The sequence below is a fragment of the Ambystoma mexicanum genome, chromosome 5p (assembly GCF_040938575.1).
Source record: "Ambystoma mexicanum isolate Mex_15411 chromosome 5p, UKY_AmexF1_1, whole genome shotgun sequence".
Classification (NCBI taxonomy): domain Eukaryota; kingdom Metazoa; phylum Chordata; class Amphibia; order Caudata; family Ambystomatidae; genus Ambystoma; species Ambystoma mexicanum.
Window position 1 is genome coordinate 270,069,307 of NC_090930.1, and position 72,089 is coordinate 270,141,395.

The following is a 72,089-nucleotide window of genomic DNA, read 5'->3' on the forward strand; positions in this document are numbered from 1 at the left end:
TGTGGTGAAAGATTGTAACTTGGTGGTGAGAGTTGGGTTCCTGCTTCCCAGATGTGAGCGATCGTTCACAAGGTCCATGGCCTTATTGAAGGCCCCCCACAATCACCCAGGTATCTGCCAAATCTTGCAAAATCTCAGGTCAGCAGGTCCTGCAGGTCTTTCAGTAGTTATAACATGAGTGGGGGTGGGGCGTATATGGCCACCACCCCCTATATGGCTCCCCAAAGCTCCTCTTTGATTAATATGTGTCTACCTATGGGGTCAGATCTAACTTCCATGAGATGGAAGGAGATTCTCTTATGGATCAAAATCATCTCCCCTCTCCCTCCCATTGAGAAGCCAGCGTGGTAAGCCTTATTGTAGTTCATCCTCCTGAACAGGTTGTATTTCCCCCCCAACTAGGTGTATTTCGGTCAAGAGTGCTACGTCTGGGGAGTGCCTGTTCAAAAACTGGAGAACCAGGCAACGCTTAATGCTGGAGCCCATCCTGTTGACATTCCATGTCAACATGGAGATTTCCCCTTCAGCCATTTTCCTGCCAAAAACCATATTGGGTGGACCTGAGCAGAGGCCCCCCCCACATGCCCCCCACCCTGTTTTCCACCAGCCCCTTCCGCTGCATTGCCTTATTGCTTTTCCAAATTTCCCAAAACTACACCTTTACCCAGCCATTCCTAATACTGTAATTGTAATTGGTTATTTATAACGTGCTTAATACCCAGAGGTTTTGAAGCTCAGACCCCGGGATCAAACCTGTGTTGCTCTGCGTCGTCTTGCTTCCAAGATGAGCGTGTTGCCCCTGAGCTATCCCACTGATAATATATGGTTTTGAATCCCACCAAACGTAATAACAACCTACCTTACTCCCTTCAAGAAACCCGCTGTGCCCCACCCCATACTTCCCCCAACTTGAAGCACCTGTCACCCAAAATTGCACCAACTGGTGCCAAGTCCAACATTAAACATCTACGGGGGTTCGCCTAGCACAGCCACTACAACGAACTCTCCAGTCCTGTGGCCGTCTACGCCCAGTATTACATAACATTATCTGTCAGCTTTCCGTCGCTCCTTGTACAGCTGTATCTTCAGCCGTTGCCCCCTGTCACAGATCGGGCCTCGGTCTGTGCCGATTGTTCTGGGGTTTGGGTGTCATTGTTTTGTGGCGGGCGGTCTTGCTGTGGTTCCCGTCGATGCTTCCCATTTGTCGGTTGAACATCTGATCCTGATAAGACCTGGGTCTCTAGCCAGGGCCATGCCTCCTTTGGGGTGTGGAAGAGATGAATTGTCCCTTCATATTGGACCTTTAGTTGGGCCGGGAAGAAGAGGGCATACATGATGCACATTGAGTGCAGCTTTCTCTTGACTGAGTCATATGATTGATGTGCCTTCTGGACTTCCCTGGTGTAGTCTGGGGTAAGAAAAACACTTGTTGGCCGTTGTATATAATTGTTACGCTGGGCCCTGCCTTCACTGTTTTCCGCAGTGGCAGACTTAACAGTCGGCTGACAGACAAATGGTGAGCGGGCCCCTGTGCCCTGCCCCACCTCTTCCCTTCTCAGTCTCTCGCTGAGATACACGTTGCAGCCAGACCCGAAATTCAGCAGATGGTCACAGCGCACTGTAATGGAGGCAATGAATCTATTAATGGGTGTTAAACGCCTGCCGCGTGGTGCACAATGCCCACTATTACTCCGTGTTAATCACTTCCCAGTTGTTAGCTGCAGCTCGGCCCAGGGTGCTCTGACTGGGTAGTTTACTTCTCGCTGTATCCCCTCTCCAGAAACGCGCGCTCCTCTGCTCTAGCAAGTGTTTAATGTATTATAGTTAAGAAATAATGCAGATTTAAGCAGACCTGAATTCTGCTTGTTGTAATATTAGTTCAGGGTTGGATGTCTGCGCTCGGGCCTTTAAAATCACAACTTAAATAAAATGAATCATGTGTCCCTAAAGTTCATCTTTGCGCAACTCCGCCCACTTTGGGGCCCCGGCACCAGGACCCGCCCACTTGGGGGCCCTCTGTAATTTTTGCCCACGGGGCCCTTTTCCTTAAATCTGCCACTGGTTTTCCGCCCTATTTTCCAGATGCGTGATCTTTTGGGTGACCATCATGAGCTGCTTCTCCAGCCTTTTGATGACATATTCAGCATCCGAGATGTGTTTTTCAGCTTTCCCTACACTTGTTGCTAGGTTCTGTAGGTCCTGACGAAGGAAGGTCATCCACTTTGCTCTCTATCACTGCACCTGAGTCCCTTACGGCCTTCATTACATCCCAGAGGGAGATCTGGGAGTCACCTGTTGCTTCTTCCAGTTCTTTGGCCTCTTGCATTGAGGTCATGGGTTGTTGGGTTGCCCCACTGTACATTGATCCAGCTTGCTTTGTAGCCCTGGCTTCTTACATTTGTCTTTGACCATGGTGCTCCTAAGCGTAACAGCCTGGGCAGCTTTCCCGGACACTGTGGGTGCACTTCTCCATTCAGCTGGGATGGGACTGTGCTGCCTGGGAAGTCCTCTTCTATGAATGCCGCCTCATCTGCAGCCGGGGCTTTTATCTGTGCCTTCTCTCACCGTGGGGTTTCTGCGTCCGTTTGCTGCACAGAGGTTGCAAGACCACACCTACCTATGCGTGGTATATGCCCCAGAGCTGTGGTTGTTGTGCTGTTAATTATTTCTTTGTGGCAGCCTCCTGCCTCTGTGGCTGATGTGCTGTGGCAAATGTCTGCTTACCAAGTCCCCAGGGAGGCCACAGCCCACCACCTACTGAGCTTCTGCAGTGAGCTCCTTTGCATGTCCTGCCCCTCCACCATAGTATCACCAGTGTAGGGGGGAAGCTGTGAATATTAAGGTTCCAGTGGGGGTGGGGAGTGGCCCAGTGTCAGTGGGTGATGGTCACCAGTGTTGATCTATTGGGCTGGGGAAGAGTGCCCACTGTGCGTAGCTGGTGTTGCTGCTATGCCCCACACCTGCCCCGTTCCTTCTCGTTGCCGGGTCAATGATCCCGCTTGAATGGCAGGTCTTTCCCTGTCTGACTGCTACCAGCCCGGGGCCCGCTCATAGTTTTCGTTTCCGGTTGTCGGCGGGTGTCTCTGTCTGCCGGCCCGGAGAGTGCAGCTTTTATGTTTTGTGGCTGGGGGGGTGGCCTCTCTGATCCCACCCCTAAATAGGGTCTGCGCGTGTCCTCCCTGCTCCAGAGCCTCTGGGCTGCGACCACGGCTTACTCGGTGGTCCAGCAGGATGTCACGCTGCGGTCTCCGCTGCCGCCTGGTGTCCGGTGTCTTGTTGGTGTCCCTGCCGTCCCCCATGGCACAGCTGGCTTGTCGGTCTGCTCCGGTCCACAGGATATGCCGCGTCTGCCACCTTCTCCACACTGCTCCTCTTCCCGGCTCCAAAATGGCGCCAAAGCTGGGCCGCCACTCACCAGCGGCAGAATAGGGTCCTTACAGCCCTGATTTCAGTGGGGGTTTCAACGTTGTGGAGCCTGAGCCTCCAGAAAGCTCACTCCGCTAAGGATGTTGTTCAGCTGTCCCAGGAAACACGATAGAATGGCAGGATATTGGCGGCCCCAGCGGAGCTGCAAGGGCTCATGTCTCCATTTGTCTACTGCGCAACAGCGCCCCTCAACTTGGGTTTTATCTTGCCACCTTTTCACTACATCAACAATTTATATCGGGGTCCCAGACCATTCGCTAATGGTCAGTGTGCTTATCTCTGCCATTGGTACGAGGAGGATTTCCTCGGATGCTTTGCACTCTTCTGTTGGGATCCCAGATCCTTCTCTGGTGATCAGTGGACTTATCTCCACCACTGTTACAAGGCAGATTTCCTTGGATGCTTGGTTCCCTTCTCTTAGGGTCCCAGACCCTTCTCTGGTGGTCACAGAAATATATAGGTTTACTTTCAATATAGTGGTTTGAAATGGGGGGGCGCTAAGGCATGTGGGGGGGTGATGTTATACAATGGGTTGTACCCAAGGGGGTTGTCCTTATCCCCAGAGGGGGAGTCCCTCTCCATGAGGTCCCCCCACATCAAACCACCCCTGCAGGGACTATTGGGTAGCGGACTCACATCCCTAGCCTCATGGGAAAGGGCTCCCCCTTGGGGAAAAGTAGTGATACCTGCCGAATCATCACACTGTCCAGTTTGAGTCCAATCAGAGTCATAGTGCTAAGAGATCAATCGCTAACGTAAAGTGTAGAGTGGACAGAGGCCACCCTTGTCTCGTTCATCTTTCAAGTGAGAATGCACAGAAAGATTAGTCATTGGCCCTCATTACGACCCTGGCGGAAAGTGACTGACCGGACCGCCACAGCGTAAATAGCGTTTCCGCCATTGCACGATGGAGCAAAGTGCGGCCCATTCCGACCCATCGGGCACGAGCACCACGGCATGGCGGAAGTGCAAAGTCCGCGATGGCGGAAATTACCCCAAAACGGCCCACACCGCCGCCGTACGGCGCCCTAGGTGCAATACCGCCACCCATCTTAGCGGACACCGCAGTGAGCGCCAACCGGAAAGTACGGTGACCGTAAATATACGGAAACGGAAGTAAAAACATGGGCCCGGAACGGGAAACAACAAGCCGTACACCTATAAAACCACAAAATCCACACAACCACTAAAAACACTACCCTGAGACACATCCCAACCCGTCATCCACCCTAGTGAAACCAAGAAAAATGGGAAAAGTAGAGAAGAAAGCGTGCGACCGCAAGCGGCAGGTCCACTTCTCCCGTGAGGAACTCACCGTGCTTACAGAGACCCTCCAGGAGAATGCCGCCGCCGTCTTCTCCACGCAAATGACCAGGACGGCACTTGCGAACAAGAAGGCCATATGGGCCCTGGTGGCACAGCGGGTAAGTGCGGTGGGGACCGCACCCCGCAACCCACAGCAATGCAGAAAGCGATGGGACGACCTGCGGATACGCGTCCGTAGCATACTTTCTGCCAACCGCAACATTGCCACAGCCACCGGGGGAGGATCGGAATCACCCATCAAGTTGACCCCCTGGGAAGAAATCTGTGCCTCCACCATAGGAATGGAGAGCATAGAGGGAGTCGGAGGGATGGAGAAAGGAGTGCAGACATCCGGAGAATCCGGTAGGTGGCCCAAATAAAACCATGCCAAATCCACAATGTCCAATCATGTGAATCACATGTGTCCACATAGCGCAACAGTAACACAAGGCCAGGAGAACGTCCACACACATTGGCCTGATAGCGCACTTTAAAACTCACAATAAATACATAAATAATTAAAAACCCCAAAAACACCCACTACACGTGCAGCAGGCACACCCTAACTGCAGGCTGCCAAACAACTGCACCCTCACTCCACACACAAATGAAACCACCTCCAAGGCCCCGACCCAAATCACCCTCAGGTACCACCCCAATGCATGTGATACATTGCCATTCCAATTCCCACAGACCCATTAATAACGCTCGCCCTCCTTTACTCCACCACAGGGTCCGATCCAAACGACGAGCTTCAGGACACCCCTACCAGCACACCTGCAAAGAGGGCCAAGACCAACGGCCAAAGACCCTCCACCTCAGCTGCACGCATCAAGACACGGCAGCAGCACAAATCAAGTGGCAGCACAGAGGAGGGAACATCAACAGGCACCCCAGCAGCCAGCATGCCCACAACAGCAGCACCACAGGTCCCCCCAATGGATGCCACAGAAGGCACTGCCTCTGGTGGCAGCAGCACCATAGGTGACACCCCATTAATGGCAGCATGCTCCGACACAGAAGACGGGGATGTCGAAGTCAGATCCATCCATGACCTGTCCCAATCCCCCTGTCTGTTCCATCCCGTACACCATGAGGATACCACGCAGGGGCACCCACAAGACGACGACTGGCCATCCCCCACAAGCCCTGTGGCAGGGCAACATGAGGCGAACAGCCACTCTGTGACACCACCGCAAATGGCCATGGCCCAGCAGAGGCAACGAGACACTTAGGGCAGAAATGGAGAGAAGTACAGAGACACTAAGGGCACAAATGGAGAGTAGCATCGAGTGCCTGAGAGTCCAAATGGAGAGTAGCACCGAGAGCCTGAGGGGGGAACTGCATGCGACGTCCAAAGACGTATGTGCTGAACTTGCCGCAGTGCGCCGTGTGCTCACTGAGCTCTCACAAACCCTTAGGGACATGCATGGACGTGAGCAGGCAGAGACATCATCCGTTGCAAGTTCCGTCCAGGGCAGCCCCCAACGTAGATCTGGGAGGAACCTGCGCTCCACAGGCAGGGGTGCCCCTGATACCCGCAGAGGGGGCTTGCAATAGCGACTGCCCACTGACAATGAGCATCTTTGGACACTGGTGTTCGGGGGGGAGGTAGGAGGGTGGAGGGGGTGTGTTGGGCTCACTTGGGTGGCGGGTCGATAGGGTGTTCAACATGATATCACATATGCCATAAACAATGCACGATCAACCAATGAGATGTGTGGACAATGATCTTTGTGTACTAGGCCATCATAGGCGTACAGTCCATATTGTGCATGTACCAGACACACACAGTGCCACGAGTCCCGTGTCCATGTATCAGCCACCAGGCGTGAGTGCTAGAAGCATGCATCAATGAGATGCTGACGAATGTCACGGCCCTCCTGTGCCTCGCGGACTCCTTGAGGTGCTGCCACATCCCCACCCTCATCATGACCATCTTCAGGTGCTTGCAGTTCTGCGTCAGGGGGCATGGGCACATTTCTACGTACGCACATGTTGTGTAGCATGACACATGCCATCACCATCTTTGCAACCTTCTCATGGCGGTACAGGAGTGCCCCGCCAGACCTGCTGAGGCACCGGAAACGAGTCTTCAGTAGGCCGAATGCCTGTTCAATGACTACACGGGTACGTGAGTGGGCATGGTTGTAGTCCTCCTCATGCTGGTCCCGTGGGTTCCGGACTGGTGTGAGGAGCCATCTCTTCAGTGGATATCCGGCATCACCTGTATGTGGACGATAAACGAATTATGTGGAATGCCATTGCTACGTACGCACCCCCACCCCTTCCTGCCAGGTCATTGCCGCATCACATACCCCACATCATCATGCATGAAATGAGACTCACAGAGTAGCCAGGATCTGTACCCTGCGTGTCGCTCCATGTAGCGTGGTATTGTTGAGTTCCTCAAGACCATAGAATCATGGGTTGATCCAGGGAATCGGGCACAACAATGTGTAATGATCCTGTTGGAGTCACACACCATTTGTACATTCAGAGAATGAAATTGTTTTCGGTTGCGGTACTGGGCCTCCATGGCATGTGGGACGACCAATTCCACATGGGTGCAGTCGATGGCACCAAGGCAACCCGGTATGCCGCCAAGTGCATGGAATCCCACTTTTGTGTTGGTAATTTCCTGCTCCGAGTGTGGTAGAGAGATGTAGTCGTCTGCGTGCTGCAGGAGGGCATCGAGCACTTGCAATAGTGTCCGTGAGAACAGTGGCTGAGAAATGCCATGCAACTGTCCGACTGTGTGCTGTTAGGTGCCTGTGGCCAGGAAGTGGAGTACAGACACCACCTTCAGTAGGGGTGGGATGGCGGTTGGGCTATCTATCATGGTGACAAGGTCAGCCTGTGTCATGTCCACAATGGCGGCTATGGTGTCCCGGTCCAAACGGTAGAGGGTGTGGATCTGCTCATCAGTGAGGTTGAACGGATGTGCTCGGAGGCGTGGGATTGCGGGCTGCCTGCGTGGTGGTAGTGGCTGTGCTGGCGGCCCTTGCTGGCCCTGCCTTGCCCTCCTCCTCCTCCTGCGTCTCCTCCGTGCGGCCGGTTGTAGTTGGTGTTCGTCTTCTTCTTGGAGTTGGAGTACTTGCAGTGCTATCAGGTCCCCCAGGGCCAACATCGTGAGTCCTGCCGGTAGCATTTCGGAGTGGGTGTGGTTGTGGGAGGAGACTGGGTGTGCTATTTATGTGTTATCAGGCTGTATGGCCTCCACCTGTGGTGATTCATTCCACCTGTGCAAGCTGCTCTCCCCTTGGCCGAGCACGTCCCGCACACAACGCTGCAATTCGAGGAATGGCATCTTGCTATTACAATCATGTATTTGTACCCGATGGCCGTGTAACATTGGTTGATATGTTCATTCGGCTATGGTCCCATTGTTTCACATACTATCTTAGCAGTCGCGAACAGACTTGTGAAGGGTCAGTGGAACGTAGTACTCGAGTAACGGTGGACCCTCATGCATCACTGTACCGAGTTGCAACGACGGGCGGGGCGTCCCATTTGTGAGTGAAGGCAGTTGCCATTTTCACACACTGCCGCACTAGATGGATTAATTTGTGATTTCAAGCGGCCACAGATGCCTTTTCGACGTGATGTTGCAAATGAGGAATTCGAAGGGCGGCGCTTTCGGTTATCAGCTAGCGGCGAGGAGATGCCCACATGTCTGACTGCAAATATAACGTTCTATTGTTCAATGTCCTTGGGCCAGGGGCCATGGCGAGGATGCAATTATTGATATGAATAGTTTGGGATGCGCAATAGCGAAGTGGACGATGAGGCCGGACGTTCCCAAATACATGTTACTTCACAACACTGGAATTACGGGCTGGGGCACAGTGGATTTTGCAAGCTGCATAATGCACAGACTCAATGGAATTCTCACATGTTATGTGAGTATGGAAACAGGCGTTATCATTACGGGATGAGGGAATGATGAATGGATGCATGGACAGATGATTTGATACAGTGTTTGCCATGTACAGGGCTTCTTGGAATCTGTCCGCCTCCCCTGCGCTATGTGATGCAGGGCTGCCATAGTGGGACCATCGTCTATCTGGCCTTGTTGAGCCCTCCCTGTCTCGACGCGCCTTCAGACACTTATGTCCATGCACGTTACCAATCCCATCTGATGGATTCTGTTTTCACAGACGCATGCACAGGTACACTCGTTTGTGATGGTGTTTTCACCTCGATATAGATAGTTATGAGTCGCAAGTGGTTTTTGGGTGGTGATGATCCTTTGGAGTGGGCTAGCATGCATATGGCTGTGGATTTAGTGTGATCATTGAAGTGAGTTGTTCGAATGTAGTTCTGATGGCCATTCTATTCTTTTTCTTTTCTTTTGGTTGACAGGTATCTCCTCCCCTTTTGCCACTGCCATCTGTATGCCACTCCTGCAGATGGCTTTTACTCCCGACACCTGCTGCTTCGTGTTAATCAGTGGAGCAGCATTACGATCTTATGGGACGATCGCCAATGGGCCACATGCCCTTACGCAGTACTAGTGGCTCGGGGCAACATTTCGGCCTTTCAGCTGGACTAGTGCCTCCCCATTGGGACGGCCCTGCGGTTCTGTGCGCTTCCATGTTGCCTTTTCGTACGAGAATGTGGCCCTGTGTACCATGAAGGAACAGGGCGTCACACAAGAAGTAGCTGGTCATTTCTTGCGGATGCAGCCCACAATGGTGAAATGTGTTTTGGAGTTCATGGCCTAATGGCTGTATGGGCTTGGTGAATTTGTTGTGCATTAAATTTCTATTCTGATATGGGCCGTGTAGCGTTCTTCTTTGCAAGTGATGTGGCATATTCCTATTTGGGGAGCGATGTATTGTGAGGAGATCTGCATTGGGTTCCAGCTTCGGAGTATAGTTGCGTGGTACTGTGCTGGGTGCGTTTGCCTACGAAGCCCAGTGAGGTCAGGGATGAGGGCTGCCAATATGACTGTTTGAATGATGTCATGCTCAGGGGCGGGGGATTAGGTTTTGTGTAACAGATGCCGGTCAGCCAGGTGGACTGGTGGAATGATGTGATTTTCGGAATATTGCTGGTCACAGGTGCCTGTGTTTGCGTGCGTTTCTTGGTGGGAGACTGAGGTCATGTCCATTGGAATGGCTTCTGTATTCGAGCCATCTGTGCCCTGCAGCTCCCATTGGCCCCTCTTGAGATTCTTTTGTTCGTTGGCATGCATGGGTGACTTGTACATTTCACTGGTTGCATTGTGACTTCATTGCACCTACGGGGAGTTGTACAATGTGGCCAGGGAGCGGTGTACAGGCACTCAGTTGGGCCGTTTACGGTTGATTCGCGATGCCGTACTTCTCACCATGCCGGAATGGTACTTTCCGCCGTGCTTGATGGCGTTAGGTACATGTCCGCTAGGGTCGGAATTCGCGTACCGTTGCGCCATGGTGGTATTTACGGTTTGGCATGGCGCGCGCGCGCGTACTTGGTGCAGTTAGCGTTGGCGTTCACTACGGTGTCGCTAATGGCATCGTATTTTGCGGTGACGGGTCATAGTCGCACCGAGCGCTATTCAATAGCGGTATTGCATTTCCGCCATCGTTTTTCGATTTCCGCCAGGGTCGTAATGAGGGCCATTGACTTTAACCACTGCCATTAATCCATTGTATAGCAGCTTCACCAATCCCATATTTTTCTCTTCAAACCATATGTCCTTCAACATATGCCATAGGAACTGCCATTACATTGAGTCAAATGCTTTCTCAAAATCAATTGAGAGTATGGCAGTCAGAGAATTACTGAGACTGGCCTTATCGATTGCAATATGCACCCTGTGTATGTTCATGCTAGTGGAGCGCTCAAGTGTTAATCTGGACTATTCCTGGTGGATCAGATCTGGTATCACCCGAAGCAGGCGGTTACTTGAACCTTTGCCAGAATCTTTGCTGCAGCGCTGGTTAGCGATATCAGTCTGTATGATTCTCTGTGCTTGAGAGATTCATCCTTCTGGGGGAAAACCACTATCAATGCCGTTTTGAGGTCTGGAGTAGCTCTCTGTCCGCTTTGCTTTGATTGAACATCTGTAGAAGTTTTCAGAGATGCACGCATTGTCGAGTATGAGTTGGTGATATTCAGGAGACAAAGCAATATGCAAATCTTTGAGAGAATTTGGAGGAAATGTATAGATTTATACTAGATCTTGTGTTTTACTTTGTTATACACTGTTTGATAAGTTAATCGATTTAACTGCATATTGACTGTTTTTGTGAAAAGTTATGAATTGTTTATCTGTATTTTATGTTAGCTGTTGAATAAAGAGACTATTAAAAAAAAAAACAATAACATCTGTAGCAGTGGCTGGATACTTTTTTTTGCCCAGCTTTTTCCATAGATCTACCAGTAAGCCATTCGGGCCCTAGGCCTTCCGCGACTGCAGATCTGAGATGGCAGCTTTAATGTCCTCTGGCACAATCTCCCGATCTGGGTGAGCTTTCTGTTGTTCAATTTCTTCAGGCTGTAGAAGTGAACCAGCTTGTACACTTGCTCAATTGGATGTGTGCACGGTGCTCGGTGTAGACGTTCATAAAACATTGCGAAAGCATCCACGATCTCTGCAGGATCTGAGACTACCTCTCCTTGGTCGTTCACAATTTCTTGAACGTGTCGGGACATTTCAACCCTTCGCTAAAGCCAGGCAATCATTCTCAAAGCCTTGTCCACTGCTTCATAAATACATCCCCTGGGTTCCCAATATGCCTGTTTGGTTTTGTCTGTGTAGCAATTATGATAATCCTCATACACTTTTTTCTGTGCTGCCGGAGAGGGATCTGTTAGGAATCCTCTCTTCTTTTGGTTGACCTCTCTAACCTGCTGAGGTTCTCGTTTCCTTTACGTTTTCTGGCTGCCAATACCGATATCAGTTTCCTGCGCAGTACCATCCTATAATCCTCCCACAGAATCTCGGATTCTGTTACGGACATGGTGTTGTGCTCAAAGTATTCAGTCGTTTTCCTCGAATGGCCTCTATAATTTCTTTTGCCTTTAAATAATACAAGTCCAGCCTCCATTCTCGCCTCGGGCCGGAGGACCTGCTGTGTTTATATAACAGTAGGGGGGAAGTGGTCTGAGATCCCTCTGGCTACAAACTTTACATCCATGAACCTATGCATGGAGCCATTTACCCGAGTGGAAGTAGTATTCCTTATGGTCCTGGTGACGTCCACGCCATATGTCAACCAGGCATACCGCCTGTGTGAAAGCGGATAGCTTAGTTTGCCCCCTTCTCAGCCTTGTGTACCTATTAAATCGATCCCTTGTAGAATCCATGACATCATTGAAATCGCCCCGCTATGGGCCATGTATCAGCAAGGAGAGCTGCTTGCAGCAGGCCAGATACAGGCCAGTGCTGCTTTCCCTGGGTGGATGATGATGCCCAGGGAGAAAGAGGGGCAGGTGGTGAGACCCTGACCTCAGACCTGAAAGCGGCTAGTCTTTTCCTGACAGCATCGCATGGCCTGTGAGTTTCTGAGTGAGGGGAAACCCGGCACGTGTGTGAAGTTGAAGTGGGTACTTGTCAGAAATATGTGAACTTTTCTTGTGAGCAAGAAATCCACTATTCAACCATAAGGAAAGGTGGACATGTAGTGAAAATACAACCCTGAAGACATCTGCACCTTGCCTATAACTTGTGGACAGATGCTACAGAGTAACAGAGTGGTCCAGCATAGTGAAAATGCCCAATCGAAGGTCCAATGTTGTGATTGCGAGGTCCGAACCTGGCTGAGGGAGACCTACCTGGAATCAAGTGCTTCTTGTTGAAAGAGGTCCGAGCCCGACTGAGGGAGACCTACAGGAACCTTTAAATCCTTTGTGAAAGGTCAGAGCCCGACGGAGGGAGACCTATAAATGAACATTGTGTTTAAAGTGTCCGAGCCCGACCTATTGAGACTTTGTGTTTAAAAAGGGGTCTGAGCCCAATCCAGGGAGACCCAGTATGAACTGTGAACCTAAGCCTTGAGAACTTTGAGATCCTAAAGTGAAGGAACTTTGTTTTGTGTGTGTCCATGCATTCTGCGAATGAAAGACTTTGGGCCTCATTACGAGTCCGGCGGTAACCGAGGCGGTATAATCGCCTGGTTACTGCCGGACTCGATTTACCATTCCGCCTCCGGGATTCCTGGAATTACCGGGGCATTACAACCCCGGTTTCCCGGGAATCACGGAGGCGGAATGGTGTTAATCCCCATTCCCATTGAGTTCTATGGGACTCGATGTGAATGGGGAGCATGGAAACACCGGCAGCATCTCGTAATGCTGCCGGTGTTTCCGCGGCCGCCTGCAGGCGGGCGGTGTTAAACCCGCCAGGTCAAACCTGGCCGGTACATCACCTCCTGCCTGCAGGAGTCGGGATGAGGCGGTCCGGAAACAACGGTGGCGGCGGCTTTACCGCCACCGTTATTTACGGACCGCCTGATTTGTAATGAGGCCCTTTGTTTTGAAAGAGACTTTGTCTCAGAAGGCCCTGGCTTATGTACCAAACTGCATGCTCGAGCCAAAGAAGTCAGAGAGTATTCCAAAGCCAGAGTGTGCCCCTTATCCCGTGCTGAAAACATGGGAAGGGAACTCCACTGTTCAGTCATCTTGATACACACTTTCTTGAACACTGTTTTCTTTTGCATACACATTTTTCCCACACACATTTGTTATAGCGTAAGGATTGGCAATCATTTTTTTTTTTATAGACCATTTTGATTTGACATGACACTACTAGGACTGAGTTATTTATTATTTGGTGATTGAGCACGCTCCCATCCTTAGACATAGCACTAGATAGGTGTACTACCACCTCAACTTTGCTAAATAAACAGCCTTGAACTGTGCCTCATTTGTGTCTGTCTTCATTTATGATACCATGCCTTCTTTACAGCTGTCCTTCACCTTGGGAATGTCATCCTCCTCCCCCTCATACATTATACAGTTGTGTCTGGCCATATCGTCATCAGTGCACATTTCTGTTATGAACGTTGCAAGATTTACTCTTTTGCACCGTACAATATGGATATTTGGGCTGGAGAGAATGATTTCATATGCAGATGCTCTTTAGGTAGTTAGGGTAGATTTTGATCCCTCCAAAATGGTGAAAACAGCATGTTCCACGTAAAGCGTAACAGAGCAACCCATCACAATGGTGGAATTTTTCTCAATTGCAAACATTGATGCTGCAAGTGCCTGTTAGCAAGTGAAATGCCCCTGCATCACTGAGTCTAGCGTGCCACTGTAATATGGTAATGGCTTGTGGCCCATTGTGCTTTTCTGTGTCAATACGGCAGTTATGAGTTGGCTGTTGGAGTGCGAGAATAAATAAATGTTCTGTGTATAATCTGGGGTCGCTAACATAGGGGCGGTTGAAATCACTTCTTTGAGGTCATTGAACCAGTTACCTGACATGTCCCAACGCTAGGGTCAGGCAAAGTCAGGCAATTGACCAGAATCACACACACCTCACAACCCTTTATCTTCCCCACAGGGATAAAAGGTGGAACACGAGACCACAATACGAGTAAGGCAGACCGCACAACGAGAGAGCTAACTCAAACAGCAATTCAAGAGGAGGAGAAAGACGGCACGAACCAAGAGGGTGACAAGGAGAGAAGCGACCTTGCCCTTTCCAAGCCAGACCCATGAAACCTTCACAGAAGGAAACGTAAGACTGCAAACAATAGCCAGTGTGTGTTGCAGCAGATGCCAACGGTACACAAGACCCTCCTCTGCTGATAACCAAGCCGAGGGGAGACACTTGCCATCGTGGTACCGGCCTTGACTCCAGAGAAAAAAAAGCCGAGTGGTTCATCACAGTGTCAAAAGGGCTTGCAGGTAGAGACTTGCCCACAAAGCCAAAGGGAGAAAAATAAACAAGAAGCAGGAGTGCAAGGAGTCCTGCAGACAAGAAAGGATAGCCAACAGAGACATTGAACAGAAAGGGGCAGGCAGTACAAGTAAAACAAACACATTAGGTTCCCTCTTGGGGTGTATGAAGAATGGGGGAAGAGTTTTCCACGGAACCAGGGAAACTCCAGCCTTCTGAGCAGGTTACTATTACAGGGCCCCACTCTGACTGCTCATGGAAAGGAGCAACAGCAGTGGGTGTCTGTGTCAGGACCCTAAGGCACGAACAAGGTAACAGTACTCACAAGACTGAAGCCTGTACGGGTCCAGCAGGAACTGAACAATGACTAACTCCTGAAATAGGAACCAGCACACCGTTAACAATGACACAGGGTACAATACTGAAATGTGACAAAAGAAAGGGGCAGAGGTTGCCTGCTGGAAACCCAGCAGCCAAACTCTGAAAAAAGGAATTACACAAGGCACAAGTGAAGACAAGAACTGTAACAGAAATATCCAGGGGGAAAGGGAAGTGAAAGTGAGCAAGGTTCAGGACAGAGAACCGGCAAGAAAGAAGAAAAGCAAGAAAACTAGAATCTAAGTGCAGGGGTAAGGATACTGGAAACTGAAGACTGGTAACAAGGAACAGTAACTCTGGACTGGAAGAACAAGAGTAGGACTGCAGAGAAAAAACAAGGAAACCGTAGCTCTGAAGTGGTTTAACATGGGCAGGACTGAAGACTAATAACAAGGAAACTGTAGCTCTGAAGTGGGAAAACACAGGCAGGATGGAAGACTAATAACAAGGGAACTGTAGCTCTGAAGTGGGATAACAAGGGCAAGACTGAAGACTGATAACAAGGAAAGTGTAGCTCTGAAGTGGGATACGGGCAGGACTGAAGATTGATAACAAGGCAACTGTAGCTCTAAAGTGGGATAACAAGGGCAGACTGAACTACAGGTAGGGAACAAGATAATTAGTGTTAGAGAGCAAGGGGTTGTAGACAGGGAAAATAGGACTGCAAGCAGGGGTGCAGGGCAAAAGGCAGGGGTATGAAGGCAGAGTAGAAGGGCTGCAAGGCAGGGGGCATGGGGCTCTGGAACAGGGGCAGGTTCTGGAAACAACAGGACACAGCAGAAATCCAAGGATCAAGGCAACAAAGGGCTGGAAGCGAGCTCAATGCAAGAGACCTATGTTCCTGCAGGCAGCTGCTTAAATACTGAGCTGCCCTGTGCTGAAGCAGGCTAATTAGCAGCACCTGGAGCAGCACACCTGAAGGTAATTGGCCTCCTCCCTCTCTTGTCCTGGGAGAGTGAAAGCTACTGATCTCTAAGGCTTCTGGGGATTGTAGTTCTAAGACTGCTGCATAGGAATAGCCAAGGAATGGGAACTGCCACAAGGTGCATTGTGGGACATGTAGTTTGTGAAATTAAATAAGAAAGTTCCAAATTCTTGCAAACGGAAAGTAAAGACAAAAATATGAATAGGTATTGTCCAGGGAGTATTATGGAGATGAATGAGCCCCAAATAGTCCACAATGGGTGCCAATTGGTGTGCTACTGGCACAGTCGTGACACACAGCCAGTGAGTCGAGGGGAAATCCGATAAGAAACCAAACTGTGTTTGAACAAAAGTAGCAAAGCGGCAAATTGAAGAAAGTAAAAAAGAACTGTTATTTTGATAGGAGAGGGGAAAGCCAGCTACAGGGGAGTCAAGCACCACGCATGTGCATGCTTGAGTAACTCTGGCCGAATACCCTATGGTTGAAACTACCATTATCAAAAGGCCTTGGGAACAGCGCAAGAGACTTGGGACAAAGTGGTCATACGGGGGTCCAGCACAATCCTCTGTACAGTCGAAAGTCCTTGACCAGCAAATGAAGGTGAAGCTAAGAGAATTGAATCCCATATTTTGTGAATTGCAAAAGTTGGCAAGAGTGTACCCGATGGAGGGATGCCGATGAACAGGGGGCAAAGTCTGAAGTCCCAATATACAGTGTGTTGACAAGAGTGAACCCGGCAGAGGGATGTCCACAGTGAACTGTTCAAAAAGACATTAAGATTTGTGAACGGCACAGATGAGATTGCGTTGAAAGCTGTGGTGAACACGATGGAGGGAGGCTGGCATTCGAGAGGGGTCTGAGCCGGGAAGAGGGTGGCCCAAGGGTGAATAACCATCACTCTAAAGACAAGTAGGAAAGAACTTTTGTTTTGCTGTTTTTAATATATCAGGCTCTTGGAAGCAAGAGATTGAAAACCGTAGGTCCCAATATCAAAAGGAACTTTCTGAAGATCTGAGCCCGGAAGAGGGAGATCCACGGGTGAAAAGGCATCACCCAACGTCCAAGCAGAAAGGAACTTTTGTTTATTATTTCTGGAACACATCAGATCCTCAGAGACAAGAGAGTTTTTGTAGAAAGGAGACTTAACCACCAAAGGCCCTGATAGTTGAAAGCAGAACTGTTAGCTTGTGTTGGGAAAGCTCAAGCGTGTGCTGTGCTCCTGAGTTCTACCCTATCCCATGCTCAAAACGTGGGGAAGGGAGACCCTGACTACTGCATCCTGACTTATTATTTGTGAACACTTCTTTCTTTCCTGTGAACCTTATCCCACAGTCATTGTTTGTAATAAGCGTAAGGATTGGCAATAGGTTTTTCTTAGTATAGGCCCCTTTTATTTGACAAGACGCCACTATGGCTTCCTTATTATTATTTGATGGTCCTAGCTTGCTCCCATCTTAGATTTAGGTTTAGATTAGCCGTTTTTCCTACCTGCATATACAGTTTAATAAACACCCTTGAACTGTGATCATTTGTGTCTGCCTTTACTGTTGCCACCACGAGTTCCTTACATATGGTGTCAGGGTGGGATATCATTCAACTGATAAAAATTGAAACCCATGCTAATAATCGTGGTACCACCGGAAGGGGAAAATAAAATAGTTGATCTCCTAGATTCTGATGGCGTGTCAACACTTAAGGTGGTGCTGTTCTCTCAGTTGTGTTTTCCACCTAATCAGCAAGATCTATTCTTTAAAACACAGGTGTTATTAGATGCACTTCCTCTCTCCCATTACAACATACAGCCTTGGGACATAATAATCCTCAAAGTTTGATCTGTGTCTTCTTCTATCAGACCTAGTTCTCTGAATCCCCCTCCCTTCAAATCTTTTTTTTGGGAGCCAGTATTCATCCATCGCGGGATCCTCAGGGTTAACCAAATATGTTCCCCAACCTACTCCTTTCACAGATTCAGATTCAGAAGATTTTAAGGATTTTGAAACCTTATTCAATGGAATCCAGAGCTCTTTCTTTTCAAATTCAGATACCACAGAAGGAACCCTTACACCACCAGAAGAGGTGGTTGACTTAGCCACCATCATTTCCCAATTAGCAGCACATCAGATACAAGCAGAAAATAGGCTCCAAGAAAATGTAACAAAGTTAATTGAGTTACACACCAGGCCATTACTACCACAGGGCGTACTTCAGTCATATCTTGAAGGTGACGATTTAGGGAACAAAAATCTACATTTTGAATGCCTGACCAACCAACTAGATGGGAAGTAAACCTGCAACGATGCTACTGGGACCCTTATTGAAAGGTGAACTCCAAACTTCCTATCAACTACTTAACCTTGCACATGGAGCCACCTTTCTATCTAACAAAGAAGGGTTACTAAAAAGAGTGGGGCAGACCTGGAATTTTTACAGATAAATATTACGAGCCATAAAGTTAAACACAGGAGAAACCCATTTAAACTAGGCGAACACATTAAAAACACAGTGGCCCTATGGATTAATAACAAGTCCTTAGAAGAACTAACAGAGATGATTACCTTAGCACAATTCACAAACTCGTTATCTCCTTTTTGCAGAAATCTGTCTCCAGTTAAATCAGCCTACTCCAGCCACGGCCATAGAGACTGCACGGAACCATTTGGATGCAGCTAAACACTTCCATTCGACCCATTAATAGGAAGAACGAAAGGACCATAAGTCCATCCATCGAATTCAACCTCAAGGAGTAGATAAACAAGAGGGAGAAAATAGAAAGTAGGAAAATTGATCCAAAACTAAGGATTGTGAGAAACCTGAGGCATTTCTCCCAGGATATTCCTGGGGATCCCTGACCCAGATGGCCAGGACACGGCCATCGCTGTCGGATCCAGTTCCTGGGGGTGGACCAGTGGGGGAGGATAATCTGGGTAGCGGAGCCTGTGGTAATGGTCAGGGGTAATACCCCAGGTGAGACGTGGTGCCATCACAGGGAGGATGGTGAGGGGAACAAAGATTTTATAAGCTATTGCTGCTCATCATCCCTTCCACCCATTGAGTCTCCCTTATACAAAGGTATAGCCAACAACCCATTCGCAGTTGGTAAGCCAACAATGAGCCCAGACCCTGTTACCCTCAAAAACCACAACTCCCAGAGTCACTGTTTTCCTGTTTTCCGCTTGAATACTCCCAACCATTCTTCTCCACGTCCCTATGCCTCATTCCCAAACACCCCATCTACCTTGACAAACTCCTGCCAAACCCGTCCCTCTAATTATCATGTTCTGCATTCCCAACCTGTTCAAACAAAACGCTCCCGTTACCATAAACCCCGCAGTTTATTTTCCGACAATAATCCTGGTCATTCTCGTTTGGTCCACACACTCTACAACACCTCTTCCTCTCTGTACCCCGTAGGATACTCAAATACTGTAACTCCACCCGCTTCTGACATGAACACCTTTGCACAACACAAAAGACAACAGACTAATTCTAGAGTTATTTACCTGGTATGTCCCACCCTAAGAGTCAGGCAAAGTCAGGCAATTGACCAAAATCAAACACCCCTGACGGCCCATTCCTTTCCACACAGGGATAAAAGGTGGAGCAAGAGAGCACAATACGAGCAAGGAAGACCGCACAACGTGAGAGCTAACTCAGCACGGCAGTTCAACAGGAGGCGAAAGACGGCAAATACTAGAGGGTGACAAGGAGAGAAGTAACCTTGCCCTTTCCGATCAAGGCCCATGAAACCTCCACAGACGGAAACATTAGACCATGAACAAAGGCCAACATGTGTTGCAGCAGATGTCAATGGTACATGAAACACTCCTCTGCTAATTACCAAGCAGGGGAGAGACGCTTGCCTCAGTGGTACCAACCTTGACTCCAAAGCCAAGCGGTTCATCACAGCCGGTGAGTCAAGGGGAGTGTCAATAAGAAACTGTACTGTGTAGAACGAAAAGTAGCAAGAGCTAAATTGAACTTTGAAAAGCTAAAGAAGGGGAAAACAGCAAAAGAGGAGGCCGGCACCACGTGGGTGGTGAGGCAGTATTACTCTGGGCAATTACCCGATGGTAGAAAGACTACTGTAACTAGAAAGCCTCGCGAAGAGGCGAAAGAAAGGTCAAAGTGGTCATACAGGGGTCTTGTAATATCCTCTATACCGTCAAAGTCTTTGACCGGTAGATGATTACAAAAGCTAAGGGAGGTGAATCCTGCATAGTGAACATTAGTACATGAACTGTATTTTGTAAAAGATTAGAAAGAGTGAACCCGTAGGAGGGATGCTAACGAGAAAGGTCGAAGTCTAAAGTCTCATAGTGAACAGTGTGTTGTAAAAGTTGTCGAGAGTCAACCCGGCAGAGGGAAGCTGACAAAAGGGGCGAAGCCCGAAGAACTGTTTAAAAAGACATTAAGATTTGTGAAAGTAAGAAAAGCCACAGTGAACCCGAAGGAGGGAGGTGAACGTCTAAAAGGGGTCCGAGCCTGAAAGAGGGAGATCTGGGGTGGAAATTTGTCACCCAAAGTGCATTGACAAGGAACTGTTGAATACGATTTTGTGAAGGGTCTATGCCCGGAAAAGGGGGACCCAGGGGTGAAACCATCACCCAAGGTATACGTGAAGCAGAACTTTGTGATTGTTTGTTTGTTGAATGCATCATGCCTCGAAGGCAAGAGACTTTTTATTGAAAAGAGACTTGGCCCTCGAAAAACACGACAGCTGATGCAGAACTATCGGCTCGTGCTAGGAAAGCTCAAGCGTGTGCGGTGCTCCAAGGTCCCACTTGTACCGTGCTGAGAACATGGAGAAGGGAGAGCCCTGGCAATCACATCCTGACTTATGATTTGAGAATACTTCTTTCTTTATTTGAACCCTATCCCACATTCTTTCTGTAATTAGTTGTAAGGATTTGGCAATAGATTTATTTTAGTATATGCCCTTTTATTTGACACAACGCCACTAGGACTGCCTTATTTTTCATTTGATGGTTGACGCTTGCTCCCAACTTAGATTTAGGTTTAGCTTAGGCGGTTTTCCACCCTGCATTCATTGTTCAATAAACACCCTTGAACTGTGAGCACTTGTGTCTGTCTTTACTGTTGCCACTATGAGCTCCTTATAGGAGAAAAGTAGAAGGGGAGTGTTGAAAGGAAATAGACCACCTCCTTTGATCTGTTTGTCTTGTAGAGAAATAAGACATCTAGCCAGACACTGTCCAAAGAATATAAAAGACTACCCAATGGAAGTAGGCTGTTTGAAGGGCAAAGCATGCAAAGAACCAGAGGAAGTGCTATAAACTTTCAGTATCTGCCTGTGTCAAACTCCTGTTGAGTTTACCTATGAAAAGGCTTGGGTGAATGGGACACAGGTGATGGCCCTGATTGGCTCAGGTAGTAAACAAACCACTATACAGGCTGATTTAGTAACCACAAAAGACCTGGATAACGTGGCCCTAGTTAGAGTGACATTTGTACATGGGGACAACAAAGTATATCCCAAAATACCAGTACACATTGAGATCGAAAGTGAGTCCTGCGAAATATTATCCACTATAATTCCTGGACTCCTTAAAGAAGTCATTCTGGGGCGAGATTTCCCCATCTTCTCTACTCTCTTACAAGAACCACCACCCCACTTTGGAGATTTTCTATCCCAAAGAACATGGCAGACGGATGACTACTCCGAAAACTATCCAATATGGAACTGGGAAAACATTGAGCCCAAAACAGTCCTGAAACCCCAATTCATAGGCTATTGTGAAGAGACAAATAAACCCATTCCACCTATCCCAACTATAACTAACCAGCAGAATATCCGAGAGTTCCTGGATATCTGTTGTCCCTGTTCTCTTCCAGGTCTTACCAACCGGAAACCTGGACAAAGTACAGGCATATCCACCTAGCCTAGGGGAAGCGTATGTGAGAAACCTGATGGTGTCTCACTTACTAGTTCCTGGGGTTCTGTCATCCAGGTGGCCAGGACACGGCCATCACTATTGGATCCGGTTCCTGGGGGTGGACCAGTGAGGGAGGATCACCTGGAAAGGGGGCCCTCAGGGAGTGGAATTGGGACACCGACAGGTGCGATGCGGTATCCCCCTTCTTATACCTTTTCCCCATCCTACCTCATAGGATACTCAAACACTCTACCCCTCCCTTTTTCTGACACGAACACTTTCACCCATCGCAAAACACGATGGACAAACACCAAATCCATTTACCTGACACGTCCCAATGCTAGGATCAGGCAAAGTCAGGCAATTGACAAGAATTACACACACCTGGCGGCCCTTTCCCTTGCCCACAGGGATGAAAGGTGGAGCACAAGAGCACAATGTGAGCAAGGCAGACCGCATGACGAGAGAGCTAACTCAATCCAGCAATTCAAGAGGAGGTGAAAGACGGCGCAAACCGAGAGGGTGACAAGGAGAGAAACGACCTTGCCCTTTCCAGGCTAGGCCTGTGAAACCTCCACAGAAGGAAACATAAGAGCACAAACAATAGCCAGCATGTGTTGCAGCACATGTCAACCATGTCAACCAATCCGAGGGGAGACACTTGCCATCGTGGTACCGGAGTTGAGTCCAGAGAAAAGAAAAGCCGAGCGGTTCATCACAGCTGGTGAGTCGAGGGGAGAACCGATAAGAAACAGAACTGTGTTTGAACAAAAGTAGCAAAGCGGCTAATCGAAGAAAGTACAAAGAACTGTTATTTTGATATGAGAGGGGAAAGCCAGCTACAGGGGAGTCAAGCACCATGCAGCTGCTTGCTTGAGAAACTCTGGGCGAATACCCCATGGTTCAAACTACCGTTACCAGAAGGCCTTGGGAACGGCACAAGAGACTTGGGTGAAAGTGGTCATACTGAGGTCTAGCAAAATCCTCTGTACAGTTGAAAGTATTTGGCCGGCAAATGAAGGTGAAGCTAAGGGAAGTGAATCCCACATTTTGTGAATTGCAAAGATTGACAAGAGTGAACCCGGCAGAGGGATGTCCACAGTGAACTGTTTAAAAAAACATTAAGATTTGTGAATAGAGTGGGTGGCGAGGAGAGAAGTGACCTTGTCCTTTTCATCCCAGGCCCGCGGTATGGTACAGATGAGATTGTGTCGAAAGCCATAGTGAACTCGACAGAGGGAGGCTGACATTCGAGAGGGTCTGAGCTCGGAAGAGGGGGCCCCCAAGGTGAAGAACCAACACTCTAAAGACAAGAAGAAAATAACTTTTGTTTTGCTGTTTTGAATATATCATGCTCTCGGAAGCAAGAGATTGAAAACCGAAGGTCCCGATATCGAAAGGAACTTTCTGGAGATCTGAGCCCGGAAGAGCGGGATCCAGGAGTGAAATGGCATCATCCAACGTGCAAGCAGGTTCTTTTGTTTTTTATTTTTAGATCACATCACATCACATCAGGCAAGATACTATTTGTTGAAAAGAGACTTAACCACCAAAGGCCCTGACAGTTGAAAGCATAACTGTTAGCTCGTGCTGGGAAAGCTCGAGCGTGTGCTTTGCTCCGGAGTCCTACCTTGTCCCGTGCTCAAAATGTGGGCAAGGGAGACCATGACTACGACTATGACTACTGCATCCTGACTTATTATATGTGAACACTTCTTTCTTTCCTGTGAACCTTATCCCACATTCACTGCTTGTAAATACCGTAAGGATTGTCTATAGGTTTTTCTTAGTATAAGCCCCTTTTATTTGACAAGACACCACTAGGACTGCCTTATTATTATTTGATGGTCGTAGCTTGCTCCCATCTTAGATTCAAGTTTAGATTGGCCGTTTTTCCAACCCGCATATACAGTTTTATAAACACCCTTGAACTGTGATCACTTGTGTTTGGCTTTACTGTTGCCACCGTGAGTTCCTTACACCTTGTTCAGAGGCACCTTGGGGTCAATGCAAAGCACTGTGCACCATTCAAAGCCATCCTGGTCAGCCCCTATCACAACAATCCTTTTCGCAGAAGTCACCAAACGTTGCAAATCTAGGGACAGTATTGTACCTGCCGCCAACTCGGGGTAAACTACAGGGGGGAAATATTAAATCTGTGGGCACCAGGCAGCACCCTTTGCCAATCTGAGACACTGCCTCCACAAGCACAGTTATTCCATACATAAACATGTCCAGGTGTACAGGAATACTGCCAACCACCACTTCTTCCCCCACTTCATGGATAATGAGCATTGCCCTTATTGCTCACATATCTGTGGTGGCGCACACTATGCCACTGCTTGTGAATGAGAGGGTCATATTGAGTTTGCTGAGCACACTCCTACCCTACAAATTCACTGGGGAACTTTTGGAATGTAGCAATTTGCATCACTGTAGATACTGTTCTCTGCAAATAGAAATAATTTGTCACTTTTTAATTGAGTGCTCAAAAGTACACAAATTACGTACTTATTACCTTGGGAAATTTGCCTTAAAGGAATACTTATGGTTTACGTTAAGGATTTTAAATAGCTTTGAACCGTCTTTAAATATTTAAGTTTTAAAGTTTTTAAATGTATGCTGTACCAATGGACTGATTTCATTCTTTTTATTTGATGGTTTTATAGAACAGGAGATGTCTACTGTTGTTGGCTTGAATTTGTTATGTATGAATGTTAATGTTATAAAATTATGTTGTTTTAGATTGTTTTTTGAATCATTTTTCTAAATATTATTTGTTAATCATATGCAAATAAACAAATAAATAAGAATATAGCAGGGGGGCCTGTACTACCTTCCCCCTTATCTTGATGTCAACCTCTTCAGTGTATAGAACCGTGGAAATAGCTCCAGAGAAGCCCTGCATGTCAAAAGTTTGGCCCGATAGCAGGAAATCTCCCTCACTGATGCATGATTTTGTGGCACCTGTGTCGACCATAAAAGTTAAGTGTTTGTTTCCTATCTCTGCACCTTCCAAGTGTTCCTAATCAGGGCGGATTGTCATGGATAGAACTGGGCATGCAAGAGCTCTCTGTGGGCTGTCCTAGTCAGGGTATGTTTTCGTCACGTTCACCCCTCGATAGGACATTAGGGTGCTGTTCGGTACCTCGTTGGGTGTGTGCATGTTGCTATTTCTGTCCTGAGGCATAGTTTGCTGTGTAAGCTGCTCTGCACCTCCAGGGGCCAAGGTGGGAGCTGCATGTATGCTTGGGTATTTCCTAGGGTATGGAGGTCATCCTCTGTGGTGACATCTTTTGTGTGTTCTGGGGTGGTGGGTGGTAGTTATTGTACATATTGCATCCAAGCCCTAAAATGCTCCTGCACTCTCTCGCAAAGTGTTCCCACTTTCCACAGTTCCAACATGTTGGTGGACCCATGCCCCCACCTCTAGGCCCCATTCCTCCGAATCCCCCAAATCCCCCTCTTCCACCTCTAAAACCACCTCTCCCAAGTGGAGACCCACCTTGCTGCAACTCGGGCCAGGGTGTTGAGGCCCCCCTCCCCAGTGTCCATGTCCTCCTCCTCCTTGCCGGAATGACACTATTCTGACCTCTGCGGATGTTTACGTGCCCTCGGTCGTCTCTGGCTGTGCAGGTGTGGGCACCGTCCCCTTTACAGCTATTTTAGCCAATTTCCTTTGTGCCAGTTTCACCTAATTTGCCTGCAGCTGTTGCGCTGTTTCCTTTTCTCATTCTTTTATTCATTTACAGTAGTGTATTATTATTGTTTGAATCTCCACCCGCCCCTTTGCTTCAATGGCCACAATTTTATCTGGTGCCTTCTGAACCTCCTTTGATAAGCCCCTTTTACCACAAAGTAAAAAAGAGGAACTGTTCCCCGTCTCCGCCCTGCACATCTCCTAGACCTTAATAATGTACTGTGAGGGGTCTTAATCATCACCCATAGTGTATTGCATGATTGACTGTATGTCTGGGGTGTCGGGGTACGTTCACCAAAATGCTTCACACACCTGCGCCGCTCTGATTTTGTTAAACTGTGCACCATCATGCGCATCATCATCTAAACTTACTCCTGGGCACCATGATTTTATCCACATGCCCCCCCCCCCAGCTTGATTACCCACGATCGCCACCAACAAACTTTTCATATCACCCACAGTCAGGGGCAAACCCGCTGTCTGTTTTTCGAATACGTATATCCACTTCCCTACTCCTGCTGTTAATGGCGGGAATGTCTTAATCAGGTTGTTTTTATCCATTTGTGCCCAGGGCACTTACTGCGCCCTGCCCACGTCCTTGTGGATCAGGGCCATTTGCAACCCTCTCTTCTTCAACTCCTTCCTTCTCACACTTCGCTTTTTCCTTGCTACTGCCATCCATCTGACCATCCTTACTCTTTCGTACCACAAACTCTCCACCCGGTGTGTTATTTCGGGTGCCTGTTGCGCCTCCTCCTCTCTGTTGTCCTCAAATTCATCTACCATGCTCCACCCATCTTCTCCTGGATCCCACCCTGCATTTCTATTGGATCCCCCTGTCCCGTACCCTGTGATGCCTGCTTGCCATCCCTCTTTCTTTTCAATATGGACATCCTTTATCGCCATACTGTCTAATCTAAATAAAATGTCCCCCACTCTCCACATTATGTAGCCCGCTCCCCTTCGTTTCGCTCTATACAGTTCATAATCGTGCTAACTCTGCTCACAGTGATTCTAATGCTTCTTCTAATTCCTTCTGTACTTTGCACTCCTGAGGCGGAGCGCTTACGGGTGTAGGTATATATGGTGGCGGAGGAGCCGTGTCTGGGGTTGACACATAGGTTGGGTTAGTGTACCCCGTTGCTGGGTGGGCTGACAATGGATATATACCTTTATATTCTATCTGTGCCTCACTTCCCTCTACTGGCGTGTGTTCCCCCCCGAGGTGTTCTGTGTGCCTCTGCCCCATCGGTGTCTTTCACATCCTCAATCCTCTCCCACAAATCTAAAATTTCTTTTCTGTTCTTTAGCTGCTCTCCCTTGTACTTTGCTGCTAGAAATGTAGTCATATGTTCTAGAATTCCCTTGTTATGAGTGCCCTGCTCTGGCCAGGAGTGGGGCATCCCCCCTCATGTTTATACCACTCATTGCTTATGGTACTTCTCAATGCTCTCCCGATGCAAGGCCTTGTACTTCTACTTGTACTCTAAGGGGGTCTCCCCTCCCATTACAGTGATGTGCACGCTCTAAAGCATCCATGCACTTCTACCCGCGAGTGGCGCATGCTGCAGATGTCACAGTTAAAAAAAACAATTCACTGTCTCCTCCCCATCAGCCCACGTTACTTTTTCCTTCACATGCATCCACTCTCACACTCACTCAAAATAAAGCACTATTTTAACAGCACCCCTCCTCGGGCCTTCACCTTACACAAAACGAAAAATCAACAAACACTAAAACAATAAGCTAAAATAACAAGCTAAAACAACAATCACTACTGCATCCAAGCCCACTAATTATGCGTGCCTCCTATTTATTTCCTTTTTTCTCCATTACACAATATAAGTGGTACCACCTTCTCCCCTCACTCGGGGAGGCTCCCTACACTCCTGTTTTCTTTTCCATAATGTCCTCCTTAAAAAATGAAAAATAAGGCAAACAAATCACACCCACACCATACACACAATCTTGTCCTCCACTTGTTCACAAACCACACTCTTCCCCATATACCACTCCCCTACTTGTTATCGCTTGTAAGGGTATTGTGAGAAACGTGAGGTTATTCTCCCATTAAGACCTCTAGAATCCCTTATTCAGGTGGCCAGGACATGGCCATCAGTGTTGGATTCAGTTCCTGGGGGTGGACCAGTGGGGGAGGATGACCTGGGTAGGGGAACCGGGGGTTATGCTTGGGGGAGCACCAACTCAACCTTCCTTTCACCTGAAAGATCTCCCTTTCTTAGATCCAACAACCCCTCCATATATAACCAATCCTCTAAGGCCCCTAACCCTAGTACACTCAGAAACCATCCCTCTCAGTATGTTTGTTTTCCTGGTCCCTGCCTAGAATACTCCTAGTCATTCATTTCCCCATCTTTCTGATTATTATTTTCCACATTCCCAATTGGATCAGACAAAACACGATTTCCACAATCCCCTTTGTTCATGTCACGACTCCAGCTATTCCTGCTTACCCCACACACCCTACCAATCCTGTCCCTCTGATTGTCATCTTCCAAAAACCCAATCTACTCTGACAGAATACTACTGTTCCCACAATCCGCTATGCTTTGTTCTTCATCCCGGTCATTCTCGTCCATTTCACAAACCTTCCCCATCTTACCCCGTAGGATACTCGAATTCTCTAACTTCCCTCCTTTCAGATAAGAACACCTTTATACAACAGTCTTGTAATAAAACTGTTTACTTGATATGTCCCGACACAAGGGTCAGGCAAAGTCAGGCAATTGTCTTAAATCACACATACCTGACAACCCTTCCTTTTCCCCACGGGGATAAAAGGTGGAGCAGGAGAGCACAATACGAGCAAGGTGAGCATGGCAGACAGCACAATGGCACAGCTACGGATGTGCAGCAGTTCAAGAGAAGGAGAAAGGTGGCAGGAATCGAGATGGCGGCGAGGAGAGAAGTGACCTTGTCCTTTTCATCCCAGGCCCGCTGAACCATTGTAGAAGAGAACCTAAGAACACGAACAATAGCACGAGTGTCTTGCAGCAGATGTCAATGGTACACGGGGCAAGCTTATGCTGATAAGCAGGACCGAGGGAAGCTTCTGTGCCTGTGCTACCGGCTTTGACTCCAGAAAAGCCAAAAGCCCAGCAGTTCATCACAGCCTGTGAGTCTAGGGGAGAACCAATAAGAACCGGGCTGTGTTGAATGAGAAGCGCAAAGTGGCAAGTTTGAACCAAGTTTAATGAACTGTGTAAAGAACTGTAAAACGTGTTAAAGGGAGACCAGCAGCAGAGGGAAAACTGGCACCACATGGATGCTAATTCAAGAGATTCTGGTTGATCACCATCTGAGCGAAACTAGGGGTACCAGAAGGCGTAGGAGAGTCACTGAAAAAGGTCAAAGTGGTCATACAGGAGGTCTAGTAAAATCTCAGTACAATCGAAAGACTTTGATCTATAAACTGTATGAAAGCAAGGGAAGTGAATCCCACAGTGAGAGGAAACAAGGGAAGTGAATCCCGCCATTTGAGAAAGCAAGGGAAGTGAATCCCGCAAATACAAGCAAATATGAAGTTGGTAAAGGTCCGAGCCCGACGTAGAGGGGTGAAACCAGCACCCAAAAAACTGGCAGTCGAGAGGTATCCGAGACCGACAGAGGGAGATCCAGGGGTGATGTCCTCACCCAAATATTGGCAGTCAAGTGAGTTCAGCACCCAGAAGACGGGAGCCAAGGGGTGAACCCATCATTCTACGTGAAACTGTAATAAGCAAATTGAGATGGGTCAGCGCCCAGAAGAGGGGGACTCAGGGGTGAACCCAGCACATTGGAAACAAACTTTCCTTTGTTAAAGTAACTTTATTTTTGAAACCAGAAAGGCCCTCGAAAGCGAGAAAACATAATAATCCAGGGTGTAGATATCATTAAAGAACTTTCTAGGGATTTGCATTCAGAAGAGGGGAATCCCGGGGCCAAAGTCATCACCCAAAGCCCATGGAAAAGATACTGTGTATTTGTTTTGTTAGTTAAATATGTCAGGTCCTCGAAGGCAAGAGACTTTCAAGAAAACAAGATCTTGCCATCAACGGTCCTGAGAGCTGCCATTAGAACTGTCTTCTTTTGCGGGAGAAGCCTGAGACTGTGCTGTGCTCCAAGCTCCCATCTTACCCTGTATCAAAAACGTGGGGAAAGGAGACCCAGGCTACCGCATCCTGACTTATTAATAATAATAATAATTTAGCATTTATATAGCGCTACGACCTCTCAGGTATCTGAGCGCTGCTTATTATTACCCACGATGTGTGGTGCTCATTTATCGACCTCGGAAGGATGAAATGCTGAGTTTGGCCCTGCCGGGATTCGAACCTGCGTCTGCTGGCTCTGCACTGATGTCAAAGCGAGCGCTTTAATTGCTGTGCCACTTGACCTAGATATTTTATTTGAGAACACTTCTTTCTTTCCTTCAGCATTATCCCACACCCTTGTGTTAGTTGTGAGGTTTGGCAATAGGTTTCTTAGTATAGGCTCTTTTTATTTTGACGCAACACAACTAGGACTGCATTATTCTTCCTTCATATGATGGTCGGCGCTCACTCCCATCTTAGATATAGGTTTAGATTAGGTGTTTTTCCAACCTGAATACAGAATTAATTATTCAATAAACACCCTTGAACTGTGATCACTTGTGTCTGCCTTACTCGTTGTCACCATGAGTTTCTCACATAATACTCACATATGCGTGTTCACCCAAACTCCTCTGTCACGTGGTTCCAACAATGGCCTGCACTCTCCGGAGCTGTGCCCCCTTCAAAGAGCAGACAGGACTTTGGTAAAATGGCTCCTGTACACCTCTGGGAATGACACTTCTGGGAACTCGTCGTTGCAATTGGGGGTGGCCCCTTCAGAGAAGCAGCCTGGAAGCCTCTGTCAGTGCGGGGGTGCTGGGATCATGTCGGGCTCACCAAATGAAGGCACTCCCCGGCACGCTCACTCCAGAAGAAATACAACACGCTATGGAAAAAGGTCCAAGACATCACTTGCAAGGATAACAAGTATTTATTTCTACAAAGTAGAAGTGCAACAGTAAAGAACTCTACTGCTGCCAACCTTTCTGGGCTTCGTAGGCATGTGCAGCACATTATAAGCACAAACAAGGTCACTCATGGCGTAACTACAAATAGTACAATTCTACAATCTTAATTGGAAGAGCCCTATGCATGTAAGGCCTGCTCCATATGGGATGCCAGGTCATTGGTCCATCTTCATCTGTCCATCTCTGTCCATTTTCGTGCTCTGAATCACTTGTGTTCAAGCGCGATACAAATAAAATATCAATATCAATATCAATGTGGGCGCTGCTGGGCTCGTGATCCGAAGTGAAGTAGGGCTAACAATGAATTGGCTTCTAACACAAACAATGTTATTTTATCGTTGTAACTGTGCACGTGGCAGATACAGAGATGAGCTTGGTGGGAGGGCTAAGGTCACACTAACTTACATGATCCACTAATTTCCCAGACAGATCAGCAACTCCCAAGGTCCACCACCTTCGTTTTGGGCTATAATTTGCCGGCACCCTGTACCTCGCTACTAATCACGTGACCCATTTGTGATGGCGCGATGGCCTTGCCTTCTGATTTTAGTGAATGATTGAGGGGTGTAAAGGTTTATGCTCAGTGGTCTGGGTTTGGATGGTCCTGTGGCATGCAGCGTTCTCAGGATAAAAGCATTGCAAAGCTGAATTTGTCATGTGGGGATCGTTGAGGACAGGATGGCCTTGCTATCTGTCTCGTGGGATGGTACTGCCAAGAGGCACGCTGCTCCTTTCTCATGGCCTTGCAGGGTGCATTTTTCCCTGTGTTAGAGGGCCTGTAAGTTTTAGAACAATTGAGGCTTTTGTGGACTCTGTGAGACCTGGCCAGGGTGGGGGCGGGGTGTGATGCTTGCGCTCATGCATGGGATCTAATACTTAAACATATAATACTATTCGCTGCTCTTGGGCCTCACTTCCAAAATGGCTGCTATTAGCTAAAATGGCGTTCACACCTGCCTATAATGCATGCACTAGAGAGATCCTGTACCCTCTTATATGTGCACCCCCTACTCCCTGAATGTGCTCCCTTGCATTTATTTCTCATTCAGTATCACCTGGGGGGGTGGGAAGACCCTCTCTCCTTCCCAACTGGGGTGTGAGAGACCCAAAAAGAAGGAGAGGGGCACAAGAGACCCGAAACAGAGAGAGAAAGTAATGCGACTGTAAAATGGAATATTGACAATTCTGAGAGGTTGAAGGCAACCTGACACTGTGAAAAGGGGTACAAGCGACCCAAAGGGAACACAGAGGGTGCCACACAGCACAGTGAGGAAATGAAGGTGCAAGAGAGCACAGTGAAAAGTATATATGGTGGCGGAGGAGCCGTGCCTGGGGTTGACACATAGGCTGACAATTGTGTTGCTTATGAAGAAGAAAAGTACTTTGACCTTCACAGAAAAGAATCTTTATCTTTACTATAAACTTATTGTGTTAATAAGTCTTTTTGGTTTCTCAGGCAGAAAGTTGTGGAAACTTTAGCAATTGTCTTAAAAAGTGAGAAATCATTTTAGGAACTAAAACAGGTACTTTGCCAAGAACCTTCTCTTATATCTGGAGTGGAACTTGGCTATTTAAAAGAACTTTCCTGACCTAGAATGTTGGTTTGAAATATTCTAAATTGATCCAGGGGAAGGGGGTTCAATCCTGGTCACAAGGATTCATGTGTATGACTCTTATGTTTGAATTTATGTTATTTTCTGAAGTTTAAATAACCAAATAACTCCTGTATGATTTTGTTGTATGTATGAGTGTGAGGGACAGATCATTTTGGACATTGGGTCATTTCCCTTTAGTCTTAATTTGGTAGGTAGGGAAGTCCTAGATAAGATAGGGAAAGATGGGCATTTGTCTCACTTTTATTATTTAATAGAAACTCAACCTATGTATCCACCTCACATTTCTGACCCCTCACAAAAAGGGAAGTGCTCAGACAATCCTGCAAAGTGGTTCGTATCTTTTCTTGGTCCCAGACAAGCTAAAGTTATTAAAAATGACCTCGAGTCTTCCCATTTGTTTCTTACCTGTGGTGTGCCACATGGATCATGTCTTTCTCCTTTATTATTTAATGTTTACATCAAGTCTCTGTGTGATCGTTCGGATGGGCTCGGTGGCAAGTTCGCTAATTATGCGGATGACACCCAGATCCTCCTTGAACTTTCTGGTGTTTACTCCAAGGGTGTGGACAAGGTTAATCAAGTCTTTTTGGTGATTCAGTCATGGATGGCGCTAGATTCCCAAGCATTAAATGACAAGAAGACTGAACTGCTTATTATTGGAACTAGCGCTAGGCTAAAGAAAATGAATTCTCAATGCAGTCAATTTTTGTTTGCTGCCAATGTTATCCCTGTTGCCAGGCATGTAAAAACACTGAGAGTCTATTTAGACTCACAATTAGCATCGAACAAACATGTGGCACATCTGAGTTCATTGTGTCCGTACATGATTAGAGTGTTGAGGCAGATATGTCCTTACTTATCTGAACAGAATAGGGTGCTAGTGGCTTCTGCCACCATTAATTCAAACCTTGATTACTGCAATAGTCTCTTGGTCGGCACCTCACAGTCAAATATGGTGAAACTGCAAGGCATTCAGAATGGGGCAGTCCGAGCAGTTTGTGGGCCAGGAAGGCGATCTCATGTGCCCAATGCTCACCGAAAGCTATATTGGCTCACTGTGGAGCAAAAAGTGCGGCATAAACCCAATACCATTGTTCACAAGTGTTTGTCAGGCAATGCCCCCTTCTACCTTAATTCTCATATCAAAAGGCCCCATACCTATAAGAAAACTGCGTTCTAATAAGGAAGCCCTTCGGACCTGTCCATCTTTTTTCCTAAAAGGTTTTAAGGTTTGCAGCATTGATGGCTGGGCTCCTTTCTATGGAATATACTGCCTTCCTCTTTGAGGGCAGGCTCTAGAGTATGTTTCCCGTTTGTTAGTCTTGTCAGTGCTCTGAGGCCTCTGGGTGTGCAGCGCTATATAAAAAACAGAATAGAATAAAATAGACTGATTACTTTTTTTCCGAGAAGGCTGTGGAGGCAGCTGTGTCCTACATGCCTTAGTGAAGTGATCAAGTCATCAACCTCTGCCACATGTGTGGTCTTTGACATGGCACTCACCCGTATGAGGTAACGTATAGCTGTAGAATGGGCAAGTTCCTGTTGAGTCAGGTAACCTATGAATCTTTCCAGCACCACCTTTGTTAGGTGACTTCGATGGAGTTCTATTGACTGCATACGCATCTTCCAGTTTGGTAGCTTTCCAAGTGGAGTCCATCTTAGACGCTCTCACCTCAGCCAATTCATGAGACCTAGCAAGTTTGAGAATTCTCATCAGGCTAATGCCGGGTTCCTGCAATATTTGTTTTTAAATTTTACAGAAAAACAACTCTAAATTACTTGGGCATGTATCTCGTTTTCTTCATTTAGAAGAACGCATGTAAAGGCGCGCTGTCTGAATCTCGCATGGAAAGCATCGAGGGATTCATCGTTGCGCAGAATGAACTATTCCTAGTCAATGCTCAGCGCCACAGTAACAGCAGCATAAGAATCACCTATCTGAGTCAGAGTCTTAAAAATGCAGCACATAGCCGGACCAGCTGAGTACAAGAGGGTGGATTCTCTTGCCTTTGTCCTTTAGCTCAGAGCCTCAGCTGTGACATCAAAATACATTTCGAGGCAGTCCACCCCACAGAGCCCATAGTCCATTGGATGGATGGTGTCCCTAAGATATCAAACTCAGTCAGAGGAGACAAAGATCCCTGTTGTCTGGGTCCATGGCTGAGCCAGGAGCCCCCGCTGCATCATCAGCCATTTCTTTTTACGTATCCAACTTCTGCTAAAAACTGGTTGCACTCACACAGGCACCAATGGCAGCGCTTCAAAAGGACAAAGTGGCAGTGCTTCAGAACGTACAGAAAAACGTGTTACACAGAAATGTGCATGTGAGTCACCTACAAGTCCATTTGCTGACTCTCCACTCAGAAATCAACGTACACCAAATGTGGGGTGCTGAAAAAAGGGCCTCCCATGCAGTCTTTCTATCATGGGTGTTAAAAGCTTATGGGAGTATTTGAACACTGATGTTGCACACGGACCTCGAGTGACAAATACCCGGAGGCACACAAGTACTCTATGCAGAGCCACAAACTTGTTTGCATTTTAGCAATGCAGTAACTGTGTCTGTATCTCCCAACGGTTAGCGTGTTTGGACTAAATGATGGACTAAAAATATAACCACCGCCGCTCCAGGGCCTCTGAATGCTTGTCACACTCCTGTGGCATCCAATGGTGTAACACTGCAGTGTCTGCACCTTCCGATCAGCGCTGCTCCGGGGCCTCCGAATACTTGCTGTGCACGGTTAGGCGACCTCCTTGTGTCTAGTTGAAACACAATGGGCCTCAGTAGTAGAGTAACCTACCTTTCATCAGCATGACAGGCCTTAACCACGCCCTAACCGGATGTCCCGCCCCTTGTGGTGTCCATGGCAACGCATGTCCCGCCTTAGCGGATGTCCCTGTGCTGTAGTGACGTCATGTGTTGTGTTGAGGGGCGTGGTGGTGTAGGAAAGGGCGTTTCCGTGGGGTGATGTCGTGGGTGATGTAATATTTTGGGAGCTAGGCGTGGTCTAGCAGGTGTGGTGACATCACGGGAGTGTCCCTGAAGTTTCCCTAAGGTCTAACCTAACAGTGACGTCATGGCTTGTGTTTAGGGCGTGGTGGTGTAGGAAAGGGTGTTTCCCGTTGGTGATGTCGTGGATGAGGTAATATTTTGGGGGCTAGGCGTGGTCCAGCAGGGATGGTGACATCACGGGCGTGTCCCTGATTTTTTTGTAAGGCCTAACCCAATAGTGATGTCATGGCTTGTGTTTAGGGCGTGGTGGTGTAGATAAGGGTGTTTCCCGTTGGTGATGTCGTGGATGAGGTAATATTTTGGGGGCTAGGCGTGTCCTAGCAGGGATGGTGACATCACGGGCGTGTCCCTGAAGTTTTTTCTATGGCCTAACCTAACAGTGATGTCATGGTTTGTATTTAGGGCGTGGTGGTGTAGATAAGGGTGTTTCCCGTTGGTGATGTCGTGGATGAGGTAATATTTTGGGGGCTAGGGGTGTCCTAGCAGGGATGGTGACATCACGGGCGTGTCTCTGAAGTTTTTTCTATGGCCTAACCTAACAGTGATGTCATGGCTTGTGTTTAGGGCGTGGTGGTGTAGATAAGGGTGTTTCCCGTTGGTGATGTCGTGGATGAGGTAATATTTTGGGGGCTAGGCGTGGTCCAGCAGGGCTGATGACATCCTTTTGGGGTCAAGGTCCAGGGTTTTGATGAGATGATGTAGGTATGAAGTTGTGATGTCAGGGGGGCAGGCCGGTGGGCGTTGTGGGTGATGTAGTTGTGGGTCCACCCCTAGGGGTGGAGTATGGTGTATATATACAGAAGGAGCTCTGGAGAGAGGTAGACGGCGCTCTTGGGGTTTGCGCTAGTATGCATGGTCTGACCCTATGATTAGGTGGGCTATGGATGTTTTTTAATTGATAAATATATTTATAAAACCTGTAAGTTTAGGTATATATATGTGTGTGTGTGTCTGTGTGTGTGTGTGTGTGTGTGTGTGTGTTTGGGTGTGTGTGTGTGTGTGTGTGGCTGTGTGTGTGTGTGTGTGTGTGTGTGTGTGTGTGTGTGTGTGTGTGTGTGTGTGTGGTTGTGTGTGTGGCTGTGTGTTTGGTTGTGTGCGGCTGTGTGTTTGGGTGTGTGTTTGGTTGTGTGCGGCTGGGTGTTTGGGGTGTTTGTGTGTGTGTGTGTGTGTGTGTGTGTGTGTGTGTGTGTGCTTACAAAATAACAAAAGCTTAACAGTTATAAAAGTTGCGCTGTGTTGTGGTAAAATGTGGTGCAGAAAAAAAAAGCTTTGGTTTTTATGGATGAATCATCCAGGCAATGTAGAGTTAACTGGTGTTTTTAAAGAAGCTTTGTGACGCTGAGGGAACGATCAATATTTCGGTCGCACTCTGATGTGTAGCAATGGCTCATGTTTGTAAAAGAAGTCTTACTTTCGTTTTGTATGGAACATGGAATTTTAAGCCGTGTCATTGTATGTATTTGTAGAGTGTACGTGTACCATTTGGAAAAGGCCACGTCCGCAGATCTAAGAGGTTAGGGTCTTGTCTCTGACGATATACGTTTCTATGTAAATTGATATAAAGTGGGCTGACTAGCTAAACATTAAACAGTCTAGGTTATAAATATACCGGTAACAGGAAAGCTGCCTTTTCATTTACACTTTTGCGCCTGAAGTCATGGAGTTTGGAAACGAAGTAAGTGCATTTTTTTTTTTTTTTTTTTTATCTTTAAAAATGATTTAAGGTGTATAATTATTGATTCCTTTTATTTAGAGATACGAAGCACCGTCCTTTTACGATGAATTTGACTGCCAAAAAATATTAGACAAGGGTATGTGTATTTTGTTTTATAAGTGTAGAATTACTGTTATACTTGGAAAAAGGTAAATTGTTTGAAAGAATTCTGTGAATAAAACAAAAGGCAATGTAAAAGTAGGAGGTTCTGCAGAACCAAAAGAATTGTATTTAGGTTTGTGTATGAGGCTAATAAAGCTATACTGTATGTTTTATTTATATTAGATACGGCTAAAGATGAGAACATAGGCGCTTTACAAGGTAATGTGGATGCTTAAAACCTGTTTGTTGTGTGCCGCTTTGTAAAGGATATATGTGTGGGTAATCTCTAATATTGATTAGTTAGACACGCGGTGGAGAGCGAAGGACTTTGAGTTTTTGAAAGGTTTCAGGCATTCGTTGTTTTAGAATTGTGAATTTAAGAGTTTTAAATGTAGGGTGGATAGACAATTATTTGAGCCTATTCAAATAAAATATATTTTCTAGATATGAATGAAAAAAAAAAAAAAGAAAACAGCGGCCACATGATACTTTAGATAAAATAAAGATGTTTCAGATGCTTATGGGACCCGTGCAAAGTAAAAAAAAAGAAGCTGTATTTGACTAGCCAATCTATAATATTGATTTTTTTCTCTGACCAGGACACCGTGGATAAATATTGAACAGCAGTGTATAAATGAACAGGGCCATCGTAACTTTTTAAATGGATCATTTGGGTTACAAGTTAATGGCTTTTATGTAAATTATGTTTTAAGTAAAAAAGTAATACACGCAGGAATTTTAACAGGGTTTGCTTATAAGTGGAGGGTGCAACCTTTAAACGGTATTTTCAGTTTGTATTTGGCTGTGGTGCGATTGTTACACTGTGTAAAGACACGATGCGACTTATGTATTTAGACACGTGTGTTTATACTATTGATTTTTTCTCTGACCAGGACACCGTGGATAAATATTGAACAGCAGTGTATAAATGAACATGGTCATTGTAACTTTTTAAAATGGATCATATGGGTTACAAGTTAATGGTTTTTATGAAAATTATGTTTTAAGTAAAAAAGTAACACACGCAGGAATTTTAACATGGTTTGCTTATAAGTGGAGGGTGCAACCTTTAAACGGAATTTTTTTAGTTTGTATTTGGTTATGGTGCGTTTGTTACACTGTGTGAAGACACGAGGCGGCTTATGTATTTAGACATGTGTGTTTTGTAAATGATATTTTAGAGTGTTTTTTTATTTGAACACCTGAAGTCTTAGGATATCAGGGTTCAAGGTATAATCACATATGAATTAAAAATGTATGCTTATGTATTAACATTATAGTAGACCGTGTCTATGGGAAAAAGGCTTCCCGAAAGAGGAAGCATGTAAATGCTGCAAATTCTAAACTTGTGGAAGACACACAGACGTGTACGGAAGGTAATCCAATTAATTTTATAGTGGTGTGTGTGTGTTTGTGTGTGTTTGGCTGCAGTATGTAAGGATTAATGTTATAATGTTTTTATGTAGATTTACAATTGTTGGGAAAAGCAGAACATGTTGAGGGTCAGCCGAAAAGAAAGCGTTTAGAGGTGGATACGCATGGTACGTGATTTATGTTTGCTTAGCAGCTTTAAGGCTTACTATAGTTTATTTTTTTATTTTTATGGGTTTTGTATGCTTTAGAAGGAAACAATTAATAGGATTTATGAGCTTCTTTGGTTATAAGGAATCATACTTATGTTTTAGTTTTGTAAACATGTATCTGATTATGTTATGGTCAATTTTTTAGGGTCTAGTGTTGTGAAGAAGTCTAAAGGATTAGCACATGGTACCTCTGGATGGCAGGCCGCCAATCGTGTGAAAAGAACAGGCCAGACCTTAGAGCATTTTAAGGGGATTTTGAAAAGGACCTATTCAGGGGACAGCACGCAAGGTATGTTATTTATGCTTGCTAGCTTTAAAGATTAAAGGTTTATAAAGGTATCTAGGGGATATATTATTATAGGTGTTTATTTGATTTCATTGTTTTAAAAGGAAGCATGTATTAGGTTATAGGATGGTGTATGTTTATAAGGAATAGGCTTTTGCTTCGAGTTTGTAATGTTCTTTTAATTATGTTTATTTTTAGGGTCTAGTGTTGCGCTTACGCCCTTTGCGGTCCCACCAACGACTCGTGTGAAGAAAACAGGTCAGCCCTACACAGAACACTTTAGCACAACAAGGGAGGGGGGTTATCAGGAGTGTTTGGGGCTCCAAAAATGTTTAAAAAACTCTAAACTAAGTTTGAAAAAAGATGTACGGTTTAAAGGGGTTCAACCAGTTTTAAATATGACTAACTGTGAAGCTGTGGAAGATCAAAGTATTCAGGTAACTCCGGCTGATCCCCCTCAGGTCCGGTCTGTTAGATGTGATAAAAAAACAAGGTCTCGTGTAAAGGTTATACCACCTATAGACCCATCAGCTAATAGAGCGCCGCTGGAGAGAAGAGGTTGTGGCGATATTACCCCGTCTAATGTGTTTTCCTCTTTAAAGGTAGTAGCCCCTTTACACCCAATACAGGCCGTCGTTAGGGCACGGTCTCCTGATTATGGATACTGTACACCGCCCCATACCTATTCACCCACAATCCCCAGCAGTGAGAGGTATGTTGATATTCCCCAAAATTTAGAACCAGCGTTGGAGGTACCAGGTGTACCAATAGCCCCTGATTCTGAAAATGTTATAATAATTATAGACTCCCCTATAAAAGACCCTCTTGGAGATTTTCCTGCTTTAGACCCAATACAGGATACCATTAGGCAACAGTCTCTGGATTGTGGAGATTATTCAATACCATATACGTGTTTACCTACAAGCCCCAACAGTGAGCAGGGTGCTGATATTTTCCAGAATTTGAAACAGGTCCCTTTGGTACCAGATATACCAACAGCTCGTGCTTCTGAACCTGTTATAATAATTATAGACTCACCTGTAAAAGAGCCTATTGTAAATCCACCTCTAAAAGAGCCTGTTGTAAATCCTCCTGTAAAAGAGCCTATTATAGTTAACTCAGACTCCCACATAAAATTAGCTTGTGAAGAATTTATATATGCCTCTGTTATTTGTAGGTTAAATGACCCCCCTAAGCCGTTAGATCTTTCAAGCACAGGGCCAAATGGTGTAAACAAACGGATGTGTGCAGTGAACAATTTTCAGAAGCTTGATAATAAACCGTTGTCTCCCCGACATACTTTTAAACATGTTAACACATCAGCCGCCCGGGTGACGGTTCCCTGTTATAAAAGGGGTGACACTGCTAAGCGATTATTTGATGTAGATGTATTAAATAGTGAAAAAGGAAAACATTTACCAGGTATACAGAAGAAAGTAAACTTAGGCTGCCAGAAGTATAGATTAAAGCAAAAGGGTACTAAAAAAGCTTTAATTGATACACGTCGAGGTGTTTGTAAGGCCAAACACCTTTTGTTTAAGATAAAATCTAAAACCAATGTACTGGCCCAAGACTATAAAAAGCAGTCTTTAAAAAATAAAGCTAGGGCTGTTCCAAATCAGTTGACAATCCCCATAACAGCATTAAGGACGGTGTTAGGTCCTGGGAAGTCCACAAATGGTATAGATGTAATGACATCCCCTAGCACCATAGGGTATGGTTTGGAAGATGTGCATACACCCCCTAAGCCTGTAGACATACCACAATTATCTGTAAAAGGTACAAAGGCCTTGCGTTTAAAATGGCTTCGCTCGAGGAGACAGAGGAAAATGTTTTTGAAACGCTTAAAAAAAGCAAAAGCTATCATTACCCGCCGTGCAAAGAAAGATTTAGATCTTCACTCTCCAGATACACCTGACACGTCTGATACAGAAACTGTTTTTTTACAGAGTTTGGGAACTTACCATCATGATATACCAAAATATAAAAGTGTTGAATACTATGAAGTTTTTCGTTTTATGAATCTAGATAGGATAACATCAACAGGTCACGCGCTATTACTGATAACAGAATCGGTTGAGAGGCTTGTTTCCCACATTTTGGAATCTGCTGGTCCTAATGACTTTGTCCAGATCCGTTTAGACAGTTCTACTTTAAATAGACCTCTTTTTACCAGACGAACCCACCGACAGGTGTTTGATGTTTTAGAGTTTTTAGAAAACATTGGCCGTTTGCTACAAAGTAAGGCTGAGCTTCTTGTAACGGAACCCTTAAGAATTGTAACTGTGGTTGTTAGATCTAGAGAGGGTGGCGTGTACAGGCCATTAAAGAAAACACTCTACAGTATGATTGTGGCTAAGAAGAAGCGTTGGCTTTTGGATTTTAACTATGGGGACTTAAATATATGTATGGCTGCTAGTATCATAGGTCTGCTGGAGCCTAGAACTGTTACTGACGGTTACATACAAAGAAAGGCTTTAGAGGTCCACCAGACTCTGGGTATACCCCCTGACGTCATGGTTGGTTTTAATGAAGTGTGTCTATTTGAAGATTACTTTGGGGTGCCGATCAAAATTTTGTATAATGAAGATCGGATTTGGAAATATTTTCCCCAGGGTGACACTTCTAATAAAAACACTGTCTACCTTTTACATCATGAAAAACACTATTACGGCATTTTAAACCTACAAGCTTTTCTAGGGGTAAAGAATTTATGTCCTTTTTGTTGTCATATATACAACAATCGAATGGCTCACAAATGTAGATTACATTGTCACATGTGTCAAAGAGATGGGTGTCTTGTGTTGGACGAATCAAAGTTTAAATGTCCCAAATGTAAAACTTTTGCCCGGTCTGAACAATGCCTTAAAAAACACATTGAGAAAGCAGCGCAGGGTTTAGCCCAATGTTATTTGAAAACAGACTGTGTTTCATGCGGTCGCTTTATAAATGTTAATCATGAATGCCGTGGTAAAATTTGCCCTAGATGTAAAATTGAAGTTGTTTCAATGGAGGACCATTTGTGTTACATGACCGTTCCAAAAGATGTGGCTAAAACTGAGGATTACATTGTGTTTGATATAGAGTGTATGCAAGAGACAGGCATACACGTCCCAAACTATGTTTATGCCAAACATTTGACGGGTGATAAGACGTGGTCCTTTTATGGTATAGACTGCATTAAGCGTTTTATTACTAATTTCTTGGATGAGAAATTTAGGGGGTATAGCTTTCTGGCACACAACAGTCAGGGGTATGATTCCTTCTTTTTGATACATGAAATGATTAAAGAACGAGTAGCAGTCAAACTGGTTATGAATGGTGCAAAGCTAAAACTTTTAGAGGTAATACCCTTTAAAATTAGGTTTATTGACAGCTTAAATTTTTTGCCTATGAAGTTAAGTAAGTTGCCTAAAGCTTTTGGATTTCCAGGGTCGAAAGGTTATTTTCCGCATTTTTTTAATACCCAGCAGAATCAAAACTATGTAGGTCCTATTCCTCCTGTGGAGTGCTATGGTTCAGAATTTATGATGTCTGAAGAAAAGGAGGCATTTCTAAAATGGTACTCAGAGGCCCGTAAAGATGTTTTTGATTTTAAGACGGAGCTAAAAAGGTATTGTCACGAAGATGTTAATATTTTGAGAACAGCCTGTAACATTTTTAGAAACGGTATCATTGAGCTAACCCGAAAGGAGCACATTTTAAAACCCAATACTCCAGAGGAGTTAAAATATGTGACGTATGTTGATCCATTCACTTTTATCACGCTAGCTAGCATGTGTATGCATATATATAAACAACTGTTTCTTGAGCCTGAAACAATAGCCCTAGTGCCAATCGACTTGTATCATGGAAAACAAAAACGTTTTTCTACCCCTTCTATACAGTGGTTGATGTACTTGTCCCATCAAGATGGTATACCTATACAACATGCCCTGCGTGGAGGGGAAAAAAAGATTGGTCCCTATTTTTTAGATGGTTATGCGTGTCTAAATGGGGAGGAATTGGCCTACGAATTTAACGGTTGTTTTTTTCATGGGTGCCCCCGATGCTATAAGGAAAATGACTATAACACCATGATGGGCTGTACTAATGACCATTTACATAGAAGAACACTTTTAAAAAAGAATTTTCTTGAAAACAAGGGTTTGCGCGTTATTACACTTTGGGAACATGAATGGACAGAAATGCTAAAAAATGATGAGGGGCTAAACATTTTTTTGAAACAAACAAATCTACCAGAACCCTTAGAACCCCGTGATGCTCTCTTTGGGGGAAGGACTAATGCTGTTAAACTTTACCACGCGATAGCTCCTGGTGAAAATATACATTACTTTGACTACACCAGTCTCTACCCCTTTGTTAACAATTCAAAACCATACCCGCTAGGACACCCCCAAATTATCTATGAAGATTTTGGAGATGTTAAACAATATTTTGGACTGATTAAATGTCAGGTGTACCCCCCTAAAAAACTTTATTTCCCAGTGCTCCCTCAAAGAGTTTCTGGAAAACTAATGTTCCCACTTTGTATGACTTGTGCCACTACAAAACAAACTGAGAAATGCACACACAGTGACGAGGAACGCTCTATTACTGGTACCTGGTGTACTGTTGAGCTACAAGTGGCCTTACAGAAAGGATACAAGCTGGGTAGAATTTATGAAATATGGCACTTTGGGAAAGCTACAGTAGAGCTGTTCACAAAATACATTTGTCTTTTTCTTCGAGACAAACAGGAAGCGTCGGGTTACCCTGAAAGTTGCAAGGATGATGAATCCCGACAGCGGTATATAGACGAGTATTACAAACACCAAGGGATACGGTTAAGACCCGAGTTCATTGAAAACAATCCCTCTAGACGTCAGTTAGCTAAACTGTGTTTAAATTCCTTATGGGGTAAATTTGCACAAAGAACCAACCTTCCAAACACAACCATTATAACGGACCCCGAAGAGTTGACCGCTTATCTTTTTGACCTGGGCTATGACATTTTAAGCTTACAGTTTATAGATGAGGAAACAGCGTGTCTTTGCTGGAAGTATGCGAAAGAGTTCCCAACGTGCTCCAACAACATAAACATTTTTATTGCATGTTTTACAACAGCCCACGCCCGTTTGGAGCTTTATAAAGTCATGGATGCCCTCCAAGAGCGTTGTTTGTACCACGATACTGACTCTGTTATTTTTGTCAGCTCACCCGGTGACGAGGACCCACCCCTGGGTGATTATCTAGGTAATTTAACAAGCGAACTAGCTCCGGGAGAGCACATTGTAGAATTTGTTTCTGCAGGTCCTAAAACCTATTCTTATAGGACATCCAACAGCGTTGTCTGTATGAAAGTAAAGGGTATCACTTTAAATGTTAGCAATAGTATAAAAATTAATTTTGATAGTTTAAAGGAGCTGGTGCAAGAATACTCTTTAAACAACATAACCAAAAATATCACAGTTCATCAACCTTCAATAGTGCGTAAAAAGAAACAATGGGAGATTAGCAGTGAAACGCTGCAAAAAACCTTGAGGGTAGTATTTGATAAGCGTGTGCTTACTGCTAATTACAAAACATTACCCTATGGTTATTGAAAAGGGAACAACGTATACGATGGATACCCGGTTACAACACCCTTTTTCATGCGTGTTAGCGGGACCTTCTAGTTGTGGTAAAAGCTATTTTATGAAGCAGCTATTAGAAAACGCACCCTCTGTTATGAATACCATTCCTGAAAATGTTATTTGGTTTTTTTCTTGCTGGCAGCCCTTGTATAATGAATTGGCATCTAAAATACCACATCTGAAGTTTGTGGAGGGCTTACCAAATTCTTTGAATGACGACCACTTGCTACCACCAAATCTTGTTAATATGATTATTGTAGATGATCTTATGATGGAAGGAGGGCATAGCTCGGAAATCGAGAAAGCTTTTACACAATACTCACATCACAGGAACCTTAGCATTTGCTACATTGTTCAAAATTTATTCTACCGCGGAAAGGGCAACCGCTCCATAACATTAAACGCCAGCTATATAGTGTTGTTTAAAAACCCTAGAGATAAACATCAACTAACCGTCCTAGCGAGACAGATGTACCCGGGTAATACCCGTTTTTTTATGGAGGCTTTTGAAGACGCTACCTTAAAACCTTACGGTTACCTCTTGGTGGATCTAAAAACAAACACTTTAGAAGACTACAGATTGAGGACCGGTGTTTTCCCTCCTGATATACCCGTGGTTTACGTACAAAAGACGTCTAGAAAACCACAGTGAAAAACAATCTTTCCTCATTAGCGACGACGACCAGCTACCATGACGGCCCGTATACGTAGGAATTTTGCTCTTCTTAAAATGCTAGTAACAGCTCCACCCCAACAACGGAAGGCCATTTTGTGCTCAGCCTCTGATGATCTAGTATCAGCTATAGCAGAGATTGCCTTCAACACTATAAAAGGTAACGTTCCGTTATCCACCCAGCAACTAGGCGTTTTAAAAAAGAAAAAAACCCTCCTTAAAAAGCTGAGTAACAAGAGGTCGTCTATAAAAACCAAAAGAAAGCTTCTAAAACAATCTGGGGGTTTTATAGGGGCACTCCTAGGTTTGGCATTGCCTCTAATTACCAGGCTTTTAGGGGGTGGTTAATGGAGCATGCCCAAAAGATGTATTTGGTTGACAAACGTCAGTTGGAGGGTATAAGTACCCCGAAGCGGGAAGAAGCAGATATCCGAAAATCAGCCACTTTAAGGCTTGACTCTGAAATGCAAGAGGTTTTAAAGCGGCATGATTTATCAGACTATGATAAAGTGGGGCTCTATTCAACTATTCTACAAAAATACTTAACATACTTTAGACAGGTCGAAAATGAGAAAAATAAACTGATGTTGTACATGCCCCCCGAAGACCCTTCAATTAGCTCTAAGCCCTCCCTATCAACCTCTGCCCCGGATCCTATCGTAATGGAGGTTTTGGACACTATTAACCCCCGTTATCGGAAAAATGCAGAACTGTTGATGAACAAAATGGGAAGTGAAAAAAACGTGGCAACATGGAACAACAAGGGAGAATTTATCTATAAAGGAACAGTTGTTAAAGGATCAAATGTTCACGATTTAGTTCGCAGCATTACCAACCCTCAGGCTTTTGGAAGACACACAAAACCTCGAGGTTGGGACCTGTTTATGCAAGCAGCTGCCGATGTGAACCTGCCCGCAACTTTAATTGGAAATATGGGACATCGCGAACTGTTGGAAAATTTAAAAGACTCTGAGATCAAACCTTTAACAACAGCTATTGAATCATCTGAAATGTCAATAAAAAAAAGAAAAAAAAATAAAGCCAGTAAACGAGCCTCTTGGTTTAACGTGTAACCTCATTTTTTCTTTAACAAAATCTTTAACCGTTGTAAAATATGTATATACATGCATATCTTTTTTTTTTTTTGTATTATTTTTTTTTTTTATTTTATTTTTTTTTACTATTATTACTTTTCCAGTCTGCAAAAAAAAATAATAATAATTTCATTGCAATAAAAATATTATTCATACTTTCAAAGGCGTTATGTCTAATCATTTTGATCATGTCTAACATGTTTATATAATATTAAATAAATGAAAAAATAAGACAAAAAAGACTGTTTCAATTAAAAAGAAAATGTGTTTATTTATATGTGTACACAATTTAAGGTTTAGTAATAAGAGTACATTTTTGCCAACGATCAAAAACATTTACAGGGGATCTCCGAAAGCTGTTCTTATTCACAAAAGCAGTAACCATGACATCATTTTGCCGGAGGTCCAGTGAATAGGTGTGCATAACCCTTATCAGCGAGTGTTTCTCAGACATGTTAGATACAAAGTAACAGGAGTGCTGGCCACACGTGATGTCTTCAGGATGTTGCACAGGTGTTTTATTATAATGTATAACGGGTGCTATATCCTTCACATAGTCCAGGATAGCGCCTTTGTATATGGGGTGGCTTGGGAAACACCCCAGGCTGTCAAACACTGTTATTGTATCCTTGTTTATAAACATACCTATCCAATGGGTGCCTTCCTGATCATGGGGATCGGTGTTCGCCACAAGACTAATGGGTCGCTCATTACTTATGTCTCTTGGAAGGTTATCACATGAATACACACCCTTGAATGTTTTCTTAGCGTGTTTGTCTTTACTTAGAAAACGTTTGATCTGGTAAGTATCCATTACATGTCGTACAGGACTTGTCGTTGATTGTTGAGTTCCATAACCGAGTCAAATAGAGCCATAATAATTACATTCACCGTGTTGGGTAAATTTGCAGCAAAGCGTACTTCTATGCGTAGATTACCATTTCTAATAAGATTATAATGGCCGGTTGATGTATTATCAGGTCTCAAATCAAAAGCTAAGAGAGTATAACCCCCATCATAATCGTCCCGGGGTATCACAAAACCTTTATCATGCAGATGTTTACCGCTGATGGAGACAAGTCCCAAATACTCCCTAATTGTATTTTTTTGTTGAAAACTGGGACTGTAGGCTTTAGAAGGTATAACGACCCCGTCTTTAAAAAGCGCTGCGTAGTTGATGTTGTAATGTTTAAAATTAAAAGGGTTGCTGGCGTAAGCCCCGGAAAAAGCTGTGTTGTCCACAAAACCAATGATGATTATTTTCGGTAACTGTCCAAGGAATAAGTTATCTTGACTGGCGACACGGCTACCCGCTGGAACACTGAAAATTTTCAAAGATGTCCGCTCCACCGGATATTTTAAGTTTGATACTTGTAGAGCATCAGCATGAGCTAATCTGACCGTGGGCGACACATTCACCCTTTTAATAAATAAACTAGCTGATACTATAAGCAGCTTGTAGGCTTCAGCATCATCGCTGTTGAGGCAAAAAGCATCTTTATTTCTAGAAAGTTTAATTTTCAGATCAACGCCGTTTACCATTAGTTTCTCCTGGAAAAATAGATCGGAGTGTAAACGGCCTAGTAAATCAAAATTTCTGCTCCCTCTGGCATGTGTAGCTCTTTTTATAAAACCGGCATTAGCCCCATCTAGAGCATAATCCTCCATATGGCCTGCTGTGTCCTTATAGAAAAGCCCTGCTGTAAACTGAGTGTCCAAAGCGTCATTACTGTAGTTCAAAATGCTTTCTATATAGGCCCTGTACGCATACATGTTGTCGCTCTGTGTAATCAGCCGGTCGCCTAGCGTAATATCCACTTGATTAAAGAGGGTAGCCACAGGGTAAGCAATCGTAGCAACTTTAGCCGTTGCGGGGATAGCTGATCCATCAGCTTTTGTTATTTTACAAGTGAGGTAAAGTAACGTGTCATTTAAATCCAGATACATCTCTGTTGAGCCTGATATATAAAACTCTATAGGTGCTAGCGGAGATAGTGCAGCAAGGGGCGCCACTTCCATGAAAAAGCTGTTTTCAATGCTCGTTTGTGTCGGGGGTACAGCAAACAGATCGAGTTCAGATTTCACACATTCCCCCGACGCACAATGGATGAACGCCATCTTTTAGAAAATATTAATGCCGGGGCTGTTTTTTTTTTTCTTGACCGATCTGTTCTTGCGAGTTCTTTTTCTCTTCTGAGCCATTTTTGTTGCTGATCCTAGTTTTTTATGCATTCCTGGAGGGCCCCATCTGTGTACTGATTTCCTTTTTCTTTTGTTTGTGTTGTTTTTCACATAAACCAGCCCAGAACCCTCTTGCGGTGGTTGGTTAAATCGATTTGCGATGGATGTTGTAGCCGTAGACACCACATCTTTAGCAATATTTGTGGCTGCTGTTTTCACATGTGGTTTGGCTAATTCAAACCCCTTTCGTAGAAACGGCATAGCCCTTCGAAAGAGGCTTCTAAAAATACTTCCGAAACCCGTACCATACATAACGGGTGCCCCTTGAAAGTAAGGTTGATTGCCATAACCAGCTTGTCGGCGGTAATAATCCCTATAAACGTACGGCTCCCCATAGTTTTTCATAAATACCATGTTTTTAATAGTCTTTTTCGCGCCTAGGACGTAGGTGTAGTTTCACTAGGACCTTCCCGTATTTAAATGACACCAACTCCCCCTGATCATCCCTTATCTGTATATTGATGGTGTCAAAATGACTCTTAGAAACCGGTATATAATCAGGTTTAATATATTGTATATTAACAATGCCATTATTTTCACCTTTCACTTGCGCTGTTCTCATTAGCGGGGCGTACGAGTCACCGACCCTTTGATATTCTACTATATCACTGTAGATCATAAGACTGTAAAATCCCCCATCAATATCAGCACGTGTTTTGTCCAAATCTTTAGTACTTTTTACATGTTGAACGGTTCCCAAAACACGAAAAAGTTTGCCACTACATATAAACTCGGTGGTAAGATCCGTCGATTTTAGAAATACTTTTCTCTGCACCTTATCCAGAAACAATTGTATATCAGAATAGCGTTCAATGTTTGCGAGACTTTTATTGATAGCCTCCAACAAAACTTGTATACTGCTGTAAAATCCATGAGGAAAACTGGCGTGTAACAGCTCAATAGGACCTTCACGTTTGATGGTAAATTTGGCCTCTCTTCTAGACACAGTGTCCCAGGTATGGGGGTATTGAATCTCCATTAGACCCGCTTCCCACAATCCTTGTAAATCAACGGGTTTAGCCATTTTAACACAATAATTTGATATTTCATTGTTTGGGAATGTATCGTGAGAAGCGTTACTGGGTAAGGTGATATAAAATCCACTGCTTTCCATCTTCTCAGGGAGCGCCTTTGCTTTGTAGATCCTTTAGAGATGAAGCACTAACCCAACTGTTAAATTTCTCAGGCCACCCTGTCCATTTTACCAGACTTTGTTTTTTATTTCCTTTACCTTTACTCTGAAGAATTTTCTCAACCCTATAAAACCGTTGGGGCTCATTGGTGACCTTCTGTAACTCTTCGGTATAAAAATTACCGCTCACACCATCACCATCATAATCAACCAGCTGATAGATGTAAACCCCCTCTTTCACAGTTACTTTGGTCACTATAAATATTTCATCCGTAAATGATTGCTGATACCCCTTTGTAAAGACACCTTTAAGCTTAGAAACTCGGACATGGTCCCCCACGCGCAAGGATGGTTTCTTGACCTTCTTCGTTACCATGTCAGCGTACAAGTTTTTCCAAACAGTTAAAGAATTTTCAGACGTTACAGAATTTGGAGTCATTTTTATAGAGCGATGATAGCTATGGTTGTACGCCTCTATGAAACGTTGTAATACATCCACATAACGATGTGTATTCTTTGCTGTAAAATATCGCCAAATCTTAGATTTTAAGGTTCTATTAAAGCGCTCAACAACAGCCGCCTTAACTTCGTTATACGTTACAAAATGATACACTTTATGTTGTTTTAAAAGATTTTGGAAGGGTCTATTTAAAAACTCCTTACCAGCATCTGTTTGTAATTTTACAGGCACCCGGCCTTTGCTAAAAACATGTTTAAAAGCTGCCGTCACTCTTGATCCAGTCTTATCCTTCAAAACTTCGGCAAAGGCGTATTTTGATAAAATATCAATAATCGTCAAGATGTACTGCGCCCCGTCGTTCTGCTTCCCATAGGTCCGCATATCCACAATATCACCCTGCCATTGTTCGTCTATTTGGGAAACCACTGTTCTTCTTCTGTTAAAACGTTTTCTAGCATTTTTATGAAGACTATATGCCTCTTCACCAGATAACCATTCCTTAACAGCTCCGCGTGAGATAGGCTTCTTGTCCTGTTGTAATTTTTTATAAAGAGCATCAACACCCCCATAACTGCCAACACCGCTTTCATCATAATAGCTTTCATGCATGCTTCAATAATAGATGTTCACCGCTGAAACACTTCAAAAAATAAACAAAGGCATAATGGTTGAAAGATGATTTTATTACAACTCTTATACATATAGCGTCTGGCATAACGTGACCCTTTTTGATATTTTTTCTGCAGCCTTATAAATAGCATTATACAAAACTCCCCGTTCCCCCCGCATATAACTCTGTATACATAGAACACTTGAGGCATTTAAAAGTTCATACAATTCGCGGTCCTGTAAAACGTATCCTTTAATGCTAAAGTAATGTTCATACAATTGCTCCAACAGCTGCTGTAACACCTCTCTAGGGTGTAAATATAAAGAACCCACATCATATTTGTACAAATGCCAGTATTCATCCAATACCGGGAGCCATGTGTTGGTACATATGTTACCTATACACATCAAACTTTTACAAATTGGCTCTGGTCGGGGGGTAGGTATCTGTAGATATTTCAGGGTATCTGGGGCAATTTCCGATATCCGCTCTTTCAGCATAGCGTATAACAGTTTTTCCACACATACACGGCCCGGTTTCAGTTTACGATCCACACGCCTTGCTGGCCCTTCAGAAATCTTATCCTAGAAACAAATATACACATATAAGAAACAAAACTCTCTTTATTTCTCCTCTCTCTTTAAAACAGTTTACGGCGTGCTACACAAGGTTTCAGGGGATTCCCAAAAGTGTATACGTCACAAAAATCTTTATCCATTAAACGGGCTACCCTGTTTCTAAAACGCACAGGACCAGCCATGTGTAAAGATCTCAATTTTTTCTCGGGATTGCGGCAATGGTATATTTCTATCCATGTTTTAGATAGAACACTCTCCATACTAGCATGTACACGCATGCCCATGCCTTTATATACAGCTTTAAGTAGCTGAAAACCTTTATATGAATTCAACAGAAAACATATCCGACGTATTGCTCTAGCGTGATAATTCCGAAGTAAACAGTCATGAGCATCCTGTTGCGGGTCATCGCTTTTATGTCCATAACACCAACGGTAATAATCACGCTTCAAACACACTTTCACTACACAGGCCGCAAAAGCCTGAACAGTTGAAGTTTCCAAAAAAGTCATAGCTTCCTCTTCTTCTTCATCAGAACTTTCAAAGCGCTTTAAACAAACACACTTCTTACACATATTGCGGGCTTGTGTTGCTGGACTTTCGATCATTTTTGAACAGCACACACAGTAAAAATTGACGGTATTAAATGAAGACCGCTGACTTTCAGTACCGTCAACTTTATCTGCCGTTTTCTGCAATTCAAAAAAGAAAGAAATGTAACTCTTCAATACATATATATATATATATTTTTTTTTAACACATAGTTCACACACACACACACACCCCTTTTCCTACATACCAATTTACACAAAACAGGTCCCTCCGCCTCCGCCTCCATAGCAACAGCTGCATTCATAGACAAACCGGCCTCCACAGCATCTGCTGTCTCCATAAACAGCCGATCTTCATCAGCGCTTGTTTCCAACTCCGGGGTCATGGCTACATCTGGAAACAGCTCGTCCAAAACCCCCAGATCCGCATACAAAGGCTCTTCAGAAGTCTTCATAGCTTCGTCCATAGCCTTCAGGTCGGCCTCTGTATAGTCTGCATCCATTATACCAGCCTCTACACCATCAGCATCTTTAAATGGATAAGAATCAGGAGGTGTCATATCACCCAGATTCATTAAAAAAATGCCTTGGCTCAACTCATCCTCATACGCCATTCCACTATAAGTGGGACCTTGCGATTCCTCATCAGCTACAGCAATTATTGTTGTCGGACTTCTAGGACTATCAGCCTTTTCAGCGGTGTTGCTGACGTCTTCCCCTCCTGTATTCTTAGAGTAGTAGCTGTAACGCTTCATGATTCAGGGGTATTGTAAGCGTTATGAAAATAGTACAGTCAGACTCCAAGAGCGCCGTCTACCTCTCTCCAGAGCTCCTTCTGTATATATACACCATACTCCACCCCTAGGGGTGGACCCACAACTACATCACCCACAACGCCCACCGGCCTGCCCCCCTGACATCACAACTTCATACCTACATCATCTCATCAAAACCCTGGACCTTGACCCCAAAAGGATGTCATCAGCCCTGCTGGACCACGCCTAGCCCCCAAAATATTACCTCATCCACGACATCACCAACGGGAAACACCCTTATCTACACCACCACGCCCTAAACACAAGCCATGACATCACTGTTAGGTTAGGCCATAGAAAAAACTTCAGAGACACGCCCGTGATGTCACCATCCCTGCTAGGACACCCCTAGCCCCCAAAATATTACCTCATCCACGACATCACCAACGGGAAACACCCTTATCTACACCACCACGCCCTAAATACAAACCATGACATCACTGTTAGGTTAGGCCATAGAAAAAACTTCAGGGACACGCCCGTGATGTCACCATCCCTGCTAGGACACACCTAGCCCCCAAAATATTACCTCATCCACGACATCACCAACGGGAAACACCCTTATCTACACCACCACGCCCTAAACACAAGCCATGACATCACTATTGGGTTAGGCCTTACAAAAAAATCAGGGACACGCCCGTGATGTCACCATCCCTGCTGGACCACGCCTAGCCCCCAAAATATTACCTCATCCACGACATCACCAACGGGAAACACCCTTTCCTACACCACCACGCCCTAAACACAAGCCATGACGTCACTGTTAGGTTAGACCTTAGGGAAACTTCAGGGACACTCCCGTGATGTCACCACACCTGCTAGACCACGCCTAGCTCCCAAAATATTACATCACCCACGACATCACCCCACGGAAACGCCCTTTCCTACACCACCACGCCCCTCAACACAACACATGACGTCACTACAGCACAGGGACATCCGCTAAGGCGGGACATGCGTTGCCATGGACACCACAAGGGGCGGGACATCCGGTTAGGGCGTGGTTAAGGCCTGTCATGCTGATGAAAGGTAGGTTACTCTACTACTGGCCTCATTACAAGTCAGCTGGTCCGGAAACAACGGTGGCGGTAAATCCGCCGCCACCGTTGTTTCCGGACCGGCTGATTCCGAGTACTGCAAGCGAGAGGTGTCACTCCCGCCAGGTCTGACCTGGCGGAAGTAACACCACCCACCTGCAGGCGGACATGGAAACACCAGCTCTGTCATAGACAGAACCGGTGTTTCCATGGTCCCCATCCCCATGGAGCCTACATGGGGATGGGGACCATGAATGGGGATTTACAGAATGGGGATGATGATTTACAGAATTCCACCTACGGAATTACCGGGTCACCGGGGTTGTAATGCCCCGGTGATTCCAGCAATCACAGAGGCAGAATGGTATTACTGGTCCGGCGGATGTCTGCCGTTTTTTCCGGCACGGCTACTGCCGGACTCGTAATGAGGCCCAATGGGTCTCACCTTGCTGCCAATGTTATAAGGGAGGTGGGAATTCCTAAGGCAATGGTCCCTGTTCAAATAAGACACTGAGACAGTAATTTGTAATCATCATGTATATAGCGCCCTTTCCTCATTTGTAAGGTCTCAATGCGCTTTGTGGTTGGAAGGCCCTCAGAGACCGAAGTCCTTGTTTCAGAGATTCTAAGAGTTACGTTTAAATGCGTGTGTGCCTTCTGCCAGGTTAGGATTTAGGAGGGTTGGCTGGGCCCCAGTAAGCAGCCTCGAGGTCAGGCACGTGGGTGGATGCTGATGGTGGATTAGGATAGAGTGCTCGTGCAGGAGATTCGATGTGTGCCCAGCTAGACCGAATGTTTGAGGTGTTGAGGTATGTCAGGGGTTTCAGTGTGAACGGCTATACGAGCTGCTTGACTCGATTTGCATAGCCATAGCTGCATTCTAGAGTGCGTGGATGTCAAGCCGTGCCTGCGGCATGTGTCCACAGACGTGGTGCGAGTTATACATACCTTGGTTTCAGGCGGATTTTCATTCTGTGTTATTTTCTTATGTCTCTCAAGATGGTAGATTGGTTGTTCTAGTGCATCTTTGGTGCTGTTAGCATAATACCTTTGTGGAGAACCTGGCAAGTGCTCTGCCTCCTGCAGTGGTCTAAACAACTGCATTCGCTCGTGCTCTCCTGTCTTTGCATATCCCTGTGAGAAGAGAAAATGCAGCCTCTAATGCGAGCGCTGCAAATTGCAAATTTTAAGCCCCAGAACGAAAATAGAGAAATTAATGTATTGCTGTTGTATAATATCTGGCTCCCCCATGGCAGGGTTGCTGGACTGGTTGTGGCAGTCTGCTCCCGGGGCATTGGAGTGTCCGCACCCGACACCGGGGTCACCCAGTACAACAAAGGGAGCTGCGCTCACGTAGCGGGTGGACCGCAGGGGGCACCCTGCAGAGTCTGGATCACTGGACTCGGAAACATGAGCTAGGGGAGCTGACGGCAGCCTCGGCTCTGGGGGCACCCAGGCCAGGCTGCAACACAGGCCGTGGCCACATGGCAGGACGCACACAATAATACATAGAGTCAGAGTTGCCACTTCCTGGAGCTCTGCTGCAGTGGCCCTCACGTGCCAGCAGAGCCCCTTTTTATTGGGACGAGTCATGACCTCTCAAAGGGGCAATGCGCCCACAGTTAAATGGGCAATACACAACACTCCTCCTGTATTATAACAAAACAAAAACAAACATAAAAACAACGATCCAATGACCGGGCCCACAACTATGGTGCCTTTTAGTCCGCACACCACTTGTATCACCTACGGAATCACAGCAAACTGTGGTGCATTCCAGATCGCACACCACTCCTATCACCTAGGGTATCACAGCAAACTGTGGTGCATTCCAGTCCGCACACCACTTGAGGTCCAGTGACCCCCTTTTGGTATCAAAATATGCCTGGATCAAACTCTCCTCCCTGGGCAGTTGCACTCCGGTGCCCCGGCTTCCACTGGAGGCACTTCTGGCCATTTTAGGCCGCTGCAGCACAGAAAGAACACATTCTCGTCTTCATCATCCTCCGCGTAGTCATTTGGCCTCCTGTGGTCCTCTGCCACCTGTAACGCAGCTGTTTTGGGGGCTTCCTACCCTTAGCCTCCTTTGACGCACTCCCTGCTGCTGGCCCGACCATGCTGGCAGGTGTTGGGGCTGGGCACACGATTGGTCCCTGGGCTGCAAGGTCTTGAACAGTCTCTGGAGCACCGGACCGGCTGAATAGAGGAGAGTTGGCCGTTTCGTCTTTCATTAATCTCAATGGCCTCGAAGTATAAATCGAGGTTTTCCAACCACGCCGTCCACCGGGGTCCGAGGCTGACAGGTGCTCATACCACATTGAAGGGATACAGAGGTGCAAGCTGTCCATTCTGTCGATTATCCCCTTTCATTTTCCTCATCCCTCATGAGCGGCCCGCTACCGTTGCACCGGAGTGAGTTGCACCAAACACTGGGGTCACCGGGTACAACAAAGGGAGCTGTGCTCACGCAGCGGGCGGAACGCAGGAGGCACCCTACATAGTCCGGATCACCGGACTCTGACACATGAGCAGGGGGCACCCAGTTGACAGAAGCCTCAGCACTGGGGGAACCCAGGCCGGGGCTGCAACACAGGCTGTGGTCACACAGCAGGACGCACACAATAATACACAGAGTCAGCGTTGCCACTTGCTAGGGCTTTGCTGCAGTGACCCCTCATGTGCCAGCAGAGCCCCTTTTATTGGGACGAATCATGACGAGGTCATGGCTCGTCTTCTTAAAGGAGCAATGCCCCCACAGTTTAATGGGCAATACACAACACTGGTTTTTGACAATCTTCAGGGTCACGCCTACCCAGAAGCCTGCCCTCGGAGCAGCCAGGTGGGCGTGTCACCAAGATTACCCAACTCCAAGTCACCACTGTGTTACAAGACTGCTGACGGGCAACATGGCATGGGGCAGAGGCTAAGTCTGGATGTCCCTTTCATTTGAAAAAGTTAAAAGGCCCTGACGCCATCCCTGCCAGAATGACAGGCACATTTAAGCATACACTGTGGTGGGAAGGATGTTATATATACTTTAAGTGTAGAATGGCGGGATTTAAGGGTTATATCATAACGATTAAAGAGACTCCTTATAGTTCAAGAAACATGTTTTGAAAATCAATATCAATTCCTAAAATAATGGTATAGGGGATGTTACTGTCTTATCGCAACATTACAAGAGCCATCATATCACCGGTATTTACTGTTCTCGCTGATTGGTGCTTTAGCGATGTCGACGTTTCACTAATACAACATATGATGAGATCTAGAATGCGTAGCTTGACTTGCCGTGGCCATGTTGGGTGTGGATACATAACACTGTGTAGAAAGGTCTTCGCTGCCTTCCAAACACAGATCACAAACCTGTCTCTTATACCCTGCTGCTCTAATCCGCCCCGGCCCCGTAGTCACAGTCACGTGAAGGCGCGCAGGGCGTGGCCTCGCCGGGTTTTCTTCTCTACTGATTGGTGGGCCGCGGCTAGCAGACCTGTCATATGACCTCCAGGTGGGAAGCAACGCGATCTCTCGTCTTGGCTTTCCCCTGAGCCCGCAGTCAGCCTTGGTGTCAGCAGAAGCAGATCCCGGACGGGTCCGTTGCTGTTGTTTCATGAGAACTATGACTCCCAGCGCCCTCCTTTTGCCCGCCTGCCTGTTGCTGCTCCTCGGTAAGCTTCGCCTCGGAGTTGGTGACCAGTGACGCGCATTGGCACTAAGGAAGTGTACCTAACGGACTTTGGGCCGACCGGCATTCCTTGAAGTTATTCCGCTTGGTGAAGTATTTTGCCTGGCCGTTGTCTCCTTCTTCGTGCGCTTCGCCCTTTCCTCCTTTTTGCCCGAGCCAACCCCGTGTTCCCGCTGTTGGGTCAGACAGTGGGAGCGGGGGCACGCGATGGGATGGTGTTGCAGGTGTTGAGTGTCAGTTTCCTGCGTAGGCAATGGCCCTGTGCCAGCGCAGGGTTCAGGTCTCCCAGTATGTGGTTCTCAAACTCACTCTATACAGCTCTTACCCCACCTACACCACTGAGATGTGCTTCCCTTTCTACAATCCCAGAGTCGTTAAGGTTTAGCTCTGCTGAACACCCCCTCGCCCCCACTCCATGATAACATCTTGAAGGCATGTAACTTAATTTCGGGTTGAATCGGAACCTTTTCAGGCCTTTCCGCAGGACATGGCGCAGACGTTTTAGTGAGTGGGGCGGTGTGTGGGTATTTTTTGTTTTTTTTGTGTCGAATTCTAAGGGTACTTTTAAATGTTCTAGAGTGCCGAAAAACGTGTACTAAACATCACCGCAGACGTGGGACTAGCGTAGCGCACGGCACGCTTAAGATGTCAATGTGCAGACAAATACTTTGGCACAAGATTACGGGTCTATTAACAAATTAGCCTAACAAATGAAAAGCAGGAACTTCTGTGGCACCCTTTAGGGGCTGGAGGGGGGTCGGTAGTCTTTGAGGTGGCGAGGGAGACATGGAGGAAGTATGGGGGGGTGAGGGGATGCTATGAGGGGGTCTCCTGTGGGGGGCTGTTCAGAAATTGTCAGGCGATGGGGAGAGTGGGGATTCAGAGGTTGAGGGAGAAAGGATGTGAAAAGGTGGGGGATCTTTTTGAAGGTGGGAAGCTTCTTACCTGTGAGGAGTGATGTGAGAAGTTTGATTTGCAGAGGGGTGGTTTTCTGGCATATGGGGCGGTGGTTTGTAGGATGGCGGAACTGTGAGAGGGGATTCCTGAGGAGCCGGAACCATGTCTGGTTCTTCGAGTGTTACTTAGTCGGATGGGTGGTAGGGCATGCATTTCATGCTTTTATAAGGCGCTTGGTGAAGGGGTGGCAGAGGGTGAGTTGAAGGCCAAGTAAAAATTTGAGGCAGATATGTGACGCTCCAAATCAGATACAGAATGGAGCATGTCTGGGACCTGGTCTGGAAGGCTTCGAGGAATGCTGGCTTTCAGTTCAGTTTACTATTTTGCATCAGATATATATTCCCCCCGATAGCACTCTGGGCAATGAATGAGGAACGATCAGATGAATGTCCTAGATGTGGTTTGGAACAGGCAGTGTTCTGGCATATGGTATGGGAATGTGAGGTAATAGTGGAATATTGGAATGAAGTTCTAAATGAGGTGAATGAGGTGCTGGGGACCAGTTGGGGAAGAAGCCCGGAGATTTGTCTGTGGGGGAAGTTACCAGGGAGAAAACGAAATAAGGCGCGAAATAGGGTGGGCCGGTTCTTACTCATATTGGCACAGCGCCGTATGGCGATAGTGTGGAAATTGCCGTAGGGCCCGGTAATCAAGTTATGGCGGAAAGACGTACAGAGATGGGGCTTAGCAGAATTGATGGTACAATAGTACTGCAGAATGTAGATGCAGAGGTTTATGGGGAGGAGAGAACAGTTCACTGGTCACAACTGCTAAATGATCTGTCAAGCGACAATGACCTATGCCCGCCATGAAACTGCTCATATTGGAGAGTATGAGGGAGTTGTGGGAAGGGGAGAATAGGGGATATGATCTGGAGATGGGCCTACTCAAATCTCAACGAACAACAAATACAGAAGACTTTGTGCGGTCACTTTTGGAGAATGAAGGACCTGGGAGGGTAGGGGGGTGCAGAGGGGTGTGCGGGAAGGGGAATTGGTTCAATAGTTTGATTAAAGTTTGTTATTGGATATGGGGAGATTGCCTTAGGGGGGCAGGGGGGACGTTTTGAGAACTGTTTTGCCAAAATGTCAGATTAAAAAAAAACAAATGAAAAGCAATATTTTGGTGGTCTGAGGGGGTGGCCTTCCGCAGGCTATAGATGGCTATTGAGTTTAGGAGGACTAGATAACTGTAAATTGTGAAGGTGTTTATTAGGAGTACTGAGCTATACCTTTCTGTCTCCTGAAATCCAGTAGCCCCTAAGGTGATTAGCGCAAATCTACCCTGGTCTTTACTTTGAACATCCAGGGGTTGCCTGAGAACCAGGAGCCCCTGTTATAATTGGCCCCAAATCACATTTTTTGAGCAAGCCCAACCCTTTCCCTGAGAACATTTGGAAATACCCACACAAGAGGCCCAGGGTGCAGTGGCGTACTGTGAAACACCAGAGTTCCTTGTAGGCCATTCCACCCCTCGGAGCATCTTCGAGTTTGGGTGTATTTGATGGCATGTAGATTACAAGTGCTAAGTGCTGGTATGCTAGACGCAGCATTACCCTACCAAAAAATTCTGGATTGAAAGTGGATTGCTACTGGATTTTCCCAAACATTTAAATCCTCTTTAAATCCTCTTTAACTCCAGAAACTCCCATTGTACTCAGTGGATTCCTTTTGGCTTCATGCACCCTGAAATATGTTAATTAGCAATCCTCAGTGGACAGCAATCCCCAAACCATCCAAGCAATCCAATCCCCAAACAATCCATTAAAAATCCTAAAGCAATCCAATCCCCAAACAAGCCACTAAAAATCCAAAAGCAATCCACTAAAAATACAATCCAAAAGCAATCCAATCCTCAAAACAATTCAGCAAAAATCCCAAAACAATGCAATCCCCAAAAAATCCAAAAGCAATGCCATCCCCAAACAATCCTATAAAAATCCAAAAGCAATGCCATCCCTAAATAAATCCAAAAACAACGGATTACATCTGGCTTCCTTTTGGCTCAATGCACACAAAGTTGTTTAGAAATCCTTCCTCGTAGAAATCCAAAAGCAATGCAATGCAATCCCCAAATAAACCTTTTGAAATCCAAAAGCAATTAATGTAGTCACCAAATAATATTTTACAAATCAAAAAAACAAAGCAATCCCCACAATATCCTTTAACTATATAGGTATTATTTTGGTTTATGAGCTGGAAATAAATTTAGGAGTTTAACAAAAATAATATTCACTATAATCCTGAAAAGAAATGCTTAAAAACACATTTGGTGCACTTTGTTAAATTGGGCTTTAAGATCGTCACTGTAGCTTAATTGCTGCCCATTTCAGAGAGTTGCATTTTCAATTGGTTTTAGAACAATAGTGATGACTTATTAGGTCAGTCATTTAGGTAAAATGGCCATGAAAGTCAAGACCATGTAATGGCATATTAACTATATTTAAAAAGAATCAACACATTTTTTTTCTCCCACTATATTTATTAAAAAAGAGGCAGAGGTTCAATCGGACACTGTACATAGCACAAAAACATGACTGTAGCAATCCCAAACATGGGTGCTTTACAATTTAAAAATAAAGGGCGAGAGGGGACCCAGAACCAGTCTGCTGGGGTCCAGCCCAGGGAGCAAGGGTGAGAGGGGACCCAGAACCAGTCCAGGGAGTCACACGAGTATCCGTGCCCAGCCCGGGGAGCAAGCGGGTCCGGTGGGGCCCAGCCCGGGGAGCAAGCGAGTCTGGTGGGGTGGAGCAAGGGTGAGAGGGGACACAGAACCAGTCCAGGGAGTCACACGAGTATCTGTGCCCAGCCCGGGGAGCAAGCGAGTCTGGTGGGGCCCAGCCCGGGGAGCAAGCGAGTCTGGTGGGGCCCAGCCCGGGGAGCAAGCGAGTCTGGTGGGGCCCAGCCCGGGGAGCAAGCGAGTCTGGTGGGGCCCAGCCCGGGGAGCAAGCGAGTCTGGTGGGGCCCAGCCCGGGGAGCAAGCGAGTCCGGTGGGGCCCAGCCCGGGGAGCAAGCGAGTCTGCTGGGGTCCAGCCCAGGGAGCAAGGGTGAGAGGGGACACAGAACCAGTCCAGGGAGTCATAAAAGTATCCAGGCCGAGACCAAAAAGCAAGGGAGTCCGATGTGTTCCCTTAATGCACAACTACACTTGTGTAGAAAAGACCAGATTTGGCTCCTTCATCCGGTAGTTGCCAATTTTATTTTGGAGGGCTTTTCTGTACTCGGATGCAGAGAGTTCTGAACGTCCATTTCCTTGGCTTGTACACGGATACATTCTGAAATGCAAAAAAGATTGTGTAAAAAGTTTGAAAAGTAAAGTACTTCTAATGAACAGGCAGATGTAAGGTGTTGTTCGGGGATTATGGATTATTTCTAGAACATGTGCCTGCCACAGGTTGACACATGGGTGTGAGAAACGAAGCATAGACAATGTGCACTGTACACCCTCTAACGTGCTTTCGGAATTCCATTTATACCTTGTACAGCCTCCTGTCGATGACGATCCAATGTTAACCTCCCCTTTGCTGCCATCAGTAGTTCTTTGGTGAACAAAAGATCCAGCAGCTTTTTCAGAAGGTAACGTGCTGGGTTGTTAGTCTGTAATGACAGCCAAAAAATCACAATCTCCCTCAACTTCACGGGGTTCACCAACACATCTGCAAACCTGCATTCCCATCTGTCCCAAGGGGTACTTTACTCTGTGGACACAAAAAATGAAAAATTACTACATTTCTCAAAGCTGTCAATCTGGATCAAACCATGGGAATTCCTTAGAATTTAATATAGATTAGTGGCACTTGCACTAAAAAACTAACAGTTTTTTGGCTCTCCGTTTATCTTGTTTCCCACTTCTTTGCATAATTGGTATACTGTGAGGAAATGACCAACCTCATGTTTCCCCATGTACAGTGCATTGGTAAAGGAGCAATACAAGCAAAACAAATAAAATATAGTACTGTAGGCAGTTGAGACTATTGGAACTAGTGCCCACCAGTATTCGTTCTGTTGGAACCACAGGGTTTGAAATGGAGGGGAGTAAGGGGATATTTAGCCCTGCTTGTAGCCTTGAAGAGCCTGGTTAGCTTTACACCATGCATACCAAGAGCTACATTTGGCTCCCGGGCCAATTGATGCTGATCACGTATACCTATGGGAATTTAACTGTGCTTTTGTAACAATCTATAAATAAACCTTAGGACATCAGTATGACACTTGAAGCATAATGGATCATAAGTAATGGACAAAGCGATATGTTTGCATCTTGTGGAACGCGGCACTAGCTCCTGCTTATCAAATCCCGGACCGTCTTATGGGCCGGAGTGTGGGCATATAATGAGTGATGGACAATAACCAGTGAATACATGAGCCACAGTATTTGAGCTACCTTTTCCCACCCTCTGACACTGTCGTTTAGAAGCCCTATGGCTTCATAGGACTGTTGGGGTGGAGGGGATGAGACTAGGGTGGAGAAACACAGAAGTCTACAACCAATAGCATTTGGAATGAGAAAAAACATTTATTTATGTCATAGCGGCACCAACCAACTTTTGTATAACTCAAAGGCCACTTACCTCTGATGCAGTTGATGGACCAGGGTTGTGATTTGGATCGGGATGAGATAAAAAACTTTTTCTGTGGCTCCCGTCTGCCTCCTCTTTATCCACTGAAGGGCCAATTCCACGCACTTCTCAACTGCTACCTGCTGCCGGGAATTCTTTGTGTCCTAGTATGCTGAAATAATAGCACAAAAATTAATTACACATTTTAATACAGTAGACATTTTAATGACAATTACCAAGATTGCAATAGTTACTCAACGCACATACCGGTTAAGCTTTCCATCATATTGTCGTCTTATTCTATCAGGGGCCGATCAACCGTTACCATTGTTGCTTGTCCATAATAGCCAAATGACGATTCCATGCTCCTCCCTCAAGACACTGCTCATGTCTTCATGTTCAGCATCTTGTCCACAATGAGCTACTCCTGCCCCATTTACGTCCTGGTGCATTTCTAGTCTGCCTGGCCTAGGATGGGACACAGTGCAATTTGACTGGTGGCCCAATAGTGGCCACAGAGCTTGGGACTATATGGTGGTGGCAGCATGGCCTTACTGAGTTTGTCTGGCACATGTTATTTCCCCAGGAAAGGGGTGATGGAGATCGGGCAATAGTTTCCCAGAATGGATGTTCATATTTTATTTATATTGCGCTCGTACACAAGTGTCAGAGCGCAGGAAGGGAACAGAGGGGAACAAAAACAGCGATCTTACTAGGCCCGGTGACATTGAGAACACGCAAGTGCATGGTAGAGGGGAAGGGGAAAAGTGCATGGAAAGGGGCGTGGGATGCCGGGAGCAGAGGAAACAGAAAATAAATAAATAATAAAGGCAATAAACAGTGGTAGTGCAGCCAGCAAGTGGCAAGTGCTGGGTAAAGAAACAGATATGGTATGTCTGGTAAGTGCATGAAAAAGGGGGTGGGGCCTGTATGGGTACAGATACAGACCACAGAGCAAGCGGCAGCCTGGAGGCAGTGCGTTTGGGTGGCAGGGTGAGGAGGTACCAGGGCCCGGAAGACAGAGGGTGGGACAAGTGCACGGTGACAAGGGAGAACAGATCAGCAGGGGAGAGGGTGAAGGCAGAAGCAAAGAGGAAGGTCTTGAGGTGTTTCTGGAACCAGAGGTAGCAGGGAGTCTGTTCCAGAGGGAGGCCCCAGCCAAAGGTAGATCTACTCCCAGTTCGCTTCTTTGAAAAATCACTGACCCTGAGGGTAGAGGAGCGAAGAGCTAGAGAGGGGAGGTATTTGCAGAGGGTTAGCTTAAACTATTTAGATCCCAGAAAGCCTTGTGGACAATGCAGAATTTTGAATGTAATCCTTGAATCTACTGGGAGCCAATGGAGAGATTTCAGGGCTGGAAAGATTTTAGCTCCTGCCATTTATGTAGTATAGCACCCAAACATAATCACTTCTTGGTGATAATGTGCCTGGGAATCCCAATTACGCATAGGTTATTAATGTAACCCCCTACAACCAAAACACTAATGCATAAACCCATTTTTGTCCCTCACCACCTCCCAGGTTTCATTTGGAAAGAGAAAACCGATAAACCTGACACTAACAAAGTACGCTAAGCCACCATTTTAAAAGACACTGTAGTATCATTCCGGGATGCAAAAAGCATGATGTATCACACAAGTAATTGTTGTAATAATGTTTTCATGCTGTTTCATCAGGACGCTGATACAATGACAATACAACCATTTTGTGGTGTTGGTGACAGCCATTGGTTGCAGAACTAATCTGCTGTACATCTCGAAATGGCCTGACTTCATTTATTGCATTGCATTTGTTATATGTACCTGTACTTATTTAAGTGGATGCAGCCCCCTCCATCTTTGCGCTGCTGAAAACGTATATCTAGCTTCCCTGGGAGTTGTGGAGTCCCACAATTTGTTTAACAATCTTCTCTCATAAATTATGCCTCATTCAACCAATCGGACAGGCTGCAAAAACATGCCGAGAGTGACCGAAATTTAGACTGTGTGCAGCCTTCTATCTTCACCTGCTCGCCATGGTGCTAAACATACCCCTAGTGAACATTTTGACACCTAGCTTTGCACATTTTTATCAACGCTAACATGTTTTTTTATGTTGACTCAACTGTTGCAGCTTTCTCGCATTGCCCTCTCCCCCATGCCCTCTCTTCCCCGCAGAATGACTAAAAGTTTGACAATTCAACATTCGAAACGTTGACATTAAATGTGCCTCTGGGGAAAAGGTGTCTATCACTAAGACCTCCAATTTTCACAAATCAAACGACCGTACACAAGAGGAATGGCCGGCCGGACAAATAATTCTCCCAGCCAGCTCCATTCTCCGAGGTCCACTCCACCCTCTGTTTACAGCAGCCGGCTCGGGAGCAAAGGTCGGAATGCATCTCTTGGGGAGCCGGAGGACAGACGTGCAAGCTGAGGGACAGCAGAACACCCAGCATCGCGCACAGCTGATCGCGGGGAGGTGAAATTAAAGTCACTGGCTCCATGGTGGAAACGGGGCTGATTCATGCCACCCAGCCCTCAAACAACAAGGCGGGTATTTTAACCCAGCGTGCGGCTGCTGGAGCCAGATGGCCTGCTATCAGGCTCGAGCAGAAGCAGAGTTCAAAACACACAAATAAACGAGTGCACACTTACCTTTTCAGCACTATTTTCCAGTTTTTGGTGCCCACCAGCACGGCCGCCGAATCTTCTTCCGCCACCATTGCTGCCCACGTTGCCAGGTCCATGGGGGGGGAGGGGGGCGAATGCCCCTCCAAAACAAGCCCAAAACAGGCCGACTCCCATTGAAATAGGCCATAAAGTGCGTTCGCTAAAAATACTATGGACATAACCTAATGTCTCAAAAGTAAGACATTTAACACAATAGCATAACCATATAGAACACAGTGTTAAAATAAAAATGTTTTACAATAATCTGCTGCTCACCCAGCAAATTATTTATTTGCATTTTTAAAGCGCTCACACAGCCCGTGGGCAGCAAGGCGCTATTACAGGAATTGTTTGTTTTTCAATTACGTAATCGTTTTTTTTTGTCTTAGTTGCGTATTTATAACGCGCTTAAATACCCAGAGGTTTCTAAGCACAATCCTGGGGAAGGCGAACACATTGCCACTGAGCTATCCTCCCGAGACTAACCCCTCTCTCCTCAGAAGCACTTTTTAAAACCTAAAGCTCTCCCAGTAAATGCTATGCATACATATCAATATGACCGATTACGTTTGTAAAATCGCAGCACACACTGACACACACTACTCTCACAGCTGCAGCACCAGCCACATAGCTACAAGTACTGGTGCACCCTACCAAGACTCTGAGCTGTCAGAGAGACCAGATACGCTGCTGTACTTAATAAAGCAGGGTACTGAGCCTGGAGCCTCCTGCGCATTACCCTTAATACAAGAGCCAGGGATTAGAAGGAACCCTACTGCGGTAAGGGCAGGACACGCATTAACACAGGACCACTGGCATCCTTGTCCCGGGATTAACTGGGTGCGGTAGAACCTGACTCAATCCCAGATCCACGCCAGAAGCACGCCCACCCATGACGTCACTCATGCTGGGCTCAGGCATTCACTGGCAAGCAGACACAGGTCCCAACACACCCCCCCCCCTTTCATCCAGGAGAAAAGGAAAAAAGGTGACCGTGAGACGTTCTCATGCAGCACGCCAAGACCAGAATTCAGTCTCGCATCAAGCCAAGAGACCACTCACGCATGGAACCACATCACTTTTTGCGTACAAACAGGCCAAGCCACAGAACCAGGACCTTGGCACACACTCCCTCAATCTGGGCACTTTATCTAACAATTGACATGGGGCATTAACACCATCCCATCCTAAGTCAACAAGGAAAAACAAGAACCCCACTGGCCTAACTAATGGCAAGAGTACAGGATATCAAGAGTTTTGGTTGAGCACTGAGGAAAACACTAATGAGTTGGTCGATCACACCGACCACAGACACAGGACTCCTCAAGGTTCCCAAATTGCCCCCCCTTCCCACTAACCTACCCACTTTGTCATTCTCTCACCACCGAAAACTACATTCATAAACACGACATAAATGCCCATACACACTGCAGCTTGATTCCTTCTTGTACCCCCAACTCCACTCTAATCACTGCAGAGCTATGTAGAATGCTCTCTGTGCGGCCCACAACAACTCTACCCCCATTGCACACTACTCTCCTCTTGGGCTCCACCAATGGCTCTCCTGATATCCCATACTTGGTAGCTAAATCCAAGTTGAGATGTCAACTCAAAAATATTTTACCATAATTGCATGTTTCTGACATTTAGTATCTCTTGTTTCCAATTCTTGTATAAATCATATTTAAGAGTATATCATTGGTTGTTCACCTAATGTGCCTAATCTGACTCTGTCCCACTGATAAAGCTACTGAAGAGCAAGCATTGACAAAGCCACTAAAATCCTGTTTAAAACGAGCATTGGCAAAGCCACTGAAGCCACATTTAAAACAAGCAAGACAATGGATAGAGTGCTATTCCTATGGCTGCAAATTCATATACCCTGAAGATAAAGCTTAGTGACTGGGCATTATTTGATAAAGAAATAGTTAAGTGCAGTGGAACTTTTATTGCACCAATAAAATCCAAAATAAATAAACTCCGCGAAATATTTAACCACATTAAAATCCTAAATAACTGCAAACACCGTTGAAACTAGGTTGACATTCTAACATTTAAATGCAGTAAAATTGTGTGCCTAGTGTTACCGAATTGTTTTTACTGAGAAACAAGTTGGAAAAGATCCAAAATAAATCTTCCAATGTAAGCCCAAACAATCCTGGCTGGTAAAAGAATCCAAAATAAACGCAGTAAAAATGTTTAGTGTTGCTGGATTTGTTTTATTGAGAAACAAGCTGAAAAAAATCCCAAAGAAATTCTCCACTTTAAGACCAAACAATCCTTGCTTGTCAAAAAATCCAAAATAAATCCTGTAAAAATGCGTGCCTGTCAATTAGTGTTAGTGGATTATTTTTACTGAGCAACAAGTCAGTAAAAATCCAAAATAAATCCTGTAAAAATGCGTGCCTGCCAATTAGTGTTAGTGGATTGTTTTTATTGAGAAACAAGTCAGTAAAAATCCAAAATAAATCCTTGCTTGGAAAAATCCCCAAAAAATCCACAGCTTGAAAACAAGCCAGAAGCAATCCCAAAACAATACAAAAAGTGGATTTCTTTTTTACTAGGGATAGCCAAAAGGACATCTGGAAATGTGTTTGTACCAGTGCCTCGTTGCTGGAACACGCTCTGAGAGAAGTTTGCTGTGTGGCATGCTTACATTACCTCCTCGTCACAGTACTTGCCTCATGAGGCACCTGCCTCTGACACAGGACCCTCTTCTATTTCTTTAAATCCCTATAACTCCTCCCCCACATCCACTTCACTCAGTTTAATTTTACCTGGACTTTTTCTTCCCGGTGCGGGGCACTGGGGAGCACCGATTGCTGGCCCCCTGAGGGGGGGCTGTGTGGCGGGGCCCTCGGCTCCCTCAGGTGCGGCGCTGCTCCTGGGTCCCCTGCGGGGCTTGGGGTCACTGTTGAGCCGGATTACCTCGCTCGGTTCTGCTGGGCTCCGGACAGCAGTCTTGTGTCCCAGGTCCTGCACTGGTGGTTTTCCCTGGCTTCTCGTCTCTATCTCATCGGAGGTGGGGTTCGGCTTCCTGGGTAATGGGCTCCTTCTGGAGGGGGGGCATCAGTTGCCGTTCCTGTCTCCTCCTGTCCAGGTTTGCATGGTTAGGACTTTGGTACCCAGCTCACGGTAGTAGTTGGCCATGGGATCCGAATGGTGGTTGTGGGTTACCGTCTTGCCCATTCCTCTCCCTGTTCAGGGTCAAGTTTTCTATTTGTGGATGTTCCTGGTCCCTATGCCTTCTAGGATGTCACCTGCTTATGGGTCGCGAGGCCCTGCACTGCTTGTCCGGATGGAACGCTTCAACGTGGGGGCTTTGTGTAAAGTACTCTGGATGTTGTGCAGAGGGGGCGCTTGCTGGCTGTTCTGGGCTGGGTTCTCAGAAGGCAGTATGTCTCGGCTCGCCTGTTGAAGCTACGGGGCACGTGGCGTCTTGAGTGTTTTCCAGTTCCTTGGGCCCGTCTTCAGTTACGTCCCCTGGTGTCTTATACTCTCTCCCACTGGCTCCCGACGTCTCGGCTTTCGTAGTTTTGGTTTCAGTGTCCCCAGCGCTGCGAGTCTGCCTGCTGTGGTGGCGGGGGGTTCCAAGTCTACAGGCTGAGGGGTGCATGGTCCTTCCTCCTGTGGCCTTTTACTACCGACGCCAGCAGAATGGGTTGGGGGGGGGGGTCTACATTGGGGGTACTCTCAGCTCAAGGGTTGTGAGATCTGGGGAGAGCCAGCGATCATCCAATTGGCGAGAGATGTGCCATTATCCAAGCTCTGGTGTACTTTGAGGAGTTGCTGAACAGTCAGCAGTTTTGGTCTGAACGGACAATACAACGGCCTTGGCATATGTCAACTGCAAAATGGGTTACGGCCGCTGATTGAATGCTCTGGCAGCGCTGATAGACACCTGGGAGGAATATCATCTGGTGTCTCTGGTGGCCTCATGTATCAGAGGGGTGGACATTGTTCATGGGGATCTTCTCAGAAGCCGGTTTCACTCTTCTGCGGAACTGGTCCTGTCGGCCCAGGTCTTTGCGGTGACCTGTGTCAGATTAGGGTCCCCGGTTCTAGACCTGTTTGCATCTCCGGCCTCAGCAGAAGTTCCCCTCTTCTGCTCTCGGTTTCAGGCCGAGGGGATTGGGGGATGGACGCCCTCTCTGTACAGTGGCCTTGAGGTTTTCCTTTATGCCCTTCCACCTATTCACCTTTTGCCACTGGTGGTTTGGCGCATCAGAGTGTCCAGTGTGACTGTTGGCTCCATTCTGGTCCCACCGGAGTTAGCTCCCTTCTGTTGGAGCTTCGGTCCTAGGAACCTTAGCTGGTTCCGAGGTGGCAGTGTCCCCTTCAAAGGAATCTGCGGTTGGAAGTCCACCCGATGAAATGGGCAGTGTGGCTATTGCTTCGTCTAGAGTGATATCTCGGGCTCTCAGATCCTGTAGTTGAGTCCATAATGGATGCTCTTAACACCTCCACTCTGAAGGTGTTTGGCAGGCATTGGGGCCATTTCCAAGACTGGTATGGTTGGTCTGGGATCCACCCCCTGCGTTCTGGCCTCTCCACTATCCTTCAATTCCTCCATGAGGGGTTTTGACAGGGGCCTGGCAGTTTTTTCCAGGCTTCGCTCTCGGTGGGCCTCCATGATTCCTTTTGGGGGACTCTGATGGTCACTTGGATGGGGAGGTGTTGGTGGGGAAGTTGCTCCAGGGTTTTTCTTCCCGTCCTTGTGTTGATAAAGGGCTTCCCCCCCCCCTTTGGGATCTCCCTCTTGTATTACGGTTCATTCAAGGGCCTCTTTTTGAGCCCATTTCCGAGATTGATATCAAACATCTTACACTGAAATATGCTTTTCTTATTGCCCTCACTTCTGCCCGTAGGCTTGGGGAGATTGGGGTTCTTATGTCACCCTCCTTTCCTGAGGGTGCTGCCAGACTCGGTGGTGCTGAGGTGTGCTCCGAAGTTTCTCCCTTAAATTGTCTCTCGGTTTTCACACCTCTCAGGATCTGGTTCTCCCTGACTTCGTTCATGATCCGACAACGCCTGAGGGGGTGGCTTGGCTTATTGACGTCCGGCAGGACGTTTTGGAGTATTTGGCTAGGTTTGCTTTTTTCCACCAATCTGATAGTATTCTGATTGCTTGTGGTCCGGCTGGGGATGGGCATAACGCATCTGTGGTTTCCATTTTCTGGTGGTTCTGGGTTGTGATCTCCAGGGGCCATGTGGCTTCTGGCCTGACTGCCTGCGCATGATCAGGGGCGGTCCGCCAGGGGTTTGGCGGCTTCCTGGGCCGATGCAAGGAGGGTTTTCTCTGCAAGAGATTTGTATGGCTGCCGCCTTGGCTGGTCTAGGCATTTTCATCAGCCGCTATGGGTTGAGTTTCTCCCACTCAGGGGTTAGTTCCTTCGTGGTTGGAGGTTTGTCTGTGGGGATATGAATAAGAGTTATTGTGGGTGTGTTTTGCTGCACTGTTTTTGGCTCTGTCTCATTGGGACCTCTTCCCTGTTGCTGCTTTGGTATACCTCATGAGGTAAGTACTGGGACGAGGAAGAGTGGATGTGGAGATAATGCTCTGATTACTTACCAGCACTCTTCATTACTCCTAGTCCTACTCTTACTCGTCACAGTACTGAAACCCCTCCTCCCCCTTCCTGCGGGGAAGGTTCCATGCTCCGGCTTGGTAATATGAAACTGAGTGACGTGGATGTGGTGGAGTTGTTGTAGGAATTTAAAGAAATAGAAGGTCCTGTGTCGGAGGCAGGTGCCTCATGAGGTAAGTACTGTGATAAGGAAGAGTAGGACTAATGAAGACTACCAGTAAGTAATCGGAGCATTATTGAACATGTTAAAATTATATTTATCCATTTCGAGGCTGGTTTTCTTGTTTTTCCAGTGAAATACAAATTATGTTAAGTGTTTAATAAGATAGTTTTGTACATGTGTTTGAACTCCTAACTGGTTGCCTGTTTTATAGCTCCAGTAAAGGCGAATATAGAATTGGCATTTTCTTTAATTTCCGTTTGTTGCTCTGGGCTCACATGTAGGTAGGACCGAAGATGCAATAAGCTGGTTTCTTAAATATTTAATTCTAATCTTGTTTGCCTCAAACATTTAAAATGTCAACGCCACAATTTGATATTTACACCAGTCTTGCTTGTGAGGTAAATACTGTACTTGTGTCCAGTGAGCTGTAATATTACTAACAAATAAGTAATCGACCATGCAAAGCCATGTGACTGTTCGTCCTGGAGGAGCTAGGGTGATCTCAAAGTCCAGTAGTCTGCAGTCGGTGACTAATGCTGGTGCAAGGTCTTCAATTTGTGAAATGCAAAATAACTCTATGCAGGGCCACTCTGGAGATGGGACTGAATGCATGTAAGCAGTTTATTTATTTTTTATTTTGTATGTGGTTTAAAAAGAGAAAACCCTTACAAATTTCATGGTAAGAAAAACAGTTACAATTTCACAGAATACTGTAGCATATATAATATCCATCTGTACTGAGTGCACCCTGTGCAGATAGTATAATATAGTGATGTCATTTAGAATTATGTGGGACGTATTGGAACACTATGGGAGAACCTTACTGAAAGGATGTT

General features: G+C 45.9%; 2 protein-coding genes across 3 annotated transcripts in view; one reads left to right on the plus strand and one right to left on the minus strand.

The window, feature by feature from the left end:
- Positions 1–47,037: 47,037 nt before the first annotated feature.
- LOC138480519 (uncharacterized protein F54H12.2-like) lies at positions 47,038–48,342 on the minus strand. The gene has a single exon (XM_069612279.1). It carries the CDS (start codon positions 48,340–48,342, stop codon positions 47,038–47,040), a length of 1,305 nt encoding a protein of 434 aa, XP_069468380.1.
- An 8,772-nt stretch (positions 48,343–57,114) lies between these two features.
- Positions 57,115–72,089, plus strand: part of LAMP2 (lysosomal associated membrane protein 2) — an 868,131-nt gene continuing 853,156 nt past the window's right edge. Inside the window, exon 1 of one of the 2 annotated variants that reach the window (XM_069612679.1) lies at positions 57,115–57,319. In XM_069612679.1, coding sequence (XP_069468780.1) covers positions 57,262–57,319 — 58 coding nt within the window. In that variant the 5' untranslated portion in view covers positions 57,115–57,261. The remainder of the gene's footprint in view (positions 57,320–72,089) is intronic. The other variant, XM_069612680.1, reaches the window with a different exon arrangement.

What these genes read in the sequence shown, in the direction of transcription:
- LOC138480519 (XM_069612279.1), bottom strand. Translation starts at nt 48,342, where the DNA reads ATGGCGTTCATCCATTGTGCGTCGGGGGAATGTGTGAAATCTGAACTC.